Genomic DNA, 72,089 nt, shown 5'->3' with positions numbered 1-72,089 from the left:
ACAGCTTGTATCCATAAACAGTGTCTCTGGCACTGATTGAATGAGAAACTCCTTCATGGAGTTGGAGCTATAGCTTAATCAAACATTTGCCGTTTTGATCATATTGTATCTCCTGTACAGTCGAAGACCTACATGTATTATCTGTTATTCAGTATGATACAAAACCAGGGAACTGAATGTTATGTCTTATCCCAAGGTATCCCTGCCAGTCTGAGTTGGTGCTGGAGCTCAGGAGATGCTGTTGCCTTTGTCTCGCAGCGAGGGCCCTTGTATATATGGACTACCTCAGGACCAGATAGTGGGGTAGCAGTGCACAAAGAAGCCCACAGCTTTTTGTCAGACATCAGTCTATTTAGATGGCATCCTAAAAAGAAAGGGAAGATTGCGTTTGGGCACACAGATGGAAGTCTTTCTGTTTTTCAGCCTGGTAAACGTCTTCCTTTGTTATCAAATTCTCTACAGTATAAACAAGGATCAACATGTTTTAATAATAATAATAATAATAATAATAATAATAATAATAATAATAATAATAATAATAAAAGTAAGACAGACCACTATAAAAGACAGCCTGACTCACTGCTGTTCTACAGTCAGTTTCAGAATTTATTCAATGCTTAACAGCATTTTAGCTAGATTTCATTAAAAAAACTTATTATGGTTTCTGCAGTCATTGACCTTACACAGACAATGTCAACTGTATCATTTAGACTGTGCCTTGCGATCCATTTAAGACATTACCATAAAAATCAAAAGAAGCTATGTTCATACCTAACTATGCATTTTGTACAAATTTGTATTTAAAATAGCTCAAATACACCTATACCTGTCAGAACCTACAAAACAATATGAACCAAGTGTGTACCTCTGTACAAGTATACAGTTCATTATATTTTTCCATTGTTATGTTTTAAAGGTTCGAAGAGTCAAAAGCATGTTTTGAGACCAGAATCTTTAGAGGGAACAGATGAGGAAGATCCAGTCTCTGCGGTAGAATGGGACCCTCTGTCCACTGACTACCTCCTTGTTGCTAATCTCCACAATGGGATTCGATTAGTTGATTCAGAATCTTTATCATGTATTACAACATTTAGTTTCCCAAGTGCTGCAGCATATATACAGTGTTTAGCATGGGTTCCTAGTGCTCCAGGCATGTTTATAACTGGAGGTAAGTTTACAGCATCTTATGTCTTTCACGAGTCACAAGCAAAAAAAAAAAAAACCCACAGATCATTCACATTTATAAAGTGGTTGTTCTCATAATCCAACCCTGCTTATTTCCAGTTGATAATAATACACAGTTTCTCTCAAAAATATATAGGTGGCAAAAACTAAGGGTGCTTCAGTGTCAAACTGTATTTAATCTATTACTTGGATTTAAATATTATATAATTAACTTATGTAAATAGTGCCTGCAAAATAAAGGAGGGTGATATAGTGGTAGGGTAGGGTAGTAAGCTGTTCATTTTAATTCAAGCTTATAATGTTAGTATGTGATGTCTGCATTTTCTATAAATGTAGTGTGTGATCTCATGCGGTTTAGGTGAAAGAGCCACAAACCAGTGAATGGAAATGTATTCTACAATACTTTTTTTTTTTTTTTTTTTATCAGATTCCCAGGTTGGTGTGTTGCGAGTTTGGAATGTATCAAGAACAACACCTATAGATAACTTCAAGTTAAAGAAGACAGGTTTTCATGCATTGCATGTATTGAACTCTCCTCCAGAGAAAAAAAGTATGTATCATTGTATTGTTTATGATGTAGACATGCAGGCAACACTGCAACAGATATATGTATTGAGTAGATGCTGAACCACTATGACGAACTACAGTATTTACATTTTGGGAGAAAAAAAAAAAGAGCAACCACATTTGTTGATCCCATCTGCTCACTGGTCTGACAGGAAAAATAAAGGCACAAAAAACTCACATGTTTGCATATTCCAAGTGCTGCTGTGTGATACCAGACATTTAAATTTTGGAACAGAAATTGACATTAAATATTGGAAATCTCAGGGGGCTCTACTCAAGGAGCTTATGTAATATAACAGTTACAGCTGTTCTGTTTAAATCTTAACAAGATTCGTTTTGTAATTCTAGCTTTTTCCACACAATCCCCAACTAAAAACCATCATACTTCTTCTACAAGTGAAGCAGTACCGCCACCAACTCTGTCTCAAAACCAGGCATTTTCTCTTCCTCCTGGTCATGCTGTTTGCTGCTTTGTGGATGGTGGAGTTGGGCTGTATGACATGGGGGCTAAGAAATGGGATTTTCTCAGGGACTTGGTGAGTGCCTAGTATTGCACAATGCATCTCAGTTGATGTACTTGTGCCTGTTTATATTCCTAATAATTATCACACAGTGGTGTTCTGTTTGTTTAATTTCACCATTTGTATGTTGTAGTAAAAATTTCAAAAATAATATAGAGCATTATCTGAAAAACATGTTAGCTGTTGCATCTATGATCTCTGGAATCATTTGGGATTTTGAACTGACTGCATGGATTCCAATGCTGTAAGCTTGGTATTTTCACTGGTCTTGTCATAAAGTAATAATTGCAGTCTTGTAAACCACAATTGACATGTTACGAATTAAGCCCAGTTTCTAGTTTGTGCCACAGTAAAAAAGGGTACAAGCCACATGAGCATTTAATTTCCACTGAACTCACAAACCAGATAAACTCTTATCAAAGACCCTGTTCTTGCCATAGGCCCAAACAATTTTGACTTAAAGTCAGTTAAGGCATATTTCTAATGATATTAAAAATTTGATTGACAAATACGATTTACCAGTAGTCATAAAGTCATACTGTAGGCCATATTTTGTATTAATTGGTTTGATTGTTTGGTGCCTTAAGTGAATAACTATTCCTGTTGCATGTTCTTGTTTATATTACTTTCAGGGGCACGTTGAGACAATATTTGACTGCAAATTCAAACCAGATGATCCCAACTTACTAGCTACAGCTTCGTTTGATGGAACAGTAAAAGTATGGGATATAAACACACTAACAGCAGTATACACTACACCGGGCAATGAAGGAGTGATCTATTCACTTTCATGGGCTCCAGGTAAGAAGTTGTCTTTAATAATAAAGATGTGAGTATGTGTAAATGTTTAAATTGTACCCAGGTTTCATTTAATAACTATTGTTTTATTTTACAAAAGGAGATTTAAACTGCATAGCTTGTGCCACGTCTAGAAATGGTGCTTTAATATGGGATCTAAAGAAAGGCAAACTGATAACAAAATTTGAGGAGGTAAGTTGATTTCTGTTCATTTGTTAAAAGGTAAAAGAAAAATAGGATCAAGTAAAGTGTGCTTAGGTTTTAATATTCTGCCTGTTTTGAATTTAGCACATCAAATTGCCATCAGAATGTGGAAACCAACATGCTTACTGTTTGAAAGAATTAGAAGAATTCCTTTGCTGAATTGTTAAATTTAATAAACTGCATCTTCATAACATTTTTTGCATATTGTGCGCTTATGTTAGCTGATATTCACATTTGAATTTCTTTTTAAAGCATGGAAACAATGGAATATTCTGTATTGCATGGAGTCATAAGGATGCTAAAAAGATAGCCACATGTAGTGCGGATGGATACTGGTAAGTCTTTTGCATCAAGATAACCTCTCATTTTTGTGATATCTGGAACATGATAAGGCAGTGAATGCACATGCACATATGTCTTCAAATTATCCTTAAATGCAATTTTATTATTGTACTTGTAGAATGTTTGCTTATTTAAGTACGAAAAACAGCTCTTTCTTGATACTGTACCGTAATTAAAAAAAAAAAAAAAAACATCTGCAAATTACCTAATACAGTCTACTCTCATTAATATGAATTGTATTGTCAGGAGTCTAAGCCAAATGAATACCAACAGTTTTTATTGAATATACAGTAACACAGTACACAGTAATTACAGTACAATGAAAACTATTATACATTTAAAAATACTCACCAGTCTATTGCGGGAATGTTGAAATCTGCAGCAATATCTTATCTTTTCTTGAACGGTGGTATATTATCCACTGCTTTCAACACCTCCACTTTCGTATTTTTTTCCGCTGCTTTATGGAAATATAATTGATGCGTGGCAACTTGTGAAATGTGTCTATTGCAACTCGAGATGTATCATATGAATAGTAGTATCAAATCAGTTAATCTGGATCCATGTTAACAGATTTCACAGTATCCTTTACACTCAGCTGTTTGAACTTTGTATAATTAAATGTTTTCTTCCATGGGAAATCTCCAAATAAATTTGCACAAACAGGAAATTTCAACTTTGCACAGAAAATGAATTCAAATTGTAAGAAGTGATTTACAATAAATGACTGCTGAAGTTGTAGCATTAAGACATTTGTTTAATCTGAGTTTGTTTTAATTGGAATTGACTGTGTGTGTGTGTGTGTGTGTGTGTGTGTGTGTGTGTGTGTGTGTGTGTGTGTGTGTGTGTGTGTGTGTATATATATATATATATATATATATATATATATATATATATATATATATATTTATTTTATTTTATTTTATTTTTTTTTTTTAATTTTTTTTTTTTCAGCCTAATTCATACAGTTGATGGAAGAATATTACATAAATATAAGCATCCAGCTGCAGTTTTTGGTTGTGACTGGAGTCAGAACAACAAGTAAGTATGAATGTGTTAAACAATTAGCATTGTTGCTTACATAGCAAAAGCATACAAAGAATGACAAAAATGTTGTTATCTGGTAAATACGGTACTGCTGTAGAGCTCTCATATACGGTAAACAGTTCTCCATCAACAGATTTCAAAATGTCAAATGAGGAAAAATCATGTAAATTAGTTTCTGATTTTAAAAGCAGGAACATAGATTGCAGAGCAAGTTCCAAGCTCACCACTGTCTTTGCTGTGCTGTATATATATATTTTTTGTATGAACAGGCTATTGAAATTCAATAAACAGCGTGTTGGTAGAAGTCATTTGCAATTCTTAGTAAGTACTGTAATGCTTTATAATGCTTATTAAGTCTTGACCATTGACTTAGGTCTTTAGAAAACAGTACATTGATTTGATCAACAAAGATGGTCCACTAAATCATGCTAAATTATATAGTAAAGCTATTACTGCACACGTGTCTAATAAATTAATCTGGCCTATAGTTTGTGAGATCTACAGTGTGTTTATATGAAGCAGCTCAAATGTTCTGTTTTTAGAAGCAAATAAAAGTAAACTACACTGCCACATGATCTTCGACTAACTGTCCCTTTATTACTTCTTTGCAGAGATATGATTGCCACTGGCTGTGAGGACACAAATGTCCGAGTGTATTATTTAGCAACCAGTTCTGATCAGCCATTGAAGGTGTTTACTGGGCACACTGCCAAGGTATTCCATGTCAGATGGTCCCCTTTGAGGGAGGGCATCCTCTGCAGTGGATCTGATGACGGGTAACTTAAAACATTATTATTTTTTATCAGAATTCTATTTCAGATAGAATATACAAATGCTAAGGTAAAACACACATCAGAGATTTACCCTTTTTCCTTACTAGTAGTATCCCGGATCTTCTTATTAGTGGTATCTAGCAGTTGTTGTGGTTGCCAGTCTACTGCATTTTGTATTTTTTTTTTTTCCAAATAGACTGGCACAAACCAGTGGTTGTGTGAAAATACAGTTGCTTAGCAGTTTGCGTTTATTTCCTTTACAGAACTGTACGAATATGGGATTACACACAGGATGCCTGCATTAATGTTCTAAGTGGACACACAGCTCCTGTAAGAGGGTTGATGTGGAACACTGAAATCCCCTATCTGCTAATATCAGGAAGCTGGGACTATACAATCCGAGTGTGGGACACAAGAGATGGGACATGCCTAGACACTGTGTATGATCATGGTGCTGATGTTTACGGTAAAATGTCAAAATTAGTTTCAAGATGAAGTATTAAATTAATTGTATCCCTCGTAAAAGTAAAAGCATTGCAAAGAGTAGAGCCTAGGAAAAGCATTGTAAAATCTTGGTATAGCACAATCAAAAACGTAGGTAACCATGTAAACGGGCTAAGAATATTATAGTCTTTTTAGGCTGTAAATAGACTTTCTCCAGTTTAAAATATTAATTAAAACATGACTTATGACCACAGGACACCACCATCATATTGGCTATAAAAGTAATGTTTGCACGATGATGCATCTGTCAAAGGTTTTGTTCTATAGAATGTTATTTGTACATGTTTTCTTTCTAAATGGCATTTTTTATGCTACTTTAGGGTTAACTTGTCATCCTAATCGTCCCTTCACTATGGCTTCATGCTCTCGAGACTCCACTGTGAGACTCTGGTCATTAACACCTCTAATTGCTCCACTTCAGATTAAAATTTTAGTTGACCGTAGCTGGGAAGAAATAATTGGCAATACTGGTAAGTCTTTAAAAAATACATAGACGCACATGTTTGAATGATGCTTCACTAAAAGAGCCCTGCTGTTTGTTTAACTGATTGTGAAAACTACAGGTACAAAGATTATTACAGCTTATTTCATTATTATGACAAATGTTACTTACTGTATCTTTCCTCAGGTAGCACTTTATTTGCGCAAATTGGAGTCTGTAAAACCAGGTGATATTTACTTAGGAGGTCAATTATGATCATATGATAATTTTTCAAGGAACATATGTTTTTCAAGTGTTTTATTGCCAGTTGTCACCACCTGCATTTATTTTCATATAAATACTCTCTCCAAAACAAATGTACTAAATAACTGTTTTAATACTATGTCAAAATATTGCTGTTTAGATCGTGCAATGGCACCTGGTGCTCCCCCTCTCCTCTGTGGCAAAGTTTCAAGAGACATCAAGCAAGAGCTTGATAAACTAACAAATGATGTTCGAGTGAAGAAGCTGAGATGGTTTTCAGAATGCTTTTCTGTGAGTATTTTTTTTTTGTAAATTGTGGAGATAGCTCTTTATTTACCCCGGTGTGGCAGGGTGAAAGCCATGCCAGTGTAGTGTGTGTGTGAGGTGAGCGGGCGGAGGTATTGGGGTGGCAGGGAGGGGGGTAAATTCTTCCCTGCCATAGTACATGTGGGAATGTGACTGGGGCCTTAAAATTGAATAATTTATTAATTAGGCTCCAGCCACAGGTATATAAAAAGGCAGTTAAAAGCCTTTCTTGAGGTGAAGGAGTTAGGGGTGAGATTTGTGATTCGTGATTTGTGATTCAAGTGTAGCTTACCCAGCCTACAAGTGCGGTTTTGTTTAGTTTAAAGTTTTTTTTTTTTTTTTTGGCCCTTGTGCCTTTTTCTGTGTTTATTGTTAAGTAAAAGCGTGCAACAGCACCTTTTAAACTGCAGCTTCTGAGTCTGCTTCCTGAAATTCACCAGCCATGGTTGTGACGTTGTCTTTTCACACCCCTGTTAAGTAGCCTTTTCTTGTTTTTATTTGTTTTTAAACACGTGCTGCTCAGCAGATCAAATTAAATTTTAATCCTATGCCTTTGAAGAAAACCAGTGACAGTTGCACACTATTCAATACACCCTGTTTTATGAGACTGCATAGCTCCATGATGAGAAACAAGTTTAATCTACCTTAGTGGTACTCTGGCCCTAAATGGTTATGCCAATACACTGTCTTGTTATTACGCAGCATACAATGAACACATACATCTTTTAAAAGTATCCTGGATTGTGCAGAACATACCACAAGACAATGAGCAAATATATAATGTGTTTCTTGTGTTCCACATAGCCACCAGGAGGAAGTGAAAACCTTTGGGATCTTGTTGCTGTTATTAAAGGTCAGGATGATAGTTTGCTTCCTCAGAACTACTGCAAAGGAATCATGCACATGAAGCACCTTGTTAGCTTTAAAACTGTAAGTAAAAACAATGTTTTTTTTTTTTTTTTTTTTTGTTATTATGTTTAATGAATGTTTTTTTCTAAAAACACTGACATGATTTTTCCTGTACTGGTTTTCCTCAAGTTAAAAGGACATACCCAAAAGTTGACCGATACGAAACAATACGCATAAAAGACACCTTACAATCATTAAACCACTTTCGTCGTCTCACTTCACTTCTCACTTCTAATTATATGATGGATATATATATATATATATATATATATATATATATATATATATATATATATATATATATATACACAGCTCTGGAAAAAAATTAAGAGACCACTGCAAAATTATCAGTTTCTCTGGTTTTACTATTTATAGGTATGTGTTTGGGTAAAATGAACATTTTTGTTTTATTCTATAAACTACTGACAACATTTCTCCCAAATTCCAAATAAAAATATTGTCATTTAGAGCATTTATTTGCAGAAAATGACAACTGGTCAAAATAACAAAAAAGATGCAGTGTTGTCAGACCTCGAATAATGCAAAGAAAATAAGTTCATATTCATTTTTAAACAACACAATACTAATGTTTTAACTTAGGCAGAGTTGAGAAATCAATATTTGGTGGAATAACCCTGATTTTCAAGCACAGCTTTCATGTGTCTTGGCATGCTCTCCACCAGTCTTTCACATTGATGTTGGGTGGCTTTATGCTACTCCTGGCACAAAAATTCAAGTACAAGGTTGTCCTGGAAGAAAACTTGCTTCCTTCTGCTCTGACAATGTTCCCCAACTCTGAGGATTGGTTTTTCCAGCAGGACAATGCTCCATGCCACACAGCCAGGTCAATCAAGGTGTGGACAGAGGACCACCAGAACAAGACCCTGTCATGGCCAGCCCAATCTCGAGACCTGAACCCCATTGAAAACCTCTGGAATGTGATCAAGAGGAAGATGGATGGTCACTAGCTATCAAACAAAGCCGAGCTGCTTAAATTTTTGCTCCAGGAGTGGCATAAAGTCACCCAACATCATAAGAGTAAGGGCAGAGTAAGAGCAGATATGTAAAAAGGCGAATAAAGGAATCCTGTTTAAAATACCATTATACACAGCTGTAACAAATCATTTGTTTACATAGATACAGGGTATTAATGCTTGTGACAGAGTAGCCATGTAGGTGCATGTATTCGCTGCTGAGTGACAGGTTGAAGTTGATACTCGCCACAGGCGAACAGGATTTATTTACATATCAACACACTGTACAGCTCACATGACACTACCAGCAATGGTTGCGCACAGAGCACATACAACACAGTGTACAAGAACTCTGGTAGGATCTACAATCTCTGATCTAATCTTCTCTTTTCAATAATATACTAACATAGGTGAGGAAATTGATCATGGCAGATAAACGGTTAGGGTGGATATGTGACGGGCAGATACGCAGTGGATTACTGCGTGTGCGTGTGTGTGTGCGTGTGTGCAGGTGTGTGTATGTACGCAATAAGGCCCGACCTCGGGGCATTGTGAGGCATGAGACAACATCAAGTGTCTTCCAACCCCGAGAAGTCCGTATAATCAGCCTATACAGATGCCCTAAAGGGCCTTATTGCATTTATAATCCAGGGAAAACAGTGGATTTGAAGGGGAAAAAAAGCATAAATCATGTTTAAGGCAAAAAAAAAAATAGTTTTTTTTTTTTTTTTTTTTATATTAAATACCCTTAGGCCAAATAAAGGAGTCTCATGTATAACTTTGAACTACTCACTAAGTTAAGATGAGTAAATTAATTCAATGAAATATTTTTTTTTCTTTTTATCATGTACACATTGCCATTGAAAAAATATACCAGGGGGTGGAGTTGAGATTGCAACTGATGAGTGTTCTTTTTTTTTTCCTGTCAATGCAGACACACTGAGCAGAACAGACGTGAGGAATAAAAATAAATTAAATGACGTATCAGATTACAGTAATTTTCAAGAGCTGTGTCAGAGAGGGGTGGATAATGTGTACAAGTCTCATTTTGTGTTTTTCTTTATCGTTTACAAACTGCTAAAAATACATTATTTTAAGTGACAAAGTTGGGGTGAGCGAGCATTTTTTTTTGGGGAGGGGGGGGTGTTCTTTTTTGCTATCTTCCAGTTCATTTAATTGTTCTTCATCCAAATCTGCATTTCTGCTTACTACTTTGGGATTTTTTGCAGGTAATTGGTCACGCAGTTTCATAGTTACAGCTGTACATTTAAATTAAAATTCTGTTAAAATTCTGTGAGGCAACGCAGTGATTTAGAATATGTGACAAGGCTCCACCTGTGTGTGTGTGTGTGTGTGTGTGTGTGTGTGTTGTGTGTGTGTGTGTGTGTGTGTGTGTGTGTGTGTGTATATACTATATATATATATATAAATCTCAATCATTGTTTATTTACTTGATAGTGTTCTCACTAAATCTAATACTATTGTAGACTCTAAATTCTTATCTAAACTGTTTTCCAGTTACAGTAAATAATTATAGGAGCTGATATTAGTGTGAGGCAAGTTTACCACAGTATTTTTATACTTTTTCCATACTTTTCCTGTGCATTTGCTATGCATTTACCATAGTTTACCCTGATTTACCATGTTTTTTAATAAGCTTTACCATACTTCTCTGTGCTTTACAATGCTTACCTATGCTTTACCACGCTTTCACTGTTCTTTATTACACTTTGCTGTGCTTTTACTAAGGGAAACTTGCATAAGGGAATAATCATTTCTTACATGACAGACAAGTGTGTCCATAGATAATGTAAAATAACTAATTGTACAATAGTCACTTCACAAACTAAAACAGTACATATATATATATATATATATATATATATATATATATATATATATATATATATATATATATATATATATATATATATATATATATATAAAACTGTATTTTGTCTTTTTATAGTCAGAAGCCCAAGAGTTAACTATTGTGAAAATGTCTAAGTTTGGAGGTGGCATTGGTGTGCCAAGCAAAGAGGAAAGGCTAAAAGAAGCAGCAAAAATCCACCTGGGATTAGGCCAGATCCAAAGACACTGTGAGCTTATGGTGGAGCTTGGTGAGGTAGGTTCTATGCAGTTCATTATTCAAATAAATATTTACATCTACTTTTCTTGAAACGCTGTCAAAAATACAGTACAAGAGAGAAAAAAGCATCACCATCAACCATCCTTAAATACCTGTATGCATTTTGACCTAGAAGTAAAGTGTATAATAACAATAATAACCATATCATTTTTAAACATGTTTATGTCTATGGCCAGGTGTTTAAACTACCGAACAAAGTACTGCACTGATCACTGTATTTCCCCTGGACAATGACATTGTATGTTCTTGATAGTGTTTTCCAAGTGTAAAATAAACTACAGATTCACAAAAGAGGGAAGATATATCAGGTTGAAATAAAATTTAAAAAAATGATAACTATCACGTATCTTCAGGTGTTAGGTTTCTGCAACAAGTATAGCAGTGAGAATAAAAATGAGAAGAAGTATATACAGATAAATGGTTAGGTTATGTAGTATTAAGATATTATTGTAAAAGTGGCTTAAGAACTTCATACATATTACTTAAAGCAAATCTGTTTCATGAAGAAGTTCTGTATTTTCATATTTACAGATATCCACATGTGATAATGTCATGATGAAGCAGGAACTAGTGATTCAGTCTTCATGAGAACAGCTAGACCTATTGTATTGTCCTTTCCATTCTGCTATGGCATCACACCAAAAGAAAAAATATGTAATAAGATTAAAAGGTTATTTTAGTCATAATGTCAACATACATATATTTCAGTGGGACAAAGCTTTATCAGTTGCGCCTGGTGTGTCAATGAAGTACTGGAAAAAGCTTATGCAAAGGTAAGAATTTGTTGTGTTCATTTAACAGAATCCAGAAACAAAGTTAAACAAAGTGAGGTGTTTTCTTTTCAGCACCTGAACATATTTATAAGGTTTGAAAAACGTATGTCCGTTATCACAGTTTAATAGTGTTTTATGATAAGCATTATATAGTATAGTATTATTATTTAACTATATGTATTAAAATAAAATCTAGCATGTGATTTACCAAATTGATTAACTATTTATTTCAATCAAAATGCACTTAAACTATCAATAACATATCCATTAATATCTAAAACCAGGTACAATTGTAAAAGTTGGCATAACACAGCTAGCAGAAAACATAATAAAGCTAATAATCCTGGCTAAAGAACTAGGAGTGCATTTGGTGCAGTGCACTGGTGTAAGATCTGTTGGGTGACAGAGCTTGCAGGTCTTTGTACAGAGGAGCAGCTTGGTGAGTTGCATCAGGCTACAGAACAGTAATACAGTGGAGGATAGTGTTGGTACTACTAGAGAGCCTGCAGATCAAAAGAGTGGGGACTGTCAGAGGCAGAAAATCATAGTGGATGATTCCCTTATAAGGCATGTAGACAGGAAGTTTTGCACAAGAAACCCAGTAAACAGGAGTGTTATCTGTCTCCCTGGTCCAGAGTTGGTGATCGACAGAGTAGACCGGGTCACAAACAGGGCAGATACAGAACCAACAGTGATCGTCCATGAAGGGACAAATAACATACGTGAGAGGAGGTTGGAGATACTGAAAGACAGGTTCACTGAACTCGCTGCCAGGCTGTGGCAGGGCGAGAGCCCTGTCTGGGCACAGGGTTTTATATGTGGGGAGTATTGGATGGCAGGGAGGGAGTTAAAGTTCTCCCTGCAACCACACATGGGAATGTGGCTGGAGCCGTCAATTGAATACATGTTTGCATAGGTGTACAGATAAGGTGATCATGGGTGGTGAAGAGGTTAGTGTATTAGAAGTAATGTGATGAGTGTTTTTTGTGTTCTGTGCTGTGCTGTTCCCCCTGTGGTAATTATGTCTGTGAGTGTTGTGTATAGTCCTTTTGTTTTGGCCCTTGTGCCAGTTATTTTGTTTACGTGTTTTGTTCTGTGTTCTGTCTAGCGTTTGTTTATTCTAATTATTAAATGTGCACACCAGCGCTTCACTCGCAGTACTCAGTGCCCATTTTCTTGCTGGTCTGACGTCACCCCCAAGCCATCTTGTTCACACAGGCTTACAGAGAAAAGGAGTCAAGTAATCTTCTCCGGGTGTTTTCAGTTCTGAGAGCAGGGAAGGAGAGGCTTAGCAGAATCATTGGTTTAAATCTGTGGTTAAAGAATAAATGCAGAAGGGAGGCTTTGGTTGCATAGATAAATGGAGAACCTTTTTTAGAACTAGAAGCACACATGTCAACTGAAAAGTATGACATTGTTGGAATCACAGAATCGTAGCACTGTGGATGGAGAGTAATTCAACATACAGGGTTACAAACTATTCCAAAAAGATTACTGTAGATAGGAGAGGAGGAGATGTTGCTCTATATGTTAGGGAAGAGCTAGAAGTAAAAAAAAAACGTCAAATCATCTCTGTCTACAAACCAAAGTGGGTCAATTTGGGTTGAGCTGTTAGGTAAAATAACAGCTTTTTTTTTTTTTTCTATTGGCGTATGTTACAGACCCCCAGGTCAGAAAAGAAATGATAGAAAATTATTATACGAAGCAATTAGAAATGCAAGGGACAGGGCAATTTTAGATATAGTGTTCACAAACAACCAGGAGATACTATGTAATACTGAAGTAGTAGAGCCCCAGTGATCATAACATGGTTCAATTTGAAATTACCTGGGATTTCAGACAAAAGACTAAGAAAAAGTATTGGGTGTAACAATCTATGTTATAAGTATAAAATGAAGAGGATGGAAATAGTGAATGGGTACTTTGAAAAGGGTTTATAGTTGAGCCTCGTCAATATTGTGAGGCAAATAATAAGGCAACTCTAATGTTAAGCTATAGCAAAAAACATGGAATACAAGTCTAGAGAGATTATAAATGCATGGAATAGCCTACCAGGTGAAGTAGTAGGATCTAAAACACCAGGAACATTTGAAAAAGACTCTATTCTGTGCTTTAAATTGCTAAAAACTCCCAAGTTCCACAGCCCTGTTGAAAAACTGTTGGATTCCAAGTTTCCGTAAAACTGATCACACTCTGAAGTGGGCATCTGTTACCACCAATTAACTATTTTTTTTCTTTTGTAGGAGAGCTGACCAGCTTATACAAGAAGAAAATGATGATGTAATTCCTTACTGCATTGCCACAGGTGATGTGAAGAAACTGGTGTTTTTTTTCACTTCAAGAGGACAGCTTAAAGATGCTCTGCTTGTTGCTCAGGTAGCCTAGAAAATGTCATGTGATTTTAAACTGTTTATGTTCTTTGACTGGATGCACACACCTAAAATTACCTTGATAACTGATGCTGGGTTCAGCATCTATAATGCTTAGTGTCTGAACTGCAGATTCCATATAAATGCAACAGAACCGGACCACCTTGTATTCCCTATGCAACACCTGGCTTCTCTCTAAATAGTCAATGTCAAGCTCTTATGCCAGAAATCCCCAAATTAGATGCAGATGCTTGTATCCAAATGCTTAGAAAATTAGTATCGTCCTATCTATATATTTTTTTTAACAAACCCATACGTATTACATATAGAAAATTCATCAATCTGAAGAGAACAGTTAACAACTGAAATCATATAAAATAGCATGTACAACATCACGTTAACCCATTAAGTGCCATTGTCTTCATTTGAGAACAGACTAACTTTGTAATTTTGTTATGATAACTTAGCCTAATTGTATTAACGTCCAAATGCAATGTGTCAAATGGCACAATACAGCTTGTGTTTTGAGTTGTTCAAAATAAAAATGATTTGGTACTTAATGGGTTAATACCAAAAAAATATTTATGTGATATTTGATTTTCATTCAATAGGCAGCTGGTGAAGGAAACATACAAGTCCCACATACTTCCTCCACAAATAACTCCCCAAGTGCTGATGGTAACAACATGGACAATTATAATGGGTATGTTTAAGACAAATAATTCAAAGGAAGCCTCTACCTTAAAACAGTATAAGAAGACCACAGACACTTGGTTGTCTGCAGGGTGGATATGTGACCAATTCCAATGGCACACAGAGTTATCACTTCTGAAGCATCTTTAAAAAAAAAAAAAAAAAAAAAAAGTGTATAGGTAGCTCCTATCAACCAATCTTATTCATTTTGACTAAATTAAACTTACAACATGTCAGGCATTCCTTTTGATTTGCTTTTTTTTTTTGTTTTGGTCCAACCCTGTGTTTTTTCTGTGAATGTTAAAAATTCTGATGGTTTGGCTTTAAGAGTTCTACAATTGTACAAAAACCTGTCAAAAAATATATAGAAATAGCATTCCAATCTGTTCCAAATTGCATACTTTCTAGTATATATGCTTCAGACTGTAGATAGGAGCTTTGTAGAATGCAATGCATTTAAGATTACGTTCACGTAGCTATCTGTCAGTGGTGTACTATAAAAGCTTTTCACTCAGGCTTGGCATTCTGTTTCAGATTGTTACACAAAGTCAGCAAAGAGCTCGCCGCGTGGTACTTCCAGGATGGACGAGCAGTGCTGGCAGCATGCTGCCATCTAGCAGTGGACAACACTGAGGTATCATTGTTTTTACTGAGCTTCTATAACTGTCATTAATATATGGTATGGTTAAAGAGAAGTGGTGTGATTAACCCTGTGGTCAAGCATTAAATATAAGATATACTGACACCCAGTGGAAATTTCTGCAAATTACTTGATATTCTTGGAGAAAAAGATATAATGGAGGCGTAGTGTGAGTGTCAGATTTTAGGTCATGGCTACCTAGTTTAGCGTGAGTTCTGTTCTCAGATTGGGTAATAAATGATATATCTTCAGAATCATTTGCTGAAGGTAAATTAACTTTACAATAAGGCATTAGATATCTGTTGCATGCTGTTAATCTAATCTGTGTCCTGTGTTTAATGTACATTTAGAAAATACTTTGCAATGGTTTATCACCTAACTACATCAGTTCAATTAAAACCTTTTTTGTATAACATGTTATATTCCTTTTGAGAAAGCTAGCAATGACTAACCTCATCCGTGGCAATGAACTAGAGCTAGCTCTGTGTATGGGGACTGTGCTGGGAGAAGCTGCGTCAGAGGTGACACATTACGTTCTAGAACTGCTTGCAAGGAAGTACATGACAGCCCCTACATGGTAAGATGCTAACTGTTCAACAATATTTGAAAGAAATAAATGCATTACTGAAAACCAAAATTCTGATGTAATCTAAATCAAAATTCAGAACTGAAGAAATATGAACTATTTCTTGTAAAAAAAAAAAAAAAAAAAACAAAAAAAGGCAACAGGGAACAAGCATAGTAGAAAAAAAAGAAGTGAAACAAAAGACATTGTTCCCCCTGTTGGAATAAACAATCAAATATACTTGTAGTTAGAAGCAGGAAAATGACTATGTTGGATTGAGTAACATGGCAATAGCAATTACTCAATTAATTGCAAAATAGTGTAGTTACATTTTATTCTGCTATTAAGCCTAATGAACAGGTATAATGGATCATAAAATAATGTATTTTGTGGTTAGGATAAACTAGAAAAAAATACAAAATGGATACAATTTTAACATAAATTAATTGTTAATAAAGACATACATGCATTCTGTAACCTGTTATTGAACAGTGCAAAATGTTGCAGTAATACCTTTAGTATACTGTTTGTTTCACAAGTATTATGTTATGCATTCATTTTCCATTGTGTTAAAGTGAATTTTGGTGTTTATTATTTCAAATTGTGTTTTAGCTTGCCATCTGTTGGATACAGATATTGTTAATACCATCTGCTATACAAAATGTTTACTGTGCAGTCCCTTTTTGTACTAAAACGTTGTTGTTGCATATTTTTCAAAATTAAACCACATATAATTCTCTCCTTATATCTTCCAAACAAGCTACTGTTTGTGTAATGAAAGACAAAAAAATGTTCATAGAGAGTAGTAATAAACTACTGATTCATACATTATATCTCTTGTTCAAAAGAGTGAGTAGTAGGGTTTCATACCAAAGTGAGCAGGTCCCAATGGCTATGTTTACAATGAAAAAAAGGGACAATTAATACAGTAGATGGTGGTTTAATGGTGTGATGTGTATATGTACTGTATATTTAGCACATATCATTTTTGTCTAGAAGGCAGATCTCCCACTCCCTATTGAAATTGTTTCTTTCATCATAGCATTCTACCTAGTCTGTAAAAATAGGCTACCTCATTGGATGTGGTTTGAATCCTATCTCAGAGCAAGATTTAAATTTAACCCCAGACAATGGATTTATAAAGGTGTGCTTTTTTTTACCATGTTATCACTTATTGTCTTTTAAGAACGCACAAAATCCTACCAATTGTAAAAGTCAGCATCATACAGGTCTGCTTTGGAGCAAGATTGCAAGTGAGATAGCATTAGTCTGTGTGGGCTTTTATGAAATAGATTGCAGATATACACAGTCTGTCATTTATTTTATTTTTCTGTTTAGGGACCTTGCAGCACACTTATTAAATATGATTCCAGAAAATGAATTGCTGCTTATCAAGCTGTGTGCTTTCTACCCTGGAAACTCAGCAGAGATTAATGATCTTCATGAAAGAGTAAGTAACAGTAACGGAACCTAACACATTACAGTGAACAAATTTTAAGCTGTATTAAAGGTAGTTATTTATTTTAAATACACATATTAAGATTCCATTCATTGAAGTTATACAAAATGGATATTAACAGATTAACAGTAATGCTGCTGACATCCAAATGTCCCCTTCTAAATGAAGACCGGGTGCATTATCTGGGGTTTAATACCGAAAATGATGATGTGACTTCATTGGGCTAATGCAAATTGAGCCCTTAACTGATTCATTTGGTATAACACTGATTGTTTTCTTTTAAATGCTTTTTCAGTGTAATCTTTCAAGTTTAGAGGAATGCTTAAAGTTAGCAGAAACTGCATACAATGGTGGAGAAATCTTCCAGGCCGTAAAGTATTACTTGCTGAGCCCTGAGCCACAGAAAGCCCTTCCAATCGGCATTCATTTTGCTAAAGGTATATTTCTACATGTAAGGTAATGAAATGTAAGTCTTTATGTTAATCAAACTTGTCTTAATAAAAGCTTATCAGGAAATACAACATTATTAGTTGTCATGTTAGATTTATACAATGCTGCCATTAACTGACAGCAAGGGAACACAGTTAAGCGTAAATGTAACTGTAAAATCCCAGGTAGTGACCATGTAGTTAATTACACTGAATACATTATGGGAACACTTTTACACATATGTATGCTGAGTCATGTGAATTTCAGTTGCCTTCCTTGGAGTAACTGAATAATAGCTTATGTTACCATTTCTGTTCAAATAAGTAGTTTTTAAAAAAAAAACAACATATAAAGTCAACGCCTTCTATTCAAAACATATGGTTTGTAGTATATAAAAAATATGCTTACTACATTGTCTTTTCTTATTCAACAGAACAAATAAGTAGCTCTGATTGGACCTTGGACTCGGTATACCCTATTCTTGACCTCCTTAGTTATATTCGTACAGATCAACTGCTGCTTGAGAAGTGCAATGAGTAAGTATAACAATACAAATTTAAGATAGACTCTGGGTATACATCTACAGTACTAACAGGGTTCTTTGTTTTTATTTTTATATTTTTACTGATTTTCACTGATAAATTCAGACTCTTTAAAATGATCCTTTCCAGTTTTTACAGATTACCCAAATTGTACCTTGCTTAATCTTGGCCCTCTAGTACCACTTAAAACTACTCTTGGTGCAATTAATTGTGTGATGCATGTTTTGTAAACAAGTGACAGCTGATCTTTTATGCAGTGTGCTTGAGTCTTGTCAGGTTTGCTTGGGCACTATTTGCATTAACATCTTCCACCACTAATGCTGCATCCCCTGCCAAGTTGTGTGTTTTTCTTTAGAACTTAAAAAAAAAAAAAAAAAAAAAAAAAAACTTGCTATACACCAGATAGTGTCGTTTCAAATGATGTGGCACTGCATCACATTTTAAACAGTAACTGAAGCTACTGATCTGTGATAGAATTGCTGACAATTATATGAAACCTACATGTCTAAATATAAAAGTAGTATAAGATATTTTGTCTCTATAACACAAAAAGATATCAGTGTTCATACATTTGAAAGTTATTAAAGTATGCTACTATGACTACTAAGACGAATAACATGTGAATTATTATTAATCCCTGTCTATAAAAGCAACAACAACAAAACATCTGTGAATCATTAAACAGTTACAATTTATTTGGATTTCCAGCCTAGTGAAATTGAAGCGTTTTAATATTTTATTATTACCTTTATATTTTATTGTATCTAAATGTAGGTGGTTTATATGTAAGAAATATCCCACGACAGGGTGTGCGGTAAGACAATTCTTACCACACACCCTGGGTGTGTTGTGAGGCACGAGGCCACAAGGGTGTTTTTTTTTGTTTGTTTGTATACAGCATTTTAAGCAGTGATGAGTGCATTTGTGGACTATTGTGGTAATACTATTTTTTTTAACCCTTGCGTGTGCAATTCCAATTCTGTTTTTTGCTTAAAGGTACCATTCATTTGAGACAGCTGATTTTATAATGGCGAAGGCTAGAGCTGTCTGAAACTACAGTGCCAGAAACTAGCAAACGTGCCTATTAAGTTAGGAAGCCTGTTTTATTTGACAATATTTTAGAGAATTGGAGCCCCTACCCATACACCCATGTGTGACAAGATACAAGGTTGCTACCCCACCGTCACCATCCAAGAAATACAAAATAAATGCACTTAGTATTGTGTTTGTGGCAGACAGTGAATGTCAGCATGTGTATTTTTTCAGGTTCAAATTTGAGATGCACTCTCCATACAAGTCTTTTTTACAAACAGTGCCAAAAGCTCAAAGTCGCTACAAAGGGCTTGTTCGAGGTTGTTCAATCTCCAGACAAACATGTTCACTGCAGCGCTACTTAAAACCCACATAAAAACATGTAGTAATATTTATCAAAGATCACATGTATATAGTAACTAAACTAATTATTCCCTATATATATATATACACAGTGCCTTGCAAAAGTATTCAGACCCCTGACCAATGCTCTCATATTACTGAATTACAAATGGTACATTGAAATTTCATTCTGTTTGATATTTTATTTTTAAACACTGAAACTCAGAATCAGTTATTGTAAGGTGACTTTGGTTTTATGTTGGACAATATTTTTAAGAAATAAAAAACTGAAATATCTTGCTTGCATAAGTATTCAACCCCTGTGCTGTGGAAGCTCCCAGTTTACACCAATGAAAGAAATTGCCCTAACGAGAACACAATTTCCTTACTATTGGCCTCCACCTGTGAACCATTGAAGTTGCTGTCAGATTTTCTGGATAAAAACCCCACTGTTGAAGGATCATTGGTAAGGCTGTGACTCTGAAGACCAAAGAACATTCTACAGAAGTTAGAGTTAAAGTAATACAAATGCATAGATTAGGGAAAGGGTACAACATAATATCCAAATGTTTGGCTATCCCAATGAGCACAGTTGGAGCAATAATCAGGAAGTGGAAGCTGCATCACACCACCCAGGCACTGCCAAGAAAAGGCCGTCCCTCAAAACTCAACGCTCAAACAAGAAGGAGACTTGTGAGAGTAGCACTGAGAGGCCCACAATCACTTTGAAGGAGCTACAGAGTTCAGTGGCTGGGAGTGGAGTAATGGTGCACCACTCAACCCTATCAAGAGCTCTGCATAACACTGGCCTGTTAGGAGGCTGGCAAGAAAGAAGCCGTTACTCAGAAAGTACCATCTGAAAGCACGTCTGGAGTTTGCCAGAAGGCATGAGAGTGACCCAGCTGCGATGTGGGAAAAGGTTTTGTGGTCAGATGAGACCAAGATAGAGCTTTTTGGCCAAATCTCAAAATGCTATGTGTGGCGCAAACCTAACACTGCCCATGCCTCAAGACACACCATCCCTACAGTGAAGTATGGTGGTGGCAGCATCATGCTGTGGGGATGCTTCTCATCAGCAGGGACTGGGCATCTTGTTAAAAGTGAAAGAAGAATGGATGGTGCAAAATACAGGAAAATACTGCAAGAGAATCTTCTTCAGTTCGCTAAAAAACTGAAGCTTGTGAGGAAATTCACCTTTCAGCAGGACAATGATCCCAAGCACAAAGCCAAAGCAACATTGGAGTGGCTCAAGAACAAAAAGGTGAATGTCCTATAGTGGCCCAGTCAAAGTCCTGATCTCAATAAAGCTGCTTGGAGATCGTCTTGTAGTCTTTACCTTTATCATGCTTGTCTGTTATGTTCTTTCTGATCTCCTCAGACAACTCTCTCCTTTGCTTTCTCTGGTCCATGTGCAGTGTGGTGCACACAATGATACCAAACAGCACAGTGACTACTTTTCTCCATTTAAATAGGCTGAATGACTGATTACAAGATTGGAGACATGTGTGATACTAATTAAAGAAACTAATTAGTTTGAAATATCACTATAATCCAATTATTTATTATCTTTTCTAAGGGGTACCAACAAATATGTCCAGGCTATTTTAGAATATCTTTGTGGAATAAGCAATAATTCATCTCCTTTCACAGCTTCTTTCCTTTATTCTATGACATACCAAAGGCATGTAAGTATACATGATAAAATAGCTTTTAATTTCATCACTTCTCAGGAGGAATGAAGCATTATTTCAATGAGCTGTAAGGGTACCAACAAATTTGAGCACGTTTGTATGTGTATATATATATATATATATATATATATATATATATATATATATATATATATACACACACACACACACACACACACACACACACACACACACACACACACACACACACACACATGGCCTCTTTAGCTATCTTTATAAGAACTTTGAACAAAATAATATTATATAATGTATACTATGTTTACTGTGTACCTTTTCTATCCTAGAGACTGTAATGAGTTGCTAATATTATGTGGATACATTGGTGCTTTGTTGGCAATCAGAAGACAGTACTCTAGTATTGTTCCAGCACTTTATGAATATACAAGGTAAGGACACAAATACATAAATCTGCATGTCATCTATCTACTAATCTAAAAAGAGAATACTGTAACGTGCACAGGGGTAGGGGTCAGAGCTGGTAGGTGACGCAATCAAATATGAAGACATAAGCCGGATACCAGCTCCTGCAAGGGAGCTGGCTCTTGTACGGCAGTATTGGTGCTCTACTTCAGAGCAGGAGGTCCCGGGTTCACGTCCCACCTCTGCCTGTGAGAAGCCCCTGCCTGCAGGAACACAGTTTGCCATAGTACATTGTTGTATGAATGGACACAAAATACTGTATAACTGGTGGGACTAGACCTTTCTATAAAACCACATGTAGATGTTATTATGCATGTAATTTAATTTTGAGTGTACACTACTGTTATATTCTACATCATATTTTATCTACTGTTTATCTAACTTGAAACATTTAAAGTACTGACGATCCAGATATATTATTCTGGCAGGGCACATTACTGTTCATGATATATTTCCGCTTTATTGAGAGCCAGCCTGCACCATAATATATTGTGTGTAAGGTTAGTGATTACTCAAAGAAATCATGACCTCCTAATTCTTATGGATTTATGACAATTACCTCTCCATTTGTAATATTATTTTTTATTAAGTGTCATGTACTCCTTATTTTTCAGCCAGCTGTTAAATAGAGGAGAGGTGTCTGTCCCTGTAAAGATTGAGCAGCTCTCGGTGGAGCTGGATGCTTGGAGATCATGCACACAATCTTTAAGCAAGTAGGTATAAATATACTAATAGAACATGTGACACCATTGGGTTCTATTCAGAAAACTAACATTTTGCTCATTAAACAGACTTTAAGAGTTATTAAAACAAAGTCAGTTTTATGAACATTACAGTTCAGAATATATACAGTCTATAGGCATTCTAAGTCATTATATCCTATGGTAATTCAACAGTATAAAATCTGAATATTGTACGATTAACCCAACGTGGAACAGGCTTACACTTTTTAAACCTCAGCACAGCACTGACTCTATTCTCCAATTAATGAAATTGACATGGACCTCTAGTTTCAAAGGGCCTACCTATTTAATTAAATTATTTTAAATTTAAATTCTTACCTTATTAAAAATAATAATAATCTGACTGTCATGTAAGTAATTCATCAATCTGTTGAAAATATAACTAGTAGTCCACAGCGTTTTACTGCTCAGTTAGAGATTCTAATGTTGACAGGTGCCTGTGCCTGCGCTGAAGGGTAGGTTTACAACATTTGTCACACATTGGGGATGGTTGTATGTAATTAAAAAAAACAGTTTTTGGACATTTATCTACCCAGGAGTTGTTTACATTGCGTCTTTTCTAATTATTACATCCTTAGATCCTTAGATGAAGTGTCATACCCTCCTCCATCTGAAGCCCAAAAGGAAGTATATGAGATATTGCTAAACAGAATTAAAGAAGAGCCTCTCATAGGAATGACTGGCCCTGATTATGTCACTGGCTCTAATCTTCCAAGCCACTCGGATGTCTATATCTCCTGTCTAACAGGATCAAGGATAGAGGTATGTACAAACTATGAATAGGTTCATTTTTTTGAAGTATTTACCCTTTTTATCACGGTTTTCAATTTCTAAATATGTTCTACAGTAGTCCCTCCCTAAACCAGACATGTCAAGAGACAATCAGGTTTTCCTAAATAACAAGGTGTCTGGTTTAAGTCGCACGCACACATTTATAGAGCTCAATTTATTTTAGATTTATAAATCGTTGTGCTGAAATAACATGAATGCGTTCTCTGTACACATTACATTTTGTAAAAATATAAATCTGTACAGTAGGCCTATACATTATACAGTATAGTTATAAAACCAAATTAATACCTAGCGCACTTTTTGCTTTAGCCTGTAGGCTAGCGGTAACACAAAATAAGTCATGCTTCTACATTGATTACATTACTGTATAATGCGAAAATAATACAAGACTATTTCACATTGAAACTTGATGATTTTAGCACATGTTCTTTTCTATACCGTAGCCTACTTAGTACACAATTAACACAAAATAGATAATATACATTATAATATAGTACCTTACATACACTGCACAGACTTTACAGAAATAAATCATTTAAAAATGTACCTAGAAAATGTTAATGTACGCTTGGCTATCTACTAATTTTGTTTTCTGTTGGTATGAGTCAGACTTTATTTGCCAAATCAATTAAAGACTTCAAATTCAGAATTATTATTGTAGTCCATATCTTGCGTTACAAACCACTGAAGTCCATATGTATTTCTGAACGCTTCTCGCCCTTTTCCAACCATCAATCACAGTTAATCTCTGTAGAGTATGAGTTTATATGCCCTCTTTTAATCATGTACTTCATTTTAGCGATTTACTAGGCTACTTGTATCCAGGGGCATGGGAACTATGCTTAAAGTACAGGGGTGCTGTGCACCTGCTAATGCAATGACTGCTAGTTTCGTTAATCTTATTACCTGTGTGTGCAGTGCACTGCTCCTTTTCACATTGCCTTTAAACACAAACGATAATAGACCAATCAGTGCTGACTGTCACAACAGGGGTGGGACGTTGTATAAATCCCACAGTTGCAATCTTGTTGGAATGCATTAGAAGCTTGTAGTAGTGGTTATTGAAAATGTTCCAGAAAAGAATTGCAGATTTATTTGTAAATTCCAGTGGCACCACATGCTTAAATCAGCTTGTCACAAGTGCAGCTAACTGTGATTACTGCTTTGTGGAGCAATACTAAAAACACATGTACACAGTGACATTCTGGATGTACGGCGGCTCGTTGAGGCCATTGTCAAGATCGCAAGATAATTTATCTCAGGATCTCGATATTTCAATTCCTTTATCTCCTGATTACCAGATAATTTATCTCAGGATCTCGGGAAAACGGAAGTCATTACTTCCGTTTTCCTGATAGATCAATTATGTAATAACTTCTGTTTTCTTGAGATCCTAAGAGAAATTATCCTTCTCTGTCTAGTGTTTTGCTTTATCCTCCTCTTTCTCTTTGCATCGGCCTCTTCTGGGGGGGTAAGTGCGGATTCACTCCCTCAACCTGTCAGCCACGTTACCTTGTCCTCACACTATGGGGGTTCTCACCGAGTGAGTCAGAGGGGACCCCTGGCCACACTATCCTTGTGCAGCTCGTGCTCCTGTTCTATCTCACCACGTGAGGCACTGTTCTTCTTTCGCTCAGGACATGGCCCGCTTTAAACTCTCAGTACCTGAGTCCCAGACTAACCCATCTCTCTTTGTCACAGATTCCCTTTCGAGGGCAGCACCAGACCAGTCAGGGAACCCTTCACTATCTCTCATTTCAGGTTCTAATACAACTGGACTATTTCTATCGCCCCGAGAGGCGCCTATGCCGAGCAGAGCCCTTTTATATGTTTTCAGATCCTCAGGAATGTGACATTCGACCTCGCGCAAAGGACAGCTCGTCGCTCGGGATCTCTTTTCTCTCCTAATTTCAAACCCGGGCTTCTCTAAGCCCGCTCCTAATTTCGGGCCACGCAGCTTGTCCTCTATCCTAGTCCGGGCTCTCTCCACTCGCCACTGTCGTACTAACAGCTTCTTTCTGCTTCCTGTGCTATATCCTTATAGCCATAGCAAATGCCCTGTGAATTATAATTTTCAATGTTAGATGAATATTTGTTAACTATAATGTTAAATTGATTTAAACAGTTGATGAGAATTATTGTCAGTAGTTATGTTTTCAGTGACGTTTAGCAAGCCAAAACAGTTTTCTTCCCATAGAACTATCTTATTGCAGATTATGTTGTCACGCATTTTAAGTCTTGAGTAAGCAGACCTGCTTGGTGTTGACTTTTATCATAGGCTGGATTGTATGTATTAAAACAACTGTAGTTCACGGTATGATTGCCATGTTGTGCTCTCCTTTTTGTTATTTTATGTGTATATATATATATATATATATATATATATATATATATATATATATATATATATATATATATACACATACAGCTCTGGAAAAAATTAAGAGACCACTGCAAAATTATCAGTTTCTCTGGTTTTACTATTTATAGGTATGTGTTTGGGTAAAATGAACATTTTTGTTTTATTCTATAAACTACTGACAACATTTCTCCCAAATTCCAAAAAAATTGTCATTTAGAGCATTTATTTGCAGAAAATGACAACTGGTCAAAATAACAAAAAAGATGCAGTGTTGTCAGACCTCGAATAATGCAAAGAAAATAAGTTCATATTCATTTTTAAACAACACAATACTAATGTTTTAACTTAGGAAGAGTTCAGAAATCAATATTTGGTGGAATAACCCTGATTTTCAGTCACAGCTTTCATGTGTCTTGGCATGCTCTCCACCAGTCTTTCACATTGATGTTGGGTGACTTTATGCCACTCCTGGCGCAAAAATTCAAGCACCTCAGCTTTGTTTGATGGCTTGTGACCATCCATCTTCCTCTTGATCACATTCCAGAGGTTTTCAGTGGGGTTCAGGTCTGGAGATTGGGCTGGCCATGACAGGGTCTTGATCTGGTGGTCCTCCATCCACACCTTGATTGACCTGGCTGTGTGGCATGGAGCATTGTCCTGCTGGAAAAACCAATCCTCAGAGTTGGGGAACATTGTCAGAGCAGAAGGAAGCAAGTTTTCTTCCAGGACAACCTTGTACTTGGCTTGATTCATGCTTCTTTCACAAAGACAAATCTGCCCGATTCCAGCCTTGCTGAAGCACCCCCAGATCATCACTGATCCTCCACCACATTTCACAGTGGGTGCGAGACACTGTGGCTTGTAGGCCTCTCCAGGTCTCCGTCTAACCATTAGACGACCAGGTGTTGGGCAAAGCTGAAAATTGGACTCATCAGAGAAGATGACCTTACTCCAGTCCTCTACGGTCCAATCCTTATGGTCTTTTGCAAACCTCAGCCTGGCTCTTCTTTGCTTCTCATTGATGAAGGGCTTTTTTCTAGCTTTGCACGACTTCAGCCCTGCCCCTAGGAGCCTGTTTCGAACCGTCCTCGCCGTGCACTTCACCCCAGCTGCCGTTTGTCATTCTTTTTGTAGGTCACTTGATGTCATCCTACGGTTGCTGAGTGACATTCAAATGAGTTGGTGGTCATCCCGGTCAGTGGAGAGTCGTTTTCGCCCTCTGCCGGTCTGTAGCTTTGTTGTCCCCAATGTGTGCTGCTTGACCTTGTTCTTATGAACCGCCATCTTTGAAATTTTAAGGATGGAAGCAACCCGACACTCACTGTATCCCTCTGCCAGTAAAGCCAGAATTGAACCCTTCTTTTCCTCACTCAAAACTTTCCTTTTCAACTCTTTGGGCATGGTCAATAGTTATTTTTTGATTCCAATTACTTTTGAGGTACTACTAGCACTGTTTTGCCATCCAGCTGGTCCTATTGCAAGAGGATAGTGATGACCACAGGAGTGGTTTTTATACTTTTCCTCGTTAAATAAGATTTGGTTCAGGTGATCCCCTAATCAGTACCTCATTCAGTAGAATGAGGTGTGCCTGTGTTGGAATTCAACAGACACTGGAATGGAATGGCTGCCATACATGTAGAGATGCTGATTTAAGAAAAATTTGCAGTGGTCTCTTAATTTTTTCCAGAGCTATATATATATATATATATATATATATATATATATATATATATATATATATATATATATATATATATATATATATATATATATATATGCAGTAAAACCTTGAAACTCATATAGTTATCCAAAAAAGCATATTTGTTTTTGGAAACTGCTGTGTTATTTTGCTTTGCTATATGGTTAATAGTAAGTTTTTTTTTTTTTTTTTTTTTTTGTTTTTTTAATGTAATTATAGGCCTATATCCAATCTGCCATTTTTGCCAAAAATTCTGGAACGTACAGTGGCTAACCAATTATCAAATAAACTATTGCAACATAATCTGTATGACCCCCTTCAATCTGGATTTAGATCACTGCACAGTACAGACACAGCTCTTGTAAAGGTGGTAAATGATCTGTTCATTGGTGCAGATTCTGGAACCTTATCTATCTTGGTCCTTCTTGACCTTAGTGCCGCATTTGACACAGTCAACCATGATATTCTTATTAGGCACCTAGAGACCTCTGTTGGTATCTCCGGTACTGCACTGTGCTGGTTTAAGTTTTATCTGTCAGACAGGAAGCAGTCTGTCTCAATGGGGGCATACACGTCCTATTCCAGTCTGGTTTCCACAGATGTCCCACAGGGTTCTATTCTAGGGCCTTTGTTAATTAATATCTATATGCTGCCACTTGGCCAGATAATCTGGCGCCATGGAGTTAGTTTTCATTCTTATGCAGATGACACTCAGATGCATCTTCAAACTAAACCTGATACCTCAATAGTTGTTTCTGTACTCTCACACTGTTTGGTGGAAATCAAATTATGGATGCAACAAAAGTTTCTGCAGTTAAATTGCAATAAGACAGAGGTTATGCTGCTGGGTTCTCTGCATCAGTTGAGTAATGTGGTGAACTTCAGCTTGGTTATTGATGAGCTTGAAATTAGAGCGAGTTCTGAAATGAGAAATCTCTGTGTTATTTTTGATCCTCGCCTAACTTTAGAAGCACATGCTCAAAATGTTACAAAGGTGTCTTTTTTCCATCTGCATAACATAGCCCGCTTAAGACCTGTTCTCTCTCTACCTGATGCAGAGAGACTCATATATGCCTTTGTCTCCTCCCGACTGTAATGCATTGTTTGCTGGAGCCTCTAAACATGTTATTAATAGGCTACAATATGTTCAGAACTTGGCTGCTTGAGTCCTAACTAGGTCTAAATCTTTTGTACATATTACACCTGTCCTGGCATCTCTGCATTGGATCCCTGTTAAATTCAGGATTGAGTTTAAATTACTACTGTTAACATATCAGGCCTTGAATCGTCTAGCTTCTAGCTAAATCTCTTTTTTGTTAACTGTATATTTTCAAGTGCGAAACCTGAGATCTGCAGATGCTGGGCTCTAACGGTGCCAAAATCTAGACTTCATATTTACCAAATCTATTTTAATTTTAACTTTCATTAAACTTTGCAATTTTAGCATTGCCCCATCTCGGTTAAAATGTGATGATTCCCACCTTCAGTTGTAAAACCCTCTCAAAAGCAGGATAGACAACATTTTTATACCAGTTTTTTTCTGTTGTAAACTTGGCCATTGTTGTTTTTAACATACTTGTGTGCTTTCACGTAATATTTGCTATTTAAAAAATGCCATTTTAAGAAAAAACCTAAAGTGAATGTGGAATATACTTATTTGTTTTTCAGGGTCCTGTATTTTTCCTCGAAGATGGAAAATCAGCAGTTTCATTGAATGATGCTTTAATGTGGGCAAAAGTAAATCCTTTCTCGCCACTAGGGACAGGAATTCGTCTCAATCCATTCTAAAGAATCCTTTCTGGAATCTGCAGTTAACAGTGCCGTACATGGATTTCCACAGGCTACTGTAATGTCCTTGACTTAAGGACAAATGGGTGACCTGTAATGCAAGTTAAAACATGTTGCTGATGTGTTACAAAGTACAAAGATATTTTATTATTCATGATGTCATGATATACAATAACAATAATAAGTTATTATAACATATTACAAAATACGCTTAGAATATAATCTGGCATGATTTTAGGGACAGATGCTGATTGAACAAAAGCAACAGGAAAAAAGAAATAAATACTGTGCTGGAATTTTAAAATATGCAATGTTAAACCAAAAAAATATATAAAATATCTTATATATATATATATATATATATATATATATATATATATATATATATATATATATATATATATATATATATGGTGAAACAGATGAAACAGCATTACATTATCTGGGGTGGATGAAAACTATATTAAGACAAATCTGTCTGGACGGTATATTAAAACAGTGTAAACTGTCATGAAAACTAAATCCCGCAATTACTCAGCCTCTAGAAAAGCATTTTATAATATTACTCGGCCTCTAGAAAAGCATTTTATAATTATATTAGTTCATACTTCTTTAAACGTGTAGCATAATTAGACATATGTCATTGATTTAGTGCCCCATCTGGACAGGTGTGTCTTGGTACAGAAGTATTTTGATAGAATAACAAATACGAAAAAGTTTTAAATATATAGACTGTAGTGACGGAATAACTGTGTGGTATAGTTTTTAAGACTTAAGATTATTTCAGTGCCGCGTCCGGGCAGTTTTGTCTAGGCCCAGAAGGATATTAATATGAAAACTCATGTAACGACAACTATATGTAATATGTACATAATAGTGGTAGAGTAATCATGTGATATAGTTTTAATATGTTTTGCATTGCATAGTGCAAAAAATCTCTTTATTTTCCAAGACATTGTCAGTTATATAAGAATTTCCTTTTTCTGTAAAGTTGCCTATTTTATAGTTTTGAACACTGAGACATTGGCTCATCTCGTATGCAGATTACACTGCATCAATTGGGTGTAGTCTGAGTTGAGATTAATTTCCCTGCAACTGTTTTGAATATCACAGATTTACACATGTTCTTAATTCTATCAAAGTTGCATATAAGTTGCATACATTCGCAAAGTCTTTGAATATCTGGCCCTTAATTCTTTGCTCAAATTAAAAGACAGTAATTCACAATGGATATGCGCATGTCTAATGGTTTGTTCTCATTAATTACTTTTTTTTCTGGTAAATAACCTGAAGCAGTTTATTTGATTGCAATTACTTTTTCAGCTGTATATGCCTACAAAGGTATTTTAAATACAATAATGCATGGTCTTAATCTTTACCATCTCAGCTGATAAAAATAATCTTATGTAAGCGTTATATAGATAAAACAGTCGCTTCTTTGCCTTAGGATGCAAGGTTTACATAATAACTGTGATCACTCATGGTATATGTTGATTACTATACAGTATATACATAATATGTTCCTTCACAATGTATATGAAGAAAAGGTTGATACACTAAATTATAAATGTTGAAGATTTGCCTTATTAATGATGAGACTATTCAAGAGCAACCTTTTCCTGGTAATTAAGTTCAGAATATTTGTGAAAAAGAAAACTTACTTCTGTTGCTTATTCATATTAATATAAATGTTTTCCAGAATGCTTTATATGGCAACAATATTCAGAATTTAAAGAAATACTGAAGCAAACGTGAATCTTGAAACACTTGGGAAGTTGTTGCTTCATGCCACCAAATACTGTACTACTAAATAAAGTCCTGCAAAATTTAAATAATTAGATATAAGGTTGTACATATGTGTAGTAGTTTTGTTATTTTAAAAAGTAACATTGTGATATGTGGGGAAACATGTAATTACCTTATTTATATATTTTTAAATAACCACACACAATATGAGGCAATGCAGAAATACCCTGGCTTAGTTAGTGGGCAGGAATATGAAACTGTTTTCATAGACTGGCGTGCTTTATAAGAATAGCGTTTTTGCCCAAAAAATAGTTTTGATTTGTCACATCATTTATACATGTTTTTATTCAGTAGTTATATTTTCTGCAAAAAAATCTGTATTTTGTTGTTGTAAGAGTTAAGATATGTGGTTGCTTTTGTATCTGAATGTACATGTGTGCTATGTAATGTTTTCAGTGCCCAGAAACTGCATTTCTTTTTCATGTATTAGAAGAACAAAAAAATAATAACCTGAACTATAGATATGTATAATTCTGTTACTAATACAGGAATTTTATTTATTTATCAAAAAGTATTAATCAGTATTTTTTCAAATTCATTTAGAAAGATCATTTTATATTTTAAAAGTTTTATATCTGGTTTAATGATAAGTAAATACAAATTGTGGCAGGTTCCAAATAGTTGTGGTTTTAAAGAGAACTTTGCATAGGATGTAATATATGTTGCATCTTTTTTGTCATCTTCAGTTTTATAGCTACTGTACCCATTTGTACATCACTTTATCAGCTGCATTACACAGCGTTTTACATATTTCTCTCTCTCTCTCCTATCTGCCTGTCTATATTAGTGCTGTCAATTAATCACATTTAACTTTTGGAGATTAATTTTAACGTGCATTAATCATACTCTTTTGTCTTGACCCTCTTAGCATACCGTAATTAATTCCCTGTGGAACTATTTTAATATACCTGAGCGCATACAAACTTGAATGAGATGGATGCAGTAATTGTATCAATTAAAAATGCGATTAAAACCAAGATTAACTATATATGAATAAAATGTTTTTGTTTTTTAAATACTATCCTGATTGGTCAAAACAGGTCACATGGGGGTGTTGATATTACAGTATATCACCATCGGTCGGCCCTTCATTTAAAAAAAGTGCGAATCACTGGTAGAGATCCATACACCACTAGAATTTTGAAAAAAAAAAAAAAAAAAAAGGCAGACATATTGGTATTTATTGCAATAAACATGACAGACGAAATTTATGTAAATGTTGACCTTTTGGGAAACCAAAGTGTACATTACATATTGAAATAGTCTGAATTGGACACCATTGATTAAAGTAGTGAAAAGAAAAGCAAAAGTATTCAAATCAATTCAAAACTCGACAATATTTAATAAACAAACCAAGAATTACAAAAAGTATAACGAATCAAGTAAAGAAAAACTACACTTTCAATGGCAATGTTCAATGCAACATCTATAAATCTTTTTTTTTTTTTTAAATGCACTTTTGGTTTTATTAAAAAAGTTGAACTATTTTTCTTAGGTCAGTTTTAAGCAGAAGGATATTTAATAAAAATGACTTTAAAACATTTTTACTTTATTTTTTTAGTAAAATTTAGTAAGTTAACCCATTTTATAAGTGCAGTAAGGCATGACAGGGTGTGTGATATATTCTAATATCACCACACCCCTGGTTTCACCTCATGACTTACAACACACACGGGGCGTGGTGATATTGGAGTATAAAACTGGAAAAAATAAATCCCTGTATCAGCCACTTTCATACATATGCACATGGCTAATACCATTTTTATCAGACTTCTACCTGTTTGGCTTAATGTCAGCAACCGACACCATATTTATTATTAACAACAAGCACTGTAAGGGCACAATGTCGTATTTTGCGTTCAGTAAGGGAAACAATATAATTTCAGCAGCTGCCTGAAAAAGATCCATACACCTTTCGAATTGCATCTTGTCAGTAAAAAAAAAAGAAAAAATGGGGATGACTTTGAATACATTTATGTATAAATATTACATTTGAAAAAGGAAAACTGCTGTGTGGCAAAAGGAGCAAAATCAAAAATAAAAAAGGTAATGAAGATACACAAATGTGAATGATTGATTTTAAAAAATCAATTGTATCAGGATGTATATATGTATGTATATGTTGTTTAGCACATCCAGCCTAAAATGACAGATTTCTAACATCTGAGAAAGTGTGACTCATGCACAATGGAGCTTTATTCAGTCAAACAATACAGCCTTTAACTCATTTTTGCAAGTTTTGCAACAGTCTTTTGACATACTGAAAGCTGTGATGCACATGTCAAGTTCTGTCTTCTTATTTCATATATTGTGTTGTACAGTCCTGAATATGTATTTTAAAATGTAATTTCAGTGAATGAAAATGTATTCCATAAGTTGCATTATACTGCATAATAAACCAGTGAAACAATCAGATTGGAGTTCTTGGAAACCACATTCCCTACCAGCCCTTTGTAAGCAAGGAAATGAAAAGCAAAGAAGCAAGCTAAGAACAATACTTTCAAATACAGGTTTGTCATGAAGTGTGGTCTTTTCTCAACACAGACTTTGAGTCAAACATAGTATAAAGAACTTTAAAATATATATTTTTTCAGTAATTTGAATACATTATTTTATTGGGTAAAACTTAGAGCCACACAAATACATTCAAGGGTACTTTATTGTTTCTCTGTGCTGATAGAATTCAAAGTGATGTAGGCCTAGTTCTAATTCAATGTCAGAACCTTTTAATTTGAGATGATAATCCAGCAGTGGAGCTCACATCTATCTATCTCACATCTATCTCCTTGCTTCTGAAGGTGATGGCTCTAGGATATAAAATAACAAGATATAAATATGAAAATGTAATAGTAGCACATATTACAATCCAAAATCATTATTTCAGAGCAAAATAAAAGATTTCTGAAAACTGAAATGTGAAATTTAAAAATAGATTCTTTCTATAAACAGACCAATTGAAACAAAACTTAATTTTTTTTTTTTTTTTTTTTAATGATGCACACTGACATATCTTCAGCACTGACCTTCCACACTGTACAAATCCTTTACCAACTACTAGTAGTAGGCACCCCGAGCGTTTGAGATGATGCACCATGTTAATATTATATTGAATGATCTGATAAATATCAATCATTGAAAATGCTAACAATCACAACACATTATTTTAATGTAGAAATGCAAGTTTTTCGTGACACTTACTGTACTTTACTGGTAATTCTAAAGAGTTCTAGTTTATATTACTCACAAAATGTAGAATGCCTCTAACTGAATTTAAAAAAATCTATTATACACTTAAACTCTATGTGGTACCCATGCATGATTTATTTTCTCATTCTAATATTAATAAGAAAATAATATTAAGAAAACTAAAACTTGAGTATCTCTTAGATAAGATTACTTTTTGTAACTTAAATATTTTTAATGGTGCTTGCTTGAGGACCTCTATAGCTGAATTCTAAAAACTATGACCATGCTCGTTCTATGTTTTTTTTATAATGCACAGTGCATTTAAAGGATATAGATAAGGCCATATGAAATAGCTTGGTTTTTCTGTTTTTTTTTTTTTTTAGTAAATGCACAAGTAGTCTTTTGGGTGTGGGCTGCTGGTACTCTTTTAGACTTGCAAAACAAAAGGTTCACATTGTACCCAAGTTTAATGTAAGGATGTCACAAAGACGGCCGAAGTGGGCGGCGTCAGAACCACGAAAAGGAATGAACGACAGAGAGGTGTGGTTTGGGGGAGCCGAGCGAATGTTTCGCTCAGCATTTAATAAACAGAACAGAAAATGAAAAGGTTGTACAAACAAACACAAACACGGCACACGTCGCCAAAACAAAAAAGACAAACAAAACGGACTAGACAGACAATTAATTATGTGCAACCTCGTGATCACATTTTAACTACTTTAAATGTACATGAAGTGATGTACAATCCCGTGCCTAAATACAAATATACATTTTACAGACCCGTTTATATCCCGTGTACCAATGACTATACATCAACATTTAACAAACTACATGCAACATAACAGATAATATACACAGGGGCGGGCACTTTGTCACAAAGGATTACATTTTTCTGCGGCCTAATCTATACAAAGTATTATAGTTAATTCAGGAGTATATACTTGCCAAACATTTGATTTCTTATTTCAGCTTTGGGGGATTGGTTTCTGAGTCCACATTCTGAAACTGCAGGGAATTTGGTAGGAGTCTAACAGCAAGCTCTCCCAGTGTTGGCTTAATATCAAAGTGTTCTTTTAAGAAACAAATAATTGAAAGGTAATGAAAGCAGAATGTAATGCTGAACTTCAAACAACCAATTTACATTTCTGGATTTCTCCAAGCACATCTCTTGATCAAGGCTTGAAAGTCAGAAAGTTGTATGTACAATACATTCCAGGATAATGATAAGCCTTTGAAACTGTATCAAATCAGTAAATTACCATATCTTTTGAAACTGGTAAAATATTAGGTATTTTAGGCTAGTTATTATACTTTATACAGCTCTCAGGGTCGTTTCAGACAATTTATTACAGTGGAACAGCACAAATCCAATCCAAACCACATAAATATAGCCTCAACCATACAGTTGTTCTGCTAAACATGTAATTATAGCCATGCAGTTATACTGTGCCATGGTTCAGTTCCGTTTCATCACTAAAGTTCCATTGCTGTCGTAGTGCTGCCTCTTTCACCCTGAGTGTACCTGCACTGGACCAGCTAACACACCACCCATGTAAAGGTTTATAATAGTAAAGGTGTAGCAAAGTATAATAAAGCATAGGTAAGCATTGTAAAGAATAGCAGTGTATACATTAAAGCATATTAATAAACATGGCAAATCAGGTTCAATGTAAAGCATTACCATTGGAAAAGCATAGTTAAACTAATGCAAAAAATAATATGGTAAACTTATAGGGCAAGCTTGCTACATTGAAACCACACAGACGCGACAAACTGTAATATCCAAACTTTAATTTCCAAAGCCTTGCATAAATGAAATAATCAAGAAGCATCACCTGATAAACTCCGTAAAAGTTGCGCTTGGCCAGACAAAATACTGTTGGCTAATGCTAGCAGAGAGTAAATATATTTTCAGCGCAGATCACAGAATATCATACAAAATACCTCCCCATGAGCTTTTAAAGTAATGATACCGTTGACAAAAGGCTGTTAGTGATATGTATATAGTATTATTGATACAGAGCCATCTACTGGGTTGAACAAAAAAAACATAAAAACTCACCTACCATAACTAAGTCATTTTACTGCAGGGCCAACATGGGCAGCCAGAGGTAAGCTCACTTCATGTGACAGATCTGCAAGATGTTAAGGTATTGTATAACACTTTCTTAGTGCATTCCCTCTAATCAGTCATGTGATGGACAACCCATTTACAGAACACAAATGTTTCTAATTATTTTTCCAGCATGTATGTCATTGTTTATTTTTTTATTCTTTTTCATGCATTAGTCATTTGACTTACTGGTGTTCTCTGCTTTCTCAAACTGCCTCTGTTGCAGATGCATGTAGATGTTCTGCTTATTTGTACTGGTGTCTGGTTTGGATGTGAGCTCAGTGATTCTTAGGTTGTTTTTCATAGATTTTGAAGCTGTGGATCGATCTCTTGGTAATTACGGTCAGTGAAATCAGTCTCCTCTTCACGGCTAGTTTTAATCCAGAAATTTTTAAAAAAAGATTTAAATGTATGTCTAAAACAAACAAAAAAAAAAAAAACATGTTTTCACATAGGCACATTTTAGTCCACCAGAGGTTTGAAAAAAATCTTGAAAAAAAAAAAAGAAGAAAAATAACGCTTAATGGATTCTTTATTAGCAGTAGCAGAATCATCAACGGCCCCCTTTTTCAACTGTTTTTTTTTTTGCTTATACTTTATATTTCCATTTGGAATTTTCAAGGACAATCCATTACATAATGTTGCTGCTTCTTCCTGGTACCCTTAGTTTAAACTCACTGCCATCAGATCTACAACGAAGGTACCAGACAGAGCAGATGATTGCATATTCCAAATTAACATTAAAACAGTGAATAAAACTAAAGACTCAGTACAATAAAGCTAGCTAATTCTAAAACAAGCTAGTAAGAAGTGTAAAGAAGTGTTGTTGAGAGTGTCCTAGACTGGGCTGCAGACCATCAGGAAATGACTGTCCCTGGATTCAATGGATTCAATGTACAACTCCTTAATTTAATGTGAACCTGATGAAGACATGTTAGGTGTGGAAATGTGTTGTTTGTTTCACTACCATGTTTGTAAACAAATAAAGAATATTTTGATGAATATAAACCAGCAGGAGTTGTGCTTTGAATCCTTTTGAAGACGAACATGTTGAGAGAGCGACTATGAATGTCCCTACGGAAACTCTTTTAATAAGCCATTAAAACTGAATGTTTTGCTCAAAGATTTTTGTACTTTTGTATTGCCGTAGAGACTCTACCTTCACTATATATAATTATCTTATACTGGTGAGAACCCATTAAGCATTGTAGTGCACAAATGACTCTTGTTACTATATATACTGAGCATCAAAAGAAACTTATCACTTATATTTGAGCAGCAAAACAAATGTATCACTTATATTTCAGCATCAAAAGAAACTTATCACTTATATTTGGATACAGTTCACTCGAAAAATGTTTTACAGCAGGTACAGTGACTTTTTAATGTGATTAACAACTGACATCACAAAGATACTGCAAAATGATCTGTCGATCTTGGGCAGGTGTTGTGACTTTTGGTCTCCCAGTTCATGGCCTGTCATTGACAGAGTGTGTCTGGGTATACCTTCTTGCCAGGTTTAAAATTGCTGGCTGTGAGCACCGAAGACAGTGAGCCACTGTACGTTGCACTAGTCCAGCCTCCAACATGTCATTTGCACGAAGGCGCTGCTGTCTTGACAGACGTGGCAAATTGTTTTTTTTGTGACTTTTTTTTAAATTGTATTGCTTTTATTCAAGCTTGCAATTCAACAGCTGAAATCACTCCATATCCAGTGTCCAATCTACTGTCTCACTAATTAGGTGATTACTTGCATATGCTTCAGTCATAGATACTCAAACATGGTCAAGGATGAATGATCACGTGATTAAAAAGAAACCATAAATATTTCGTCAATGTCCATAATTTATATACCTTTTTTTTTTTAAATAAATGTGTTATAATAGTGGTACGTTTCTTTTGATGCTCGGTATATATATATATATATATATATATATATATATATATATATATATATTATATATATATATATATATATATATATATATATATTGTGTTTGATTTTTATATACTGAAAATCTTCTGAATCTGTACTAAAAACACACATGAACTGGCTGTGTACGTAGTGTGTGTGTGGGATGGTAAGGTTGGCAGGGTGGAATTAAATCTATCCCTGCCAGCAATCACAGGTGTGGTCATTCTCCAATTAGGTCATTGGTTATAATTGGGGGGGTGGCCACATATATAAAAGGAACCAGAAATCCTTTGCATGTTGAAGGAGTTTTGTTATCTGTGATTGCCCAGCCTGACAGCAGTTTTGTGTACATTTGTGTATTTTGTTTAAACCTTTTGTTTTGGCCTTTGTGCCCTTTTCTCTGTTCCTGTGTTTGTTTTGTTAATAAATGTGTATAACAGCACTAAACTGCAACTTCTTGACTCTGAGTCTCTAATTCCTGCCATAACAGCCTGGGTCGTGAAGCTACCCTGTCACACTGACTCTGATAATCTTTTACAGCTTGTTACTAGGTAACTTTGAACTGAGCCATTACCAGGCAGTTACCCAGGTGGCACTTTGGATCATTATGGCATTGCCTCTGATAATGTCCAACGATTTAAAAAATAGACAAATATTCTTCAGACGAGTCTCTTTTTCAGAACAAGAATGTAATTACTGTAAACCAAGATGCACTGGGAGCTCAGGGTCAGAGGATCAGTAAGGTGAGTTGGATAGTTAGTCTGTTAAAAATGTAGTTTTACAGATTTACAGGCTAATTTCAATTGCAAGTGAAAGCCAATGTCAAGTGTATGTTGTCTTCGAACAGCCAAGAGAGTTAATGATATACATATACATTTCACATGTAAAGTAGAGGTTGTTCTTTGGTGATTAGTGTGTTTAATTTGTGTATTTTTGTTTCACAGAGGAGCAACAACCATGAATTTGGAGGAGGGAGCTATCTGGCAGAAATTGTTGGGCACCCTAGTATTGCTGTCATCTTTAATGACCTAGGGGTGGACAGTTCTTGTAAAACGTCTTGCCTTGTCACTCAAACCCTCCCCACCTATGAGCAGTGAGGTGGAAATAATTTAACTGCAGTGTTGCAGTTCACTGTCAACCCCACTGGAAGTGTTATGTTGCATGTGGAACCATTTTCAAAATGATCGAAATAGACAGTAGGACTTCAAAACACACGTGTATCCTGATAATTCATAATACATTCAAAATATTCGATTTTATAATGATTTTATTGTAGCCATGGCATGATTCAGGGGGCGGGAGCTAGGGCTCCTCCCTCATTGTGTCCTGTCATTAATCTCTGCCAGTCTCCCTATTTAAACCCAAAGTCACACCCTTGTTCTGTCTTGCATTTTGTTTTCTACCATCCTCCCCTCCTCCACTATGCTCCTCTGCAACGGTCTCTCTGGGGGTAAGGGAAGCTCACTTTCTAACCTTAAAGGCTCAGCCACGGTGGCCTCGTCCTCCGCCAAGAAGGTTCTCCACAAGCCATAGGGAACCACTGGTCAAATCTATCATAACTCTTTAGTTTTCCCATTCTCTCACCTCTAGGTTCCTCTTGGGGGAAGTACCGGTTGCTTCCCAGCCTTGGAGGCTGATCGGTTCAATCTTATCGTCTTATGCTCCTGTCCCATGAATATGATTGCAAATAACAAATAACATATTGTGAAAAAGATCAAATGACGGTTGGTGTTAGAATTCCTTCCCGACCTGTGAGGGCACTAGAAAGAAGGAACAGAATTACCTTAAGAAAATAGCAAGACAATTTATTCCGTAGGGTAGGAGGAAGTCGGCCATTTAGGAAAGGGGCAGAACTACGGCACCCAAGCTCACTGACCCGGATGGGAGACGACGTGGCATCTGAGGATTGGAGAAGCAGATGCCCTCGTTAACTTAGGGGTCATGGGCGAGGGTATAAATAGGGGGATGCAGCTTCAGTGATTTGTTCCTTTGCATATGATTAAGCCAAATAACCTAGAAGGAGCACATATTGTGTGTATCAAAAACTGTGAGTGTTCTGCTTTGTCTGTATAATAACACTGTTTGTCTTGTGTGTCGTTTCTCACTAAGAATACTGAGCACGATCCGGAGCTGCAGCCACAGGCCAGTGTAAAATCCGGACATCACCACTCACCTTCCCACTACAGGAACTGTCTTTTGTACCACTAGCACTAAACTCACGCACTGTCGGAATTGTGTCTGTGTTTTGTGTTTTGTGTGGGTGAAGGAATCGGACTTTTGTTTACGGGTCAAACCCGTGGGATTATAATCAGAAGTGATATACGCCGCTGTACCACTTCCAACACTATTATTATTTGCAGGTTCACTATAAGGCTCTGGACATTACAATCATTTAATAAACACCCTTGCACCTGTAAATCGTTCATCTGTATCATTAATCCGCTCTGCACTGCACTCACCTGCACGTATTCACCACTTTGCCACACATATCTAAGTCTACCAGTACGTGGAAAATGTTTCTTAAAATCTAACAAACACTAACATCTAGTGAGTGTATTATTTAGACACAAAAATCAGCCTTGAATCATTGACCACCAGGATCCTTTCGGATGTGGGAAGGTACGGACTGTAGATGAAATGTAGAAGAACAAACCTCAAAATTCATTTTCTGAAGGGTGAAAATCATCAATTGAGCCACATTGCAAGAATGCAATGGAGGCAAATATTGGAGGTTGAAGTTTCAGGAGTGTGGCCTGTGACCTGAACTGGTGTGCACTCTTATGGTGGTTTGAGCAGTATCTACAAAACACCCTGATGGGCATGTTGCTAATGTTAATTACCCAGATTCACTTTATTACGTAAAATATTTGTATACTCTATATAAATACTACTACCCTTAAACATGGCACAACTGGTGACTAACCACTAATTAATATTGCTACATTCAACAAATGAAGTTTACTCAGTAATCCTAATTGTACCAATCAGATAACATCACCCCCATTTCCACCATTATCTAACTGGTTGTGGAGGGTTTACTGTCACGTCCATTTGTGGGTTTGAGGCTCTTCATGTGTATGCTTGTATCGAATGACACTGTTTCATTTGAAGAAACAAAAAAGCTATGAAAGCAATATTATATATATATATATATATATATATATATATATATATATATATATATATATATATATATATATATATATATATTTCAATATATTTAATTTAAAATATTTTAATTTAAATCCTTAATTTGTATTTAGAATTTTGGATTTTGGATACTGTATTTAAAAATATTATGCAAAAACAGTAGTTTTAGAATAAAACTGACTAATTGGGTGGTATAATGGAACTGGCTAATTGGGTGGTATAATGGAACTATTGTAACAAAAATAGCCTGTTTTAAACATGGAAGATAAAATAGTGTTATATATTTTTATTAAGATTTCAGTGTAAACGTGTGCTAAAAACTGTTACTAAATGTAGAAAAATGTCAAAAAATAACGTAACATGCCGTTAATATATTACTACAACATATCTGTAAAGTACTGTATGTTGGTTCTGGCTGAAGGATTATATAAGTAATAAGTAAGAATTTACACTAGTGACATAGTAATCATCCATCCATTAACTGTAACCGCTTAATCCTGTAGAGGGTTGCAGTGAGTCAGAGCCTAACCCTTCAGACATAGGGGCACAAGGCAGGACTACACCTTGGACAGGACAATTTAGAGAGGACAATTCACCTAGCCAGCATGTCTTTGGACTGTGGGAGGAAACTGGAGTACCCAGAGAACACCCACACAAACACAAAGGAGAACATGCAAACTCCAAACAGGCAGACCCTGGAGCTGTGGGGCAGCAGCACTAACCACCACGCCACCGTGCCGCCCGCATATTAATCATTCATATGGAAATCTTAAAAGTACAAACAAATATTTACAATGAAAATTATAGTGCACATAATTATCAAGATGAATTGCCTTTTTGTGTTTGATGTGAGCAGAGCCCATAGTGAGGAAAACCGTATTAAAATTATTAATTTTAAGCTATACACGCTGATATACATATATTGATGTGTATTATTTAAACAGAAAAGGCAGCTTTGTTATACCTGTGATTTTAACATACACTAATAAGGTGAAAACGAACCTAACGTAGAGGATGAGTTGACTTTTTTAACCTTCTGGCACTACTACGTGGCCATGGCTTTCAGATATAAGGATAATAACCAAGTTATTTGCAATTAGCTACAGGCAAAATGCAACATAAGGCTTTGCTGACACAAAATCATCCAATGATAATCGAAAGGCATCCAATGATAATCCAAAATCATCCAATGATAATCCAAAATCACTTTGGTTGTTCATATTCTATACGTCACATGTATTAGTTATTAAATTGTCTATTGAAAAATATATTGTTGATCAGATTATCAAGAAAAATACATCTAAGTTCAGGTCTTTCAAAAAATTTAAGGTTAATTATGATGATAAATGCTGTCAATCAGATGCTGTATATGTAGTTGAGTTTTGAAATGAAGCACTCACTGTTTACGAGGCTGCATTTACCACGGGTAATATTTGTAAGATTGATTGTTCTTATACAGTACTGTATCTGGATTAAACCAGGAGTCTAGTTAATCTTTAGCAATGCAATTGTTAAGATCTTTATCTGTACTGTAGGAAATTCTGCAGGATGGTAGGCAGCTGGAGCTGTGAAATGAGGTGTTGTCTGGACCTCCCCATGCTGTTTCTGATACTCAGGCGGCAGAGCTGACGCAGAGAACAGGGAGTGGCTGCAAAAGAAAACTTAGACTGTTACGACCCCTTTATCTTTCTTCTCGCCACTGCACCTAAACAGCATTAAACAGTAGACATGATAACTACAGTCTATATATCATTTCAGTGGTCGCTTAATTAACCATTCCCACTCATAAAAAGACTGGAATTCACAATGCATTGTAATGGTGTTGTGATTTTAAAACCTTACTCTTTGTGGTGCTCTGATCTTGGTGTCTTTTGTACAGTAGTTTAAAGTTGCATTTTTTGAACTTGTAGTCCTTTCTGTGTAAACCCTTTGTGAACATTGAAACTCTTGTTTTGTGAACAAGAACAGTATCTGCACAGATTTTCTCTGCAGATTCTCCTCATTGTCAATCTAAACATATCCCTGTTCTTGCACAAGGTGAGTACAGTTTTGTTTACTGTTGGCTGCAGTGAGTGCAACAGTACCTGTAATAAATGGGGTATTTTTACAACTCTGCCCAGATCATCCAACAATTACCATCTACAGGCGTTGCAAAGATCAGGTAAACTTAAGAGAAGTAGACAAACGTTTCAGCTAGTGTTAGGAAATGGTAGCTGTATATATGTGATGAATGGTAGAGGTATATAGGTTATGAAAAAGCACAGGGATACAGAACTAACAGTTCCTACCTTCATGTAGCAATAGGAACTTCTCCACCAGGCTGCCTGGTGCAGCTGCCTCCACAGGTCGCTTCAGGTCCAAGTTTTTTACATTGATGTCTGCCCCAAAGTCCAGCAGTAATTTTACAACCTCAGGGCTATTTTGCTGAGCAGCAGCATGCAACGGGGTTTCAAGGAATTTGCCTTTCTGAACATTAGCTCCTGTGAAAATTGAACAAATTGATGTTCTTTTTTGAGTGTCAAATTACCATTATAATCTATCACATATTGCAGTAGTAATGACTGCTTATTTTGATCTTGCACCAACAGTAAACAAATGTTATGATTGAACTGATTTATGCTGTGCAGTTTTAAAGAGGAACGCAGGTACTGCTAAGTATTCTTTAGGTGTATAAACTGCAGGTTATATATTCGTCCTCTTTTAATTCTTATATATATATATTATATAATATATTATATATATTATATATATCTATATATATATAAATTGTAACATTACAAAGGGGTCATACTTTTAAACTCCTGCTCAACACAACATTGGTTGAGACCCTGCCAAAAAAATATATACATACTGTACTATAGTTGTTACAAAACATTGAAATAGTCCAAAATTATCTTACCTCCATCGAGTAACACTTGTGTGCAATGCAGTTGCTGAGAGACGCATGCTACGTAGAGTGGAGTTCCCAAGTGAGGAATGTTTTGATCAACATCAGCTCCCCAAGATATTAGGGCTGCCACACACTCGCTCCTCCCTGGTTATCAATACAGAATGCAAGTTCTTTACTTTCTAGTTATTTTAATTTTACAGGGACCATGTGTTGCTTGAACCTTTTTGCTATAAATCTCACATCAATACACCCATAAATCAATTAAAGGAGGCAAGGAATACAGTGCCTCCTTAAAATTTATAAGTAAAACACACACACATATACATATATATAATATATATATATATATATATATATATATATATATATATATATATATATATATATATATATATATATATATATATATATATATATATATCAGTTATTGGAAATCCTGGCCTGTGATTGGTTAAAAATATTTGACATCCTTACACCAAAGGGCAATAGTATCCATCTGTCATGTCATCGGTTCACATCACTGTCAGTCCTGCCCCTTTTCTAAGGAGCACCCTTCTCTCCTGTACTCACAACAGCAGAAAATGGCTCAACACAGATTCTGTGATTTAAATGAATTGAAAATGAATTCCAAAACATACTATAAAAGAAAGATGCTCCAAACACTAAAATGATGATTAAAACATCACTGTCACTGTTTTCTGATTTGACGATGTAAATAAATGTGATGGCCCGGATATAAACTGGATTATGCAGCAGTCAGTATTATAGTTTTGTAATACTGGATGCGGTATGAACTTCAAAAACATTATCTGTTATTTATTTATGTTTATTTATTTATGCTGTATCAACTATATTTAAACAAAATATATAAAGTCGTATTTACTATCCAACCTTGCCTCACTTATATTCTTGACTGACTCATATATTAAATATGTATTGCAGACTCAGCCACAGTGGAAAATTAAATGCCCCTCAGGAAGACTATTGTTAATTCAGGGTGATTTGAGCATGGGTTTTAATTGGAGGGGTCCAGAGTTTTTCATCAGAGGAGACAAGCGTCTGTTACAAAGTGAGCTGTATTTTCAGTTTCATATTGTAGCTACCCGGGCACCGTTCTGTGTCTGCTGGACTTTTATGTTGTCCCGCTTGTTTGTCTTGTCTGTCTTGTTCTATGTACATGTTACATGTATTGTTAAGGGGCCACCACGCCACCTAGAATGGGAGGAGAGTACTGCCTGCACAAGAGAGTGAGGGAAAGAAAGCTGAACGAAAGAGAGTTAGAGTGGGAGGGCTCAGATGCGGAGCGGAGCCCAGCCACGGAGCCCTGGGGAAAGGCAGCCTGTGAGATGGGGCCTGTGGGAGACCGGAAGAGGAAGTGGCCTGGGAGAGAGTGATAGTGGGGTAGAGCGAGTGAAGGAAGTAGTTAGGGTTTTATTGTTTTTGTGGCATGGTCGGCTTGAACAAGGACCCTGCTAATTTCACTAATAAATTGGTTAAGCATTGCACCTTGGCAACGCGTCTTTCTTCTCCTTTCTCCTCCAACAGCACATACCATTAAAATATTATGATACTACTTCCTATCTCTGGGAAAAAATCCAGTTGTTTTTTTCTCTGTTAGTATTTGTTTGAAGTCGTAATTATATTATTTTAGCTCTTCCCCAGCACAGGCAAACTCATTCACTCTCTTTTCGCCTGTATGGTATGCCATTATTTTGTTTGCAGTTTAGCAAATTAAGTCGATAGGATGAGCTTTATTTTTTTGTCTGCCTTTCTCGTGCCTTAACAACTTTGTTTAGAAAATACTGCATGCAAAGTATGTTAGTGACGTGATCTTGAGAGCTAAATGCTATATTGATACTGAATACAGTGCATTTTCAAACATATCCTGCCAGTATGTAACAGTTAAGTTTATTAGAATAAACTATGATGGGCTACTGTTTTATTTTCTCTGTTGGCTAGTGTAAAAAATGCATTTAACAGTCAAAATGGAGTAAACCCTGTTTAGACTGCACTTGTAGATGTCTTGATCTATCCCTCCTGCTACTAAGCACTGGACTTGCCTGACCTAAGCACGACATTACTGGATATCCAGCTGATGCACTATCCTTGCACTACTAATATGTAATTGTATATATAACTTGTTGCATCCTTGTTCATATTGTATTTTAGTAGTGTTATTTGCACTTACTGTAAACTATACTGTGTTTAAATATTAATCTTGCACTGTAACCCTGTACAGTACTGCCATGTAACACCTGTAAGCCACCTTGGATAAAGGTGCCTGCCAAATAAATAAATTCTAATAATAACAGTATGAAAAGTGTTGTCAGTCAGAATACAATAATAAGATTATACTGTTGCTGAGGCCTTAATGGGACCCCCAAGCCCTCTGCTTCCCCATTTTTTTTTGGCCACCAGCCGTCACTACCGTAAATGCCATTGAAGTTAGGTTCTCCAAATTCCCAGTCAGTTTTGTGTGGTTAACAGAGATATACTCAAAGTTAATATCAGGGCCTAACAAAAGAAACCTTATTGTGGTAACTTTTAACTAACACAACGATACATACTGTTGACATAGTGTGGAATTGACAAGTTTTGCGTTGTCAAATTTTAACATTTAAGATTTAATTCTATGATAAAACAAAAAAAAATTAAAAAAACATGTGTACTTGTGCATAAAATCTATGCTACCTATACCTACCCCAGGAAGGTCCTACAAGAACTACAACCACATATATATATATATATATATATATATATATATATATATATATATATATATATATATATATATATATATATATAATCAACCTGGGTGACAGAAGCAAGTACATAATCTGCGTAAGCACTGCCCTGGAAGCAGCAAGTTTCACAAGACCACCCTTTCTTCTCAGGATTTCAAGATGGCGTGCTTGTTACGGACGTTTTCATCCACGTTTTCATCGCTCCACACCCTCCCTGCAGCAATCTGGCTCATGGTGTGTCTCAATCAACAGAAATATGGCTAAACAGAATAAACAGCAGTTCCTTGCTGAAGTGAAACCTTCATGCAGGCATGGCTGTTTGTTACTTTATAAATGTAACACGGTGGGGGATAATGAATATATTAAAAAAGATGAAGTAGTGTTATTTGTCTATTTTTTTAACTGCAGGATTTTCAGAACAGTACTCAATTGTTGTTGCCATCTCCTGATAAGGAATAGTTATTATCTAATTGAAAATATATTATATCTGTATTTTGTATCATTTTTAATAATGTACAATAAAATACAACTTAAAAAATGTACATACATCATGTTTTTTCATTCAATAGATGTCAGTGGTTCCCTGCCCTCTGGATCACAGCCTTTGTCTTACCTTTACTGGATGCTTCGTGAATTGGTGAAGGTTGGCATGTGTCTGATTGAGGGTTGGCGCCATGTTGTAATAATATCTCCACACAAGTTGCACTGCCTTGTGAACAAGCATTAAACAGTGGAGACACTCCATCAATTGTAGTTGCATTCACCTGTGATAAATGAACATTTAAACAAACTTTGGAGACTAACGGTGGTAATAACCACAAAAACCTATCAAATAAAAACTGCCAATCCAGATTGACGTATGTGAATAAGGCAGTAAAGCTACACATGCATGATGGTAATAGAACAGTATTTGTTAAGTTATCAGCTAATAGACGTCTTAATTGTGCATTCTGTGGCCAGCACAGCTTCAGGTCACTGAACCCGGGGTTACAGGGACATCTTTGGGTGAGTTTCGGGTTGTTTTTTTAGTACTGTCATTTGTTAATGTGCTGTTTGTACGGAATATCGGCCATTAGAAAGGGCTCTTCTCCGTGTTCTTTCTATTGTCATGGCTATGATACTAGTAAAGGCGGCTGCTGGCAAATCCACCTGACCACTGACTGCGTGAGCTTTGTTCCCTGTCCGGCTTTGTGGTGCCACCCCCCTAGCATGCTACAATACTAGCATTTAACATGTTGTAAGATTAACAATATATAGAGAGGTATTAGTATGTATCTAAATAAAGATTCTTTACATACCTGTATGTGTATATAAGTTGTGTGTGAACAACATGTTGAGTTAAATATAAATATATACTTACATTGGCGCCTGCTTCAATAAGTGCTCTAGCACAGGCTACATGGTCTCCAAGACAGGCTTCGTGCAGTGGGGTGACATAGTCAATGGTCAGGGTGTTTGCATTATATCCCTTCCGAGTGTGGAAAAGACAAAACGTGCAACCATTAGGTTTAATAACACAAACCTCTAAATCAATTATATGTATCACTTCTCAGTTTCGGATTTATTTATATTAGCAGGACAAATCTCATGCATATCAAAGATCTGCAATGATGTTCTGGAAAGATAGCGGATCATACATTCACATCCGTTTCAGACAGCAAAGTCTACTATATACAAAACATCAAATCATTTCATATTATGATGAATGGGGCACAAGAATCAAAAGATTTTTGCTCATGGATGTCTTCACATTCTGAACTATCAGAATAACATGTCAATTAATACTTTTTTTTTTTTTTTAATACCATTTAAATTTACATATATTCTGATTTGTCTGTTATTATTAAATTTTTTTTTACAAAAAGTCGTAATTTAATTAATTTATTCAATAATATGAGTAGTCATAGACTTTTTGTCAGGTATCATTAAAACTTTAAATGTTATTGTCGGGAATACAATTTTTTTTCTTTTGGAAAAATAAGAAACATTATATTTAATCTTATCATAGACTAGTATGAAAAGTATTTTCATACATAGAAACCGGGCCCCCATATATATATATATAATATAGATTATATATATAATATATGGATGTTTATATATAATATATATATATATATATATATCATAATGTAAAGACCTGGGTGTTTTTTTTTACCTATTTGAGCTGTTGTTTTGTAATATGAAACTCTGTTCTTACAAATGTTATTAAATAGGTGCAACAATATGCACAAGCAACTTTTCAAAGACTGTACACACCTGTTTAAGTGAAATACAACACCAGCTGGGCTCAAATATAAAGGCTTGAACCGCAGTACTCTTACCTGGGAAAGCAGAGTCTTCAGAGCCAGAAGTCGGCCCTGACTAGCTGCTTCATGAAGGGGTGACCGATCTGCCCAGGACCCTATGAGAAAACAATTGGGTTCAATTCTACAATTCTACAATGCAAAGCACAATTTGAGGAAGGAACAACAGTTTAGAAATCCATTCAAAGATTGATGCAATAGTCTAATAGATTAATGGATTTTTTTTTTTTTGCTTAGGATCTCGCTGCTCAATTATGTTTCAACCTCTGACTACTGTGAATTAAATCAAGGCCACCACCTTAAAAGATTTTCAACCACCTGTAGCTTCAAAAGGAGGTGATGGGGAACAGTGGGAGAAAACAAGGCAGATCAAGGGAAACAGAAGCTTGGTATTTAATAATTTAACCAATGTCTTTTAACTAAAAATATAGATCCTTCAAATATAAAACAAACCCTACTTAATTGCATTATACTTAATTGCATTAGCCGCTCATGATCAACACAGGGATCGTCTTGATGTCCTTTGGTTTGATTAGAGCAGTTCAAACACCACAGTATGATTTAAGTGAGAACTTTAGCCACATGATGTGTTGCCAGAAATGTAGTAAAGTAAGGGGAATATAGTCAGTAAGGCAGTGGATTATTGAGCTACAAAAATACAGGGTGTGGACAAAAACTTATTTTAATTGGGTGTTGGACCTCCAAGGTTATACATTTGTTATGGAGAGGGATACATGACCTTTACTTATTGTCTCTAGTTCCTTTAGAGAAGTTTAGGGGCTGAAATTGAAAGTAAACACAGCTAGGTTTATCACAAACTCTTACAGTGGGGAGGTGTACTTCTTACAAAATATATGTCAGAGATTCCATTTGGATTTCCATTCGTCATGTGACGGACAGCCCATTGGCACAAGTGTATGTGCTAAGTATTGTAATTTGTTTAGCAAACTTGTGTCTGTAATATTATGCGTGTCATACAAACCTGTATCAATATCCAGGACAACCCCAGCTGCATTCCAGACCTGTCTATCATCCCCTTCAATCATCTATAAGACTAATAGTAGAGGAATGAACTAAAATAACATGCCACATGGCAACATCAAAATATTATTACAGTAAAAACATCCTTATAAAAGGTTACCACAGTAATTAAGCAGTTTGCCATGCTTTCCCCTGCTTATACTGTGCCTTTACTATTATTTTCCATGGTTAACAAGAGTTCCCAACCGCCAAGGTTGTAATGACTCCCTTTCTACATAGAGAAGAACCAAGAGGTGAAAGTTAAGTGGGTAACAAGAGAACAACACAAGGCATGACAACTGCATAGATAAGGTAAACACAGGTAAGCACAGGTGGATTTACGTAACAAAAGAACTGTTTGAAAAACATTAAGTTTCTATTTAAAGCATTCCATGGTTATCAATACAGAATGTAAGTTCTTTACTTTCTAGTTATTTAAATTTCACAGGAACCATGTGTTGCTTGAACCTTTAAATCAAATCTATTGGTTTGCTATAAATCTCACATCAATACACCCATAAATCAATTAAAGGAGACAAGGAATACAGTGCCTCCTTAAAATTTCTAAGTAAAACACACACATACATATATATATATATATATATATATATATATATATATATATATATATATATATATATATATATATATATATATATATATATATATATATATATAAATACTGGTACTTAAACTGGTAGATTACTTTTACACGATATTATATGTACTATATACAATGTATATGAACATTGTGCATAAAAACAGTGGCACTTTTATTTAAAATCAAGTCAGACATCTGTCACATGGCAGAGCTCGCAATCAATGCGTCAACAGACACGGTAACTGGACAAGGGATTCCTTTAAAATAAACATAACGTTTCCCTTGGAATAACCTTGAAGAATGCTGTTTTGTAATGTTTAAATTAGTAATCAGTGCATGTTCAAGTGTAGTGTTACTTGTATCAGTGCCCATTGTTTTGAGCTATCTCCAAGGATACCCATAATAATGAGATTTGACCAAAATAATTTACAAGTTAAATAGTGTTTGATTTAGACAACTAATAATATTGTTATAAAATCATTTTTCAGGATTGGACATTGTACAGATTAAAACAATCATGTACATTAGTTTGTGTTAAACTGGAGGTCTTGTACTTGTAATGTCATGGTATGGCCATTAGCACAGACCAAGGAGACACTTAAACAACTGTAAAATATATAATGAACTTCGACTACCTCAGCCAGTTTTAAAGCAAGGATCCTTACAGTACTATATCTTGAACAAGGCTACTATATTTGTTAAATTGCAACTGTTTTACACACCAAGTATGCCAGCCCTTATCTCTACTATACATCACAGTGCACTATTATTGTCAGAAGTTAACAGCTTCATTCTTTCTTACAAATGCTTCTTTCATACACACATATTTGGAATTGATCCAGATTAGGCAAATGGCCATACACTTTACAGAAAGATTATTTACCGCTCCACGTGGAGTGCAGGATGCACCCTATAGCCTGGAGATTGCAGGTTTGAATCCAGGCTATGTCACAGTCGACTGTGACCGGGGGTTCCTAGGGGGAGGTGCACTATTGGCTGAGCACCACCCGGGTAGGAAGGGCTTAAGTTGGCAGGGGAATCCATGGTTCACTGCACACCAGCGACCCCTGTGGCCGATAGGGTACTTGCGGTTTTGCAGTGAGCTGCCAGATTTGTGTTGTCGTCCGGCACTATATGTCTGGTGGCCTTGCTGTGGATCCGCAGTGCAAAAAATGACAGATTGGCAGGGGCACGTTTTGGAGGACGCATGTTCCATCCTCCAAGTTGGCCGGTGGTTGCAAGCATGAACCGGGATACAAATAATAATTGTTCATTACAAGATTGGGGAGAAAAACCAAGGTAAAAAATTGGTGACGACTAAATAAAAAAATATATATATATTTACATGATATGGGTGTGTCTTGCTCCACAGTTAACTAATCTGTGACAGCATAAATAACATATTTTTTGCTCTAAAGCAGTTCAGTTGTAACTGTATAAACAATAAAACATTTCTTAACTTGTTTTGCACAAAAACACAATAAGCAATTACTATTCCAACAGTATAAAAAATATGTATATACATTTTGAAAATAACACATATTTTAATAAGTCTTCTTGTAGGGTATGCTGTGGTAATATAAATAGTAAAGAAATACCAACCTTGGCAAGTAAGTATTCCCCAGCTTGATTTCTTTTTAGCAGGAAAATTCTCTGTAATTTCTTGACTCCTTTTCCTAGAAGTCTGCTCAGTGTACTTGCTCTCTATGGAAGGGACCTTCGGCATGTTTCTATCAGCCTTTCCTTCCTGCAAGCCCTTGGCAGCATGAGATCTGGCCTGTGTGTTTGCTGATTGGGTGCCCTGTTGTTACATTGACAACAGCACCGAGCTGCGTTTAGTAACACGAATCACCAGTGCTAAGGAGCTGCAGTTGGGGGTGGTGGAGAAGGATTGCATTGCCATATTCTATTTATAAAGCAGGTTAAGAATCAACTTAACCTCTGTGCTAGTATTAACTATTTAAGTGGTGATCTGCTACCAAAGCAAGTGCTTTAATCTATTCAGCCTCTCTGGATGATTAGCAACTGTTATTTTTGTAGACAGTCTTTTTGTAATGCTAATCCAAAACAATGAATTGACATGACAGTATATCTGTATATATATATATATATATATATAATATATATATATATATAGTATAATATATATATATATATATAGATATATATATATATATATATCTATATATATATATAATTCTTTAGTTAAAGATGACTTTTTCATCAGGTACAGTAGTTCATATTGCTTTCTTTTTACTCACAGTGAACAAGTACAATCTTAAAAGGACAGTGAGGTACTGGTGAAGATTTAGCAGACATTAGGTTAGGACTCCTATAAGAAGGATGAATGCTTTAAAATGAATCCAATAATGAAGGAAGTTAACCTTCACACTTCACAATGACCAGTCACCTGGGTGGGATGTTTTAACACACCTAAAAGACCAACTCCTATGGTATTTGTGTCCCTGTGTCCCTCCTCCTTCTCTGTAGCAGGTTCTCTACCCAGAGATGTCACAACCTGCCCTTATTTGGTTAAAGTTAATCAGCAGCTGGCATGATCAAATAATATGTAAGTAACCCATAATTAGTATTATAACTATTATTATTATTATAATTACCTGACAGTTGGTAAACTATGAATACATATGTTGCCATCCATTGAAACTAGATAGTAAATCACAATGTACACTTACAGCTGATTATACTCACAGATGAATTTGGAGGGAATTTGTAACAGTGCTTGTTTCGTTCCTCCACTGTTATGAAGCCAAATAATTCCAACGAGGCAATCAGAAACAAACAAACATAAAACACATAAAAACAGTATGCTCTGGATTTAACGGTCATCAGGTGAGATTATATGCGCACATAAAAAAAATATATAAACTGAACCCTGCACCACTTTCCCCTTGCTCTATTTTTTTTTTTTCTCCTTGACTTGGTCCCCTAATAGTCACTATCCGAAATTCTCCTAATTAAATAAATTAGAAAAAATAATGTTTGGTTTCAGATGGTTATAATCTTAGTAAAGTCATCAGTAACTTACTTTGAGTGTAGGTTTTTTTTAAGCTTCTTGCTTTGAGTGGCAATATATGTGTCATTATGCTAGACATAATACACAATGACTGCACAAATCTATTTATATATTTGTACATATGTCAAGTAAGGTTAAATTATTTAACATGTGGCCCTTGCGTCAAAAAGGGGGATAAATCACTTGTTTTACAAATCGGTCTTATGTATAGTTGCCTGTGGACTTTGAATGATTTTGAGGGAGATTCTCAGGAGTAATGCTTTTACATTTAGAATTCAGTCAACTCTACTGTAATTACCAGCTTGCTCCAATAAATAAAGCTATGAGGCTACAGTGAAAGAGTAATGACAATAGTACTTCTTTTAAATTCAATGGGTGGCTGACCAGTAGGGGCGTCTGAAGAAGCAATGAGGTAAACAATCCAAGGATGATTTTCCTCTGTGGGAGTGCAAATGCTTCCTGAGGGTCCCCTGCCAAGATCATCAACTCTGCACAAACATTCAAACCACACTCATGACAGCCCTCTAAGTGATGGTGGGGTTTTTTAGGTTTTTTTTTTTTAACAAAACACAATGCAGTTTAGATAAACTATAGATAAACTATAGATAAACTTGGTACCAAATCACTTCCTGTGTTGTATAACACATGGTCTGTTTGTAGCTGCAGTATTCTATTTACTTGGGATGAGATTCCAAAAGTACACAGTACATAATTAGGTACCATACCACTGTGACGGGGTATGCCCACCACTATATTTATTATTATTATTATTATTATTATTATTATTATTATTATTATTATTATTATTATTATTATTATTATGTAAAAACTATGCTTTATTGTTGTTGTTTTGCAGCGTGGATGGGGTTAAATTCCCCAACCATCTGAACTTGTGTGTAATGTGGCTATCTCCAAACTGATTAAGTGATTACTAATTTGGAGATGGTCACATATATACAAGCGCATCAGCCACTCATAAGGTTGGTGAGGAGAGAGAGAGAGAGATAGAGCGAGAGAGATAGAGATCTATCACAAAGGTAAACAATTGCAACTTGTGCTGTGGATAGGCCAGCCCGATACTTGTTTGTGTATGTATATTTGTTTTGGCTTTTGTTTTGTTTATTTATTTAATAAACACGTACCCAGTGCTTCACCCCACAGTCCTGTGCTTCTGTTTGCTTCCTGGTCTGTGGTGTCACCACCAAGCCATCACAACCACAAACAAGAAACAGCCTTTACTCTGTTGTACTTGACTAAATGTTTATTACTTTAATGCAGATATACAAAAATAACTAAATACCTTCAGGGGGGATCCTAATAAATTAATTACTAGTGCTAATAAGAAAGAACATGGATAAAGCCTCTTTTTAAGAAACCAGACATACAATATTATATTTTGTCTGTATTTTGGAAACACACATGACATGAGTTAGTATGCCTCGACTCACAGAAAGTTTGTTATTGCTTTACTTCTTAGGTCATTTCACCCTAGCAGTGAATTCAGGGTCAAAGCATCTTACTGGGCACAAAGCATGTCAGTCATTAGGGGAGCCACTGGTTGATTACTGCAGGGCTAAAGGGGTGGAGACAATTTCATTCTAATGGTGAAATTATCCAAGAAGTGCTAAGAAAGGCTGTAATATGGTTTTAAATCAGATGAAAAATACACGCAGGTATGGACCACTATGTATTGTTTGCTTAAGCATGTTATTTTGGACGCCTCATTTGAGTCTACTGACATATTACTTCCACAACTGTAAGAGATAACTCCCCAGACTTTGGGGGCACCATTATGTAAAGTGCATGCCGTATGGCCTCTGAACAGGGGTGCATTCTGGTAATTGGAGTGCATGTTTTCATTAAAACAAATCAACAATAAAAAATGTTTTTGCTCCAATAAGACAACTGCAACTTTCCTAATGGCCTGTCAATCAGCACCATTGCCCAATGGCTGAAGATGTGTTTTCTACATTCACCTTTTTAAACAACAAAACACATTTAGATTCATTTCCCTTGAACTGCATTACCAAGTTTCAAAGTTAAAGCCTCACAATGGCTTGTTTTATAATTACTGTATAATATCTTCCATGGACATGCTTAACATGCACAACAACACGTAGATCACTGTCTATTTATTTTTCTTTTTTGTGTGCAACACAATTGCAACACTATTTATTGCACTTCCACTCCCTACAGAGGCAAAAGTGTTATTTATTTAATGAAAAGGCAGTTCTACAGATAGCATATTTAACAATAGTATGTAATGTGCTGTAAATATTTGACCTAATATCTAAATACATTGAGACATGTTAATTACAATTTCATTAAGTATTTTATCTTGAGATAACTGTCATCACATAAAAAGTTAATACACTAAGAGTGAATGTGGAGCAATGTTTATTTGTTTCCCTCCAAAAAAAAAGTGATTTGAATTCTAGACTAAGGCCAGACTGAACTGCAACATGTCTTCTCTGTAGCCTCCAAGGTAATTATGTTTACTCTACGAAAGGGAATTATAAATGACAAATGCATTACAGTACTGCAGCTATTCACAAAAATACATTTATATCAGGGCTTCTCAAACTCGGTCCTGGGGACCCCCTGTGGCTGCTGGTTTTCGTTCCAACCCAGCTCTCAATACCCTTAATTGAACGGATAATTTGCTTAATTAAACCTTTTTACTTGTTTTCATAATCCAGACTAATTTGCTTACCAGTAATTACCTCTAACAACAAGGCCACAGAGATTGCTTAAATACAGCAGAGTGGAGGCTACACTCACTTAACACACTGCATCTAAAGGGTTAAAGCAAGTAGCAGTCCAGTAGCTAAAAAGAAAGAAAAAAAGTATTTAAAATGACACTTACTTGCTTCTTCAGTAACTCCGTAAAATTCTGCAGCTATCCGGGCTGCTTCCTCACGATTTCCTTTGACTATGTAGAAGTGGCTAAGTATGGCAAGGCTGATTTTCACAAATAGCTTAAAACAGAAAAGTGCAAAAATTGTGAAGTAGATATTCGACAAATGGAGGGCAAAAGGCTTGTTTTCCACTACCTCAGTCATTGCTTCTTGTCAGACGCTATTAATGTTTTGGTATGAGTCTCTGTTGATGGTATCATATGCCACGGTCCAAAAATCCCCATAACAGCTGGGTCCTAGCATCAAGCAGTTCTAATACCTAACCCTGTATTCTTGACCTGCTAACTTGATCAAGTTTAAAAGCAAGACTTTGATAACCAGAACAATATTTGATTAGCAGCACTGTCATTATTATTATTATTATTATTATTATTATTATTATTATTATTATTATTATTATTATTAAATTAAAGTTCAAACTTTTTACCTCTTTAAATGTTGTCATTGATTTTATTCAGATTGTAAAAACAACAGTTTGTTTTCAGACAGATTATAACTTGTAAACTCTGAGTCCACTAGAGCAGGGGTCTCCAATCCTGGTCCTGGAGGGCTGGTGTCCCTCCGGGTTTTGTTCCAGTGGTAACCTAAATTACTTAATTTGACCAATTAAGCTTTTAATAAGCACTTAATTAGATACTGGCCCTCCAGGACCTTGGAGACCCCTGTGCGACTGTATGATGCTTTCACTTCATGTATCACTTGTAACGTATTATGACTAGAATCAGTCTACATCGTTTAAATTATACAATATAAAATAATGTACAGCTAATCATCCATTGATAAAGCCAAAATTACAGAAATGACTAATTCTGTTAAGAAATAAGTGAAGTACTTGGACTTCAATATGTCCATCTGTTTGTTATATAATCACTGTAGTCATCATTGCATTAATCTAATATATGTGCAGCACTTTTTCAAATGTGCCATCAGCCACAAATATGGTGCACCACCAAATAACCAAACATTGTTTCTAGCTAACTTTACAATGTGACATTTTCTTTTTCTTATATATATATATATATATATATATATATATATATATATATATATATATATATATATATATATATATATATACACGAAAAAAATAGATTTATGTGAACTCACAATTGCTTCTTCCAGCTTTCAAATGAAGTCCACCAAGACAGGGTCGCACTCTCAAAAATGTAGGCAGGACCACTGTGATTTTATATTTAAAAAGGTTCTTATAAGTTTATTTCATTAAACACAAGCATATAAAAATGAAGTTTGGATGAGACAATGTAATATACTATTGCAGTGTATTTGTTTCCAGGTAAAACAGCTGTACACTGAAATTATTCTCCTAAACCCAGAGGTGGCAGTGTGGGTTTGAATGACGCACAAAAGCTTCAAACCGGAAGTGTTTCGGAATCGATGTTTTCAAACCTTCTACGTTTGTAATTCTGCTTCCCGTTGATGTAGATAGCCAGTACGGTGGGTGTAAAAGCTCTGGTTGATAGTGTTGGTCATTCACTGTAAACTTTAAGTTCTTATTCTTGTAATTTGTCTGAATCTATCAAAAATGAATACCGTATTGTCGAGGGCGAATTCTCTCTTTGCATTTTCTCTCAGTGTGATGGCGGCTCTCACATTTGGGTGCTTTGTCACCACAGCTTTTAAAGACAGGACCGTTCCGGTTGATATCCAGGTTTCCAGAGTGATGCTGTAAGTATTTACAACAAAATACAATTATTTGTGAGAATCAGCATTACATTTGAACTTGCTGTTTACTGATTGTAAACGAAACGTGATACTGATAGAACGGGTAGCTAGCTGCAATTAATTGAAAATGTTGTTATGCAATATTGCAGGGAACTTAAGCTTTTTTATTATTATTATTTTGCATAGTACTCTTAAGAAGCAACTCACAGTAGAAAATGCATTTTTAAATGTTATTTAATAGGAGCTTAGGTTCAAGTATAAGGTTCTGACCGACATATTGCTTAAGTGTACAGTGGGGTACCATATGGTATTTTATCGTTTATTTAAAAACTAAACAATTATTTATAAAAGATCATGGTTGCATATTCACAAAGGAAGGGTGCAGTATCTGCAAGTGTAATACGTGTTAAGTTATTTATTTGATGAATTAGCACATTATTTCCGGAGTTCGCTATAGCGTGAAGAGGTCCATCCAATGGCAGTCACACACGCTAACCACACAACTGTAGCAGTTCTAAAGCCGCTTAATGTTTTGCATTGCGGAAGGCCATTCGGGTCAAAAGCGCGCTATTTAGTAGACGTGCTAATTTAAAATGTACTACTTGTTGTAACTGTATATTAGTTACTAATGTGGCCAATCAGATCACTGCATGAAAAGTCAATTAATTTAAAGAACATAGTGCGTGTAATTATCCAATTAAGTCACACAATGTGTTCGAGCGCTTTATATATATATATATATATAGATATATATATTATATATATCTTATATAGATATATATTATATATAATATATATATAATAAGGACCGTGGCACAGAGACAGAGTTAACACGGTCTGTCTCAACCCCCCCCCCCCCCCCCCCCCCCCCCCCCCCCCCCCCCCCCTTTTTTTTTTTTTTTCTTTCTTGATTTGACTACGCGAAGCTGTTAAAATAGCTATATAACCTACCGTAGTCGTAATTTAATAGTTAAACATCGGGTGTAATTAATGGAGATCTTAGCAAGTCATTGTTTTTTGTTATTGTCATTGAACAAAACGTATAAAAAGAGGTTAGAAAATGAGGATCAGTTATTAACATTTAAATATGTATGTGTTAATCTAGTGTATCTCGGCTGGTGGCACCGCATTACGAAGATAAAATAGTAAAACATTAAAAAAAATAGACAATTAAATGGTCCCGAATATGAAACCGATTGTGAAACACAATCCATAAAATGTGTGTTTTTATTTGTGAATGGCGTTAACACAACCTAAGACGTTACTCTGCTGCTAACTTGTTATTCACACTTGTATAGTTTTGTACAAAATACAGTCTACAATAGTGAAACCTGGAATTTTACAATTAATGTTTCGGACCCGGAAAATTGTCACAGTTTTCATGACGTGGGTAATCCTAAATCGACAGCACTCGGCTAATATATATTTGTACTTGTATTTAGTACAGGTATTGATTTGGACCAATCAGAATACATAAAAAAAAATAAAATAAATAAAAATAAAAATAAATCTACGTTCTAAATAAATGTAAATTTAACTACTCATGTTCTAATTAGGGGCTGGCCATTTTAATATAGAATATAATAATAATCTATTTTTATGTAGTGCCTTTTCATAGTGGACCACCATCACAAAGCCTCACCCGAAAAATGGAGCACAAGGCCGTTACAAGCCTGTTTCTTTAACCACTGGACCACACAGTCTCCTATTTTAGTAGTACCTGCATGGGGACTTTTTTAATTTCAGACATGAAATGTGATTTAAAAATAAACAAGAATCAGGTATCAAGACTAAGGAAAATCGCAAATCATGGCAACTAGAGATTTTCTTCTATTGTGCAAATATAGATTTGCTGAGTGCTGCCGACTTCGAGACAGATAGTGTTGACTGTGACACGGCTCACTTTGTATTAACAATTTACACAATCGTTTTTATTTTATAATTATTTATTTCAGTTTTACACAAATATTGAGTTACCATAGCTAATGTTACCTTCAATGTCAGATCTTTCAATACGTGTTTAAAATTAGATATTATTTAGTGGAGTTACCACTGAGTTAAAGTGATTTCTAAGGCTCTGAAGCCGCCAATTGATGCTCGTCTTGGAGGTTTAGGGTCTATCCATCTTTCATTAGACTTTACCCAATGCCAAGTCCCTATACTGCCACGAATAGGGCAGGAATGGCAGATGTAAGGCGACACTGAATTGGATTGTTTGTTACACGTACTATTTTCTTTAAATTTGTTGGTTCTCATTTCATTTTCAGCAGTCTTATTGGCCAGATGAGTACACATAGTTATTAGAATTACAACACATGCTTAAGTCAAATGAAAATATGTACTGAACGTGTTTTTGTCCCAGATGGCCTTCCATAGGCATACACAGGTGATGCTTCAGTACGATTTGTGTGCCTTAAACTGTGGAATGATTGATGATAAATGTATGAAATATAATGTTAAGTGTATAGAACACAGAGCCCTACTGTGGATTAACACCTGGACTGAAGAAAGAGAAAATATTAAATTTATAGAAAAGAAAGTGGTTATTTATTAAGAATTGTTTAAAATTATGTTTGGCTGCAGGCTGCAAAACATGGCACAGTTGATTACAGGATGAGCGTAGCTCTACCAATGGCATTAAACCTTAGCAGGGCCCATGCTTTATGCACAGCTTGTATAGGTGGTTAGAGTGATGTTGGCATTAACTGTAGGTTTAACATTACTAAAGCAATTGATATGTATTTAGCCTAGAGCCTGTAGTTAAAAAGGTGCTAAGCAAATTTACTGACTTGTGTAAATTACAATTCACAAATTATTTTCCTCCTATAAACCAACCAAATTTAAAGAGACCGGGGGTTCACACAATCCATATGTCCATACAACCAAAATAAAAAATAGTTTGTTGCAACTGTCCAACCCTTTCCCAACCCCTTGTGTTATTCATCTGACCCACAGTTTCAGAACACCAGAACCAAATTGTTTTTTAGCCTACTTTTTGTTTAGTTTTTGTGCAAAAATATTTAGTCTAATCATTAAAACTTTCTTGATTTAAAAACTCAAATACTGCCCAGTACCTCGCTTCTTAGCAATAAATAAAATAAGCTGTATTTTGTGAAGGCTGTTTTAATATAAATCTACTGTTTTGTTGTTTCATTGCAGAAAAAATGTAGATGACTTCACTGGACCCAAAGAAAGAAGTGATTTGGGTTTCATAACTTTTGATGTTACAGCTGATATCCTTTACTAGCCTGATGCAATTACTCTATTGTACTAAGAGGTTATTATTGTGAGCTCTGTTCAGTTGATTTTAAACAAGCTTGATCTAAACACCTGCCTCTTAAGTGTGCAGCTACGTCACAAGTGCAAATACAGTAGGCTGTGACTTTGCATGGTTATGGTTTAGAATTTCCCCTAAATTAAACTACACTGACGGCTCTGGCTGCAGATAGCCTTTCGTCACCTGTACATCTTAATGCACTCCTATGTTGGCTGCATATGTGCTTTTGTAGTAAATATCATATATACCCCTTTAGCTATTTAGTAGCGTGCTGTCAATTATTTATGTTAACATTATGCGGAACCTTTCACTTTTGGCCTCCAGTCAATGATCTAATGTGGATAAACTGTTATACAGTTAAAGTACACACTTCCTGTTGTGTTAAAGTAAATCTGTGACAGCTGTAAAATAAGCCCATCATCTGTTTTTAATTTTTCTCAAAGTAGGAATATGATAAAATTGTGTACAAATACAGTTGTGCACATTTTGTTCCTATTTGTTAAAAGCTACTTAAAGGAAATATACCATTCCCCAACTTTCTCAAGGTAATGGTTGTATTTCAGAATACGCAATTAGCTGTATGAAGTAATAGGTACAATATGTCCCATGAAATACTAGTTGAAAGTATCTGTTGTTTTTCTTTAACTTTTCCCACATTTGAGGCCAATATTTGACTGGAATGTCAAGCAACTATTTTTGTACTTATCAGCCGAGTATGAAACAAAAAACAATGTAAGTACTGGTCTATTTTGCCTAAAACTACTTGTTGGCATTCCTTGTTCTTTCTTTAGGATAGTTATATATTTTGCTTGTCCTTTTAATATGTAAGTGAAGGTTTTTACCATGAAAAAGCTAGATTTGTCTTCCTGGTAGTATATATATAAACTCTGGTTTAATAATGTTATTAAAAACAGTTGAATGAGGGATGCAATGTTTTTTTCACCAGATATCTCCAGTACTTCAGGACTGAATATTTAATGACTTGGGTTTTCTTGCAGGCCTTGAACCAAGTGGTTTTATGGGATAAGATAATCCTTAGAGGGGAGAACACAAACCTTTCTCTAAAGGACATGAAATCTAAATATTTCTTTTTCGATGATGGTAATGGTCTTCGGTAAGAACAGCTTTATATTGCACTGAAAATATATTACAATTACAAACTCTTAATAAGCTTCAAAGTGACTCGCTCTGCAGAGTGAAACCGACCCTCTGTCACATTTAGCTTTTCACTTCCAGCTTTTATGATAAAACTTTTGTAAATATTTCCATCCGTGTATTATAAACTTTGCACTTGCATGCAGTACCATCTTGTATCAGCAGATGGCACAAAACATTCAGCTTTCTTTTGTAAACAGTTTTTGTACCTTTACTAGTGATGGACCCCTCCTGTGTCACTGTAGCCATAAGTCATTTTTGTCACATTTATTTGTCGAAACAAACATGCAGAGAGTACACTGATTGTCTTTACTGTCAAATTACACACATTTGCTTACCTGGTAAAGCTAGGTAAATCTCTATAAAGCAGTAAGTGGTTGTGTTCACAGTTCAATATGTAACTGAATTGTTCTCCAGCCTCACAGTATTCATTTAACCTGTTAAAAGGTGCCTACTCCCCTCCCTGACTGAATAATGGACTGCTGCCAAAACTAAAGCGTGCATGTTTATTTTTCCAAAACAGTTTATCTATTTTTGCATTGCTGTATTTGTGGAAAGATTTGCTTTTGTGTTGCACATTGTAAAACCAAAACTGTTTCTTGTTACCAGGGGAAATAAAAACATCACTTTGACACTGTCGTGGAATGTCGTGCCAAACGCTGGAATCCTACCTCTTGTTATGGGTTCAGGACACACATCGGTTCCCTTTCCAGATGCTTATGAGGCGACAAAGAGCTATTAAATTGTCTGTAATTTGTTTGCAAATTGGTGTTCTGTCTTTTATGGCTTTTAATAAAAGTTTACAACCTGGCTTTATGTAACTTGTTTGTTTTTAGTTGTGTGTTTTCTCATGACGCTTGAACACCTGTGTTATAAAATATATATTTATCTGAATGGGCATCACCTTACAGTAAGCAAGGAAAGTGTTCATTTATCCCAATTTAATAGATTTTCTGCTGTGCAGACAAAAATAAACTCTGAGCATAAATGAAGTGTAAATGATTTGGACCCTTTTACCTGCAATGTTTGATACAAATTTCTTTGAAATTTCCATTTAATGGATTTTTTTTTTTTTTTTTTTTTTTTGGTATAAAGTGAATTCACGTGCGTGTGTGTAAGTGACGGGCTGTGCGATTCCCATGATATATACTATGCCTGGGGTGGTGGTAAGGCCCGAGGCATAAGCAAAGGGTCTTTAACAACCCCAGAAGTGGTATGTATCGTCGGAACCACACGGCCCAAAGTGGTTTATGCTGCTTATAACGGGGTTTAACTCATCGGCACAAAAGCAAGGAAATGTGGCATTGAGGTTTTTAACCCTAACTCACCCCCCCAAGCAGCCAAAGGAACCAGACAACAAAAGCTGCTGTGGACTGCCATCATCAGGTAAGACATAGAACATGCAACTCTTTCCAGATGACACAAGAGACATCCATCATCATGGTCCACCGGAGCTGTAGCAGTGGCTATATATTTGCACTGCAACACACACACCCACTTCAGGACTGCAGTTCCAAATGAATTTTACTGCATTGTGGTGTTAATGCAGCTACAATGATTCTTTCAATCTAGTGTAAAGCTGCAGTTACAATGTAATTTTATTACAGGCTAGTGTTAATTTGTAGTTGCAGTGTGATTCTATTACATGCTACTGTTAAACTGCAGTTGCAATGTGTTTTATTTACTGTTTTTTTTTGGGGGGGGGGGGTGTTAAACTGCAGTTACAAAGTGATTATATTAAATGTAATCTTAAACTGCTCTTACAATGCAATTCTGCAGCTCAGTTGAAAATGTCACGAACATGTCTATTAAAAGGAGGCAACTTGCGTTAACGCTCCAAAACCATATTCTGTGACACTCCATGGTCACAACTATTACCCTTGGTGCCAAAGTGTGTCTAACAAAATTTAAGTGACCTACACTAACGTCGTGATCGTAAGTTTGTTCGGTATTTAAACACAGTGAGTGCAACTTCTGTACAAGATACATTATATTACCTTAAACTTTGAATGACTATTAATCAATAGTTATCAATCGTCCATCGATGAGCTACCGTTAAGTTCACTTAATGGCAAATGGCATGCCCAGCATATATATATATATATATATATATATATATATATATATATATATATATATATATATAAAATCAGTGGTTTGCAGAAGTATTCACCCCAATGCAAAGTTTTCACATTTTGTTGGCACCTGCGCGTACTCCACTATGCTTCAAATTAGACTTTACATGTAGAATCTACACAAACTACTCCAAATTGATATAGTTAAAACAATCGAATATATTGAATCTAAATAAGTAAGATTTACAGAGAAAAACAGATTAATCTCAAGTGGAATAAGTATTTAACACCTTTGCTACTGCAGCCCTAAATCAGCTCAGTTGCAAATGATTTGTTGGAAAGGTCACAAAATTAGTGAAATGGTTTTAGCCTGAGTGTACTAAAAGTGGTTTAACTTATAGATAATTTCCCTCAGATATATAAAGACTTTCAAGCTGCAACTCATATAGTGAATCAACAAAGCAACCATGAAGACCAAGGAGCTTTCAAAACAAGTCAGATAAAGTGGTAGAGAGGCACAGAGCAGGAGAAGGGTAAAAGAAAATTTCAAAAGTGCTAGTTATCCCTCTCAGCACAGTAAAGTTCATCATTAAGAAGTGGAAGATGCATCATACCACCCAGACACTACCCAGATCAGATCGCCCTCCCAAACTGAGCATCCGGGCAAGCAGGACACTGGTTTGGGATGTCACTCTGAAGCCAACAATGACCTTGAGAGAGCTGCAAAGTTCTGTGTCTGAGATGGGAGTCAGAGTTCACACATCAGCAATAAGCCAGTCCCTACACAAAGCTGGCCTGTATGGACGGGTGGCAAGAAAGAAGTCATTACTCAAAAAGTCTCATCTTAAAGCACGTATGGAGTTTCTGAAAATACATGTAGATGATACTGCAGACATTTGGAAAAAGTTTTTGTGGTCAGACGACAAAAAATGAACTTTTTGGTCTAAATTCCAAGCGCTACGTCTGGCGCAAGCCCAGCACTGCACATCACCCAATCATTACCATCCCAACTGTCAAGCATGCTGGTAGCAGCATCATGTTATGGGGAGGCTTCTTTTCAGCAGACTGGAAAGCTTGTCAGGATAGAGGGGAGAATGGATGGTGCAAAGTACAGGTAAATCCTTGAGGAAAAATTTTGAGTCAACCAAAGCTCTGGAACTGGGGAGGAAATTCACATTTTAGCAGTACAACGACCCGAAGCACAAAGCCAAAACCAAACTGTAGTGGTTGAACAAGAAGAGAATTAACGTTCTTGAGTGGCCCAGTCAAAGTCCTGACTTGAATCCAATCAAAAATGGATGGTGAGACTTGAAGATTGCAGTTCGTCGACAATCCCCAACAAATTTATTCGAACTGGAGCAATTTTCCTTTGAAGAATGAGCAAAAATGTCACCACCCTACTGTGCAAAGGTAGTAGAGACCTATCCAAAAACACTCATAGCAGTAATTGCTGCAAAAGGTGCTTCTACCAAGTACTGACTTAAGGGTCTGAATACTTATGCAACCAGTACATTTCATTTTGTACATTTTCTTTGCAAGTTTTGCTGACATTTAAGTGTTCAGTTTAACCACTACAGCTTTGAATAACAAAAAGTTTGTTTGAAAAACTGTGCATATATTATTTGTAATTCACAAAATGTGACATTATTGGTAGGGGGTGAATACTCCTGCAAACCACTATATATAAATTATGCAATTGTTTCAGAATTTGATAAACTCATGTAATCCACTGAGTAACAGGATTATTTTGCTGAATAACAATTACAAGTATACCTGTTTATATTGCTGTGTGATACTTTTTAGTATACTTGTACTGGTAGTTGTAACTGTAATGGTAACTGAACAAAATATAACTATAATTGTAATTTCAGCTAACAATTATTTTGTAATTGTAATCCTAACTGAGCCCAGGTATAGTTGTAAGAACACCTTTGTACAGATCCAGCTCTTCAACACCTTTCCTAATCTCTCTCTTTGAATACATAATATGCAAGTGCAACCTGGACTGCAGACCAAATGGACATTTCCATTGAATCAGTTGTTCAAAGACAATGATAAGGAGGCAATATATAATGAATTACCTTTCAGTATGCCATTAAAAGCAGGCTCAGTCCCAACCTAATGCTCCATCTCTAGAACCAAGCCCTTCCACAACCCACAGTGCACCATCACTGCAGTTACAGGCACCCTGTCAAGTACAAGCAGTCAGCTCTGTTCCTCTTAAGGCCACACATTTACATCAGGGAAAAATTGTAAGTGTGCTGTGCCCTCACTGCCACATCCTCTTGAACACAACAAAAACCTACAACATTCAAAGAAAACACATGGATACCAGTGTGAAAGACAGAATAGTTCTGTCAAATCTCCCCAGCCAGTGTCTTGATGAGAAGTACATGGCATACTTAATGTTGGCAAATCATTTTATGGTCCATGTGTGCCACTTTCTATACAGAAAAAATAAATAAACAAATAGGGGCATGAATCGGATGAATGTCAGCAAAACCAAGCATTTGCTATTAGGTGTGGTTTGAGGACATTCCAGTGCGACCATGTGGACTGCCGAACCTCTGTCGCAATCACTGAAGCTTTGAAGGAGGGGGTTCTGACTGAAATGTCCAAAGAAAGTGGTTTGGTGAAAACAGAAAACAACCAGGTCTAAAACGGCAAAAAGAAACTCACACGCTGAATATTCCACCAATCAGGAACAAGGACACTATTTAACAGGGACACGTTCTGTTTTTCACGACACTGGGACACAGTCCATCTTTAAAAAATTGCCTTTTTATTTTCAATGAGAGGTTGTTTTTTTGTTTTTTTAAAATTCTGAAATGTATATAAATGTTCAATAAAGTTTTCCACTTTTAATTATATTGTTTAATTTCCCTGTTTGTTAAATAATAAAGTAGCTCTTCATGACTCAAAGGAATCAATTGCAAAATCTGCTTCTGGGGAGTCCTTGGTCTGGTGCATTGATGGAAGAGTCCTCAGGATCCTGTTCTTCAAAGGATCAATACAGTGTTATAATATTTCTTGCACCCTCATATACCTGTGTCTACTACTTCAGTCCTCATTAGCCAAGTCATCTCAGTTCATCTTTATTTATTTATCTACTGATTTCATTTTATACATTTTTCAGTTACTGAAGTTGTATAATCAATGCATGGTGGAGATGAGATAACAAAAATTATTAAACTATTTTTGAATAGGTAACCAAAAACTTTCAATATTTTGTTAGTCCCTGCTGGAATTGGATTGTAAACCACTTACTCATTGTTTAGATTTAACTGTCATTATTATATTCACCAGCAGATGTCAGCGGTTATCTGCATTCTGTCACTAAATTAAATGTATTGGACAATTTATTGTTTTGTGTATTTTTTAAAGGATGTACTGTAGATTATAGAAATCAGTTTGCCTAATTTTACTATTTATTTATTTAAAAGTACATTTATCCTGATAATTACACAGGTGTGCCAAGGTTGAACTACAGTTACAATTACATAGTAACTGCAATTAATTACAAATTACACAATTACAATTGTAAGTGACCCCAAGTCTGCCAGTATGCTTCGGACAGTAACTACTTGTCGGTATAAGCACTATTGGAAAAAACTTCTGACAATAAATATAAAGTGGTGCTTGTAAATTAATAATATCTACTTTATAACATAAATACAGTATTAGATATTCATAATATGTACATTATACATTATAACATGCTCATGATTAATGGTAGCTACTATTTGAAGATTTGTGGGAGCCAGTTATAAATATTGGAAATGGCAAATTAGGCCAGTTTATGTTGTAAAACCATTCACATTTACAAGTTCCCATACCAAAATAGCATCAAGTCACATTGTGTAATAGTAGAACACTATGTTCTGAGCTAAAGGGCAGAAACACTGTTAAAACTTTATTTTTGAAAGTCAGAAAAGAGTCTGGCAGCTACAATTACACAACCTAATTGGTTCAATTCTTTCAAGTGCCCTTTATAAATTACAACTTCCTGCACTGTGGTGTTTGAGAAACACCAGTTATGGCTGCTCTAGCTGGGAAGGGCTGCTTGTATGTATTATGCAAAGGAAGCCTTTTTAAAACAGACTGAATTGAATAAATGAAAGCAGGGTTACCTTGGAATTCAGGACATATACAAAACCAAATGCATTGTAATGGAGAACAATTCATGTCATACCCTGGTAAAATTGAAAAACCCACATCAAAAAGCTCATGAATCCCAACATAATAATCACAGGCAAAAAAATCCATTGTATTGTATACAATAGTAATTTAGAAGCCAAGTTTGTTGACGTCACTACTATAGAGCAGAGTGCGTCATGTCTTAACTTTTTTCAATGCCTTTGTCGAGATGTCTTGTTATTGTACTGTCTCTTACATTATTTACCACTGCAGGAAAATTTGTTATACAAGATACATAGATAGGTTGCAACATTGTAACCTACAAATTAATTACTGTGGAATATTAAATACATTGGCTTTCTGACGACGTGGAGTCCTCTATATGATCTTTGTGGGATCAAAGAGTTAACCAGAGGCAGGTTTGAAATAAAGATGTGTTTTTTTTTTTTTGGTCTGCTTCAGAAAATATTGATGACAGCACAATACACCATTCTAATTATACAAAAACATCTTACATCATTTTTTTTTTTTATACACATTGGTAAACAGTAGAGCTGTTTCTAAAACTGAAGATACTATGCAGGCAAAACCTTCTGGAACTTTCCGGTATCCCATCCAAAAACTATATTTTATCACTGCTGTGTTTTCTTTTGAATATCAGTAATTTAATGTTATGTAGTTATGAAATGCTTACAGTTTCAGTAAAGATGTCTATTTGGAAAGGGGCTAGCAAATAAATCATGTTGGACTTTTAATAAGTGTGGACTAACATTGAAGATAGGGCTGCTGTATTGTGTTGCTACAATGAATCACACATATACAAAAATTAGGGGTTTTGATCGATTAATGATTAATAGATTAATCAGGTCTGAGTGTGATTAATCTCGTCTACCTGAGTACGATATCAAGAAAGGGTGCGCAAAAAATAAATCCTGAAAAATGGAGAAGGGTACTTTTACAGACATTGACAAAAGGGCAAGTGGAAGGTATACCCAATATTTCCACAAAATCTCAAAGTAAAGAGAAATAGACATTTGCTCATCAGTACAAGAAGTTGATTTTTTTTTTTTAAATTATTATTATTCAACAGATTTCTTTCAAACAGTATCAGATGTACATTAAAAAATGTATTTGTCTGAAAATGTGGCTGGCTTAGTGGTTTACACATATGGAAAAAAATATATGCAAATCATACAAGCTTCTTTTATGTTATGTATGTAAAATATATTTAACATATATGTTTTGAATTTAGCTTTGTCAAATACAAGGAAAAATTCAACATATAAGGCAGACACATTGGATTGTATATGTTGACTCGTACAGTATATGACTGCTTAAAGTTAGGTCTTACCTGGACATCGTATAAAGTTTGCATGGTTGTCATATATACTTACTGGTACACTCGATCCAATAAGGATCTGTATACCAAGTGTACAAATACTTATCGGAACTACGATAAGGATAGGAATGAATAACATTGAACTTCAAATAGCACATAAAAAAACCACAATGAACAAATGTAAGTTACTTTGACAATACAGTATACTTGCAGTGGTTCAAATAGATAATGTATTTAGCGTTATTTCATATTAACAATTGTTTTAAAATGCATCACAAACAACTGCAAACTGGTCACCTTTATCAAAAAGTAAAGTATATTTTCAATCTATGTGCTGACATCTAAGAGGCAATCCAGTCAAAAGTTTGCTATAGTGAAAACAATAATTTTTTTAAAGCATGTTTTTTGTTAAAAAAGCAATGTAAGTTCTAGATGTATTACAAGTATAAACTATTAAAATCCTTGTTTAGGAAATAATGTAATATAATAATATAACATTTTATAAAAGGAAGCATTTTAATTGTGAACGAGTCTCTAATTTGTTAAAAACAGAAAGATGACTGTGCTGTCATGATAAATTACCCAAATTTCCACAGCTATGTAAGTTGTGTGTGTTGCATTTGAAAATAAGTAAAAGTACACTTCCTAATAAGAAAAGATGTAGTGAGTATGTCAAGATTTGTATGAATGTGTATTTGTGTGTGCATGTGTTTGAATAGTCAGGTTACCTAAAGTGGCCATCGTTGTATCGTAAAGCTTTTTCATATATGTTTTTACATGAGGATAGTACACAGCTTTATTGGTAAAATTACAAAAAAGTTGTGGTGATGGTGTATGCAAATTAGGAATACGGGTTGAAAAAAAAAGTATGCCTCCCAGCAGTGATCAGAGAAAGGACACACCTCTGATCGCAAACTCAAGTACACTAGAGCAGACATCTTGAAAAGACCTATGAGACAAACTTTAAATGCATAAAAAGATGTCATGGTGTTAACAATAAAAAGAAGAATTAGAGATACTTTAATTAAACAGATATAGCAACATGTGGGACTGTAATGCTATATTTTTCAGAAACCCGCTATTTACTCCAATACTTTGCATTACTTGTAAACAGGTGTGATTAATCAATCGGATAGATCGGATGATTAATCAACCAATAGAAAATGCCCTTCTAAAACTATATACTAAAGAATCAAAAGGGGAAATAAGACTGTATACTTAATATCAAGGAATCCATCAAACATTAATTGAAATACAATAAACAATTCCAAAATGCACCTATTGCTTCTAAAGTTAGTAGGCCATGCAAGTGTGGCATAGTAGAAAATATAATTGATCATATAATTGGTCAATGTTTATGTTACAGTAAGGGCAATGTAAGAACTGAAATCCCATTGGTGCCAATAACACATCACA

At 35.5% G+C, this 72,089-nt stretch overlaps 3 protein-coding genes across 5 annotated transcripts in view; 2 read left to right on the top strand and 1 right to left on the bottom strand.

The window, feature by feature from the left end:
• The window catches only part of LOC121320741 (WD repeat-containing protein 17-like), a 32,431-nt gene extending 2,837 nt beyond the window's left edge, over positions 1 to 29,594 (top strand). The window contains exons 3-28 of the mRNA XM_041259333.1: positions 197 to 427; positions 917 to 1,168; positions 1,613 to 1,735; positions 2,101 to 2,288; positions 2,906 to 3,074; positions 3,172 to 3,263; positions 3,528 to 3,610; positions 4,572 to 4,658; positions 5,276 to 5,440; positions 5,701 to 5,903; positions 6,262 to 6,411; positions 6,787 to 6,917; positions 7,737 to 7,862; positions 10,785 to 10,940; positions 11,673 to 11,737; positions 13,981 to 14,113; positions 14,718 to 14,809; positions 15,334 to 15,433; positions 15,877 to 16,016; positions 17,343 to 17,454; positions 17,759 to 17,900; positions 18,326 to 18,428; positions 21,805 to 21,906; positions 22,555 to 22,653; positions 23,262 to 23,445; positions 29,205 to 29,594. Of these exons, the coding sequence (XP_041115267.1) occupies positions 197 to 427; positions 917 to 1,168; positions 1,613 to 1,735; positions 2,101 to 2,288; positions 2,906 to 3,074; positions 3,172 to 3,263; positions 3,528 to 3,610; positions 4,572 to 4,658; positions 5,276 to 5,440; positions 5,701 to 5,903; positions 6,262 to 6,411; positions 6,787 to 6,917; positions 7,737 to 7,862; positions 10,785 to 10,940; positions 11,673 to 11,737; positions 13,981 to 14,113; positions 14,718 to 14,809; positions 15,334 to 15,433; positions 15,877 to 16,016; positions 17,343 to 17,454; positions 17,759 to 17,900; positions 18,326 to 18,428; positions 21,805 to 21,906; positions 22,555 to 22,653; positions 23,262 to 23,445; positions 29,205 to 29,324 (3,548 nt within the window). The 3' untranslated portion in view covers positions 29,325 to 29,594. The remainder of the gene's footprint in view (positions 1 to 196; positions 428 to 916; positions 1,169 to 1,612; positions 1,736 to 2,100; positions 2,289 to 2,905; positions 3,075 to 3,171; positions 3,264 to 3,527; positions 3,611 to 4,571; positions 4,659 to 5,275; positions 5,441 to 5,700; positions 5,904 to 6,261; positions 6,412 to 6,786; positions 6,918 to 7,736; positions 7,863 to 10,784; positions 10,941 to 11,672; positions 11,738 to 13,980; positions 14,114 to 14,717; positions 14,810 to 15,333; positions 15,434 to 15,876; positions 16,017 to 17,342; positions 17,455 to 17,758; positions 17,901 to 18,325; positions 18,429 to 21,804; positions 21,907 to 22,554; positions 22,654 to 23,261; positions 23,446 to 29,204) is intronic.
• A 12,102-nt stretch (positions 29,595 to 41,696) lies between these two features.
• LOC121320720 (ankyrin repeat and SOCS box protein 5-like) lies at positions 41,697 to 57,151 on the bottom strand. Of its 3 annotated transcripts, XM_041259321.1 has the most exons (8): positions 52,658 to 52,744; positions 50,417 to 50,488; positions 49,453 to 49,532; positions 48,489 to 48,596; positions 47,742 to 47,892; positions 44,394 to 44,528; positions 43,783 to 43,974; positions 41,697 to 43,142 (listed from the first exon to the last, which is right to left on the bottom strand). In XM_041259321.1, the coding sequence occupies exons 2-8, from the start codon at positions 50,478 to 50,480 to the stop codon at positions 43,015 to 43,017; spliced, it is 858 nt and encodes a 285-aa protein (XP_041115255.1). In that variant the 5' UTR covers positions 50,481 to 50,488; positions 52,658 to 52,744; the 3' UTR covers positions 41,697 to 43,014. The 3 variants fall into 3 exon arrangements, with proteins under 3 accessions (XP_041115255.1, XP_041115238.1, XP_041115247.1); XM_041259304.1 differs by lacking the exons at positions 50,417 to 50,488; positions 52,658 to 52,744 and adding an exon at positions 56,956 to 57,151; XM_041259313.1 differs by lacking the exon at positions 50,417 to 50,488 and having other exon boundaries at positions 52,658 to 52,803.
• Positions 57,152 to 58,390: 1,239 nt separating this feature from the next.
• LOC121320713 (signal peptidase complex subunit 3) lies at positions 58,391 to 63,933 on the top strand. Its single transcript, XM_041259292.1, has 5 exons — positions 58,391 to 58,693; positions 61,850 to 61,923; positions 62,623 to 62,699; positions 62,966 to 63,081; positions 63,732 to 63,933. The coding sequence occupies exons 1-5, from the start codon at positions 58,551 to 58,553 to the stop codon at positions 63,862 to 63,864; spliced, it is 543 nt and encodes a 180-aa protein (XP_041115226.1). The 5' UTR covers positions 58,391 to 58,550; the 3' UTR covers positions 63,865 to 63,933.
• The last annotated feature ends 8,156 nt before the right edge of the window (positions 63,934 to 72,089 follow it).

Source organism: Polyodon spathula, chromosome 1 (genome assembly GCF_017654505.1).
Source record: "Polyodon spathula isolate WHYD16114869_AA chromosome 1, ASM1765450v1, whole genome shotgun sequence".
Taxonomy (NCBI): domain Eukaryota; kingdom Metazoa; phylum Chordata; class Actinopteri; order Acipenseriformes; family Polyodontidae; genus Polyodon; species Polyodon spathula.
Note: the sequence above shows the minus strand (reverse complement) of the source record. Positions and strands in the feature narration are given on the sequence as shown.

What these genes read in the sequence shown, in the direction of transcription:
- LOC121320720 (XM_041259304.1), bottom strand. Translation starts at nt 57,151, where the DNA reads ATGACTGAGGTAGTGGAAAACAAGCCTTTTGCCCTCCATTTGTCGAAT. An exon ending in CGGAGTTACTGAAGAAGCAA is followed by an intron (nt 49,533 to 56,955) that starts GTAAGTGTCATT and finishes GTTTTCTCATAG; the next exon opens with GGTCCTGGGCAGATCGGTCA. An exon ending in TGAAGACTCTGCTTTCCCAG is followed by an intron (nt 48,597 to 49,452) that starts GTAAGAGTACTG and finishes CACACTCGGAAG; the next exon opens with GGATATAATGCAAACACCCT.
- LOC121320713 (XM_041259292.1), top strand. Translation starts at nt 58,551, where the DNA reads ATGAATACCGTATTGTCGAGGGCGAATTCTCTCTTTGCATTTTCTCTC. An exon ending in AACTTTTGATGTTACAGCTG is followed by an intron (nt 61,924 to 62,622) that starts ATATCCTTTACT and finishes AACTTTTCCCAC; the next exon opens with ATTTGAGGCCAATATTTGAC. An exon ending in AGTATGAAACAAAAAACAAT is followed by an intron (nt 62,700 to 62,965) that starts GTAAGTACTGGT and finishes GTTTTCTTGCAG; the next exon opens with GCCTTGAACCAAGTGGTTTT.